This window comes from Micrasema longulum, unplaced genomic scaffold, assembly GCF_059751315.1.
Source record: "Micrasema longulum isolate JH-2025_06_02 unplaced genomic scaffold, ASM5975131v1 h1tg001217l, whole genome shotgun sequence".
In the NCBI taxonomy this organism is placed as follows: Eukaryota; Metazoa; Arthropoda; class Insecta; order Trichoptera; family Brachycentridae; genus Micrasema; species Micrasema longulum.
The window spans coordinates 16,848-67,484 of record NW_028278404.1 but is presented as its reverse complement, the minus strand read 5'-3'; the positions used below and the strand labels follow the sequence as shown (position 1 = coordinate 67,484).

Below are 50,637 nucleotides of genomic sequence, written 5' to 3'. Positions count from 1 at the left end.
GTTTATGTGTATTTGTATGAGAGTAAGTGTAGATATGTGTTTATGTGTATTGTAAACAATGTTTTGAGTTTGTCCAAATTTATGTGATCAAGGACTAGATGCAACCCTCTAGGGTGCTGTTAATATTAACATATCACAACAGACATGAAGACTATTTTCCAGAAGAGAATATACCGGCATCCACTTGTCATTAGCCATACGATGTTTTTCCTCTCTGTTGCAATAAATTTCAATCTTGATAACTCCCTTGTGGACGGAATCCATCTGTGTCTACAAGCTTTTGGACATACCTACTCAAAATATTCTTTAAAAAAAAACAATTCAATGATATGTATATCATGCGCGGTCCGCTCATAGAACGCATGGAACCATTAGTTCCCTTAAATTTAGCCAAATAATGTTTATAAAATAGCATGTTTAATAAATTAACTATCAGTCATAATACCTAACATTTAGATTACTATTAACAAATAATGTAATAATAATTTAATTTACAATCGTGATAAATTGCGGAAGAATTTTTACAATCGCTTTATAAAAAAATAAAAAAAAGCAACGTGGCCCAGTAACACATCCATTTACCAGCGCTGTCATGCGCGTACTGATCGGCGTGGACGGCGAGTACTCGCTACCGGCTGGCTGGGTATCGATTTAAAGAACGATCGCGGTGGAAGCAAATTCGAAATTCCGTTCCAGCGCCGCGCCGTACTGAACGCCCAGTCCGGGCGCAGGCGCAGACTTCAATTCTCACTAGGCAGCGGAACCAATCAAAACATACTAATACATTATTTTCCATGCATAGATGTGATTTTAGTATTTTGGCGCTGAACATAATATTTTAATTATTATTTTGTGGTGGAGTAGAAAAACAAAATAAAATTTAGAATTTAATACAAACATTATATCAATATAATGTTGATTTGTTTTGAGAAAAAAAGTTTATAATCTACTACATATTTGGATTTTTCGGGTTCAAATAATGACCAATTCTTTTTCGTTGAAAAGTCAAGTTTTTTAACAAGATAATATCAATTTTGGTTTCACTGACACGAACGACATTAACGACACAAAATACTCGCAGTTATTTGGTATAGTATATATAGTGAAGTTGGTTCATTTGTTATTTCAATTTATTATTAGATATGTGAAATTATTGCTATTATTTCTAATCATATTAGTGTTTAGTTTGTCTTTAATTTCTTAAGGGCAGTGTATATTATTATGTACCAATTACTCAAAACATTATTGATGAATCCACCAGCGTTGGTATTCCGAACGCAATTACAGCCCGGTATTGCGAGTTTTTACGTACTAAATACGCGTTATGGCGCCCTGTAAATGCGTACGGAATACCAGCCTAGTAGCTCAATCACAAATAACTATTATTTATCGTATTCGCGATCACAATAAAACATCCGAGAACACCTAATATTAAATGTCAAAATATTTACGTTCCGCGACGTATAATCCTGCTGCGCAATCACATATTTGAATTTCACCGGTTTAAATATGAAAAATATTCCAAAATTGCTATTTGTATTTATTTATTGTGCTATTTATTGCATTTAACCGGCGGTTAGCAAGTTAAATGTCAAGAAAAGCAGTCGCCTTAGTAATTGTAATTTAATTTTCACTTTTTTGTATTAGATACTCCTTACTTTTTTGCAAATGCGATATATTGTATTATGTTTAATAGTAAACGCCGTTTTTTCGCCAATGAACTGTATTTATTTACGAGGAAAACAAAAAACAAACCGACACGAGCGTTGACTTAGAGATTACACACGCATTAACTAATGACTGCGATAACTTAAGCATGTTCATTATTGTTCATTGTGATCGCTCAAATGCTTAGCATGTTTTTTATGCACGTCGATAGTTATTTGTGATTGATCTACTTGTCTAAGAAGAAATATAAAAATATTTTCAGGCGTTGCCTAGTATGTAGGTGAAATCATTCAATCAGATGAATATCACCCGCAACAATAAAGGTTTCTGCTATTTAACTTCACAAACGTCAACAGATGAAAGAGTCGTAGGAATATAGATGTTTAAATATGGGCAGAACAGTGAATGTTACACAATGTGTAAAGTGGTCACAAACCATTATTAACATGAAAGATCTTCAAATGAAAAAAAAAGAACTGAAGAAATATCTTCTAGATACTTTATAGTGCCTGTTTATAAATAAATTTGTAAAATATAATTAAAATAAATGTAATATAAACCTGTCATTAAAATAATAAAAAAATGTGTCCCACCGAAAAGTCTCTAGACTTAGTGGGTAACAAATACGTGTATGTATTTTTTAATCATAAAATAAACGCTGCTCTGCAGCACTGAAACTGAAACTGAAAACCATCCAATGACAGGTCATAAGCCCTGTGGATGCCTGGAGTTTTATATTCTCTTCTGTAAAATGGTATTAATGTCCGTCGTGATATGTTTTATTATAGTAAATAAAATACAACCGTGATTATTTCTAAATATGTCAATATGTTAGGACAGCATTTTAATTTATATTTTTATTCTGATTAAAATTACAGTTCAAGCCAGTCCATATTTATAGCATGTTAATGGGTATACCATTAAATTCATAATAACGTGCAAATATATTTGCTCTGATTACGACACCTGCATATCTTATCAACCTCAGAAAAATATTTATGGGATGGCTTAGAGTAATATCAACTAACATGAATAATGAGCTAATAAATTATATGAAAAACCACAGCACATCATCTTTTTTATTTTCATCCGTTTGTAAACAAGCGAGATAAATTAATACGATGTAGGCGTAGGCATTAGGTGATTGTGTAGGACATTTTACATATGTATTTAGACTAGCGGGAAACCGTCAACTACCGCCGACTACATGCTAAAATATTTGGCCTTTCGAGTAAATAAACGACAACTATTGTCAAAAATATTGGCTCATCGCTTTCTGTCATAAATGACATAAATGACATCAAATTAGCATTGCAAATAGAGTGGCATCCTGGAATCGTGACTCTACATCAAAATCGTCTAAAATAATTATACAATTTCGGGACAGGAAAATAAAAAATGATCAAAGCGCAATCCGCATGAGAAAAGGTCTTGAAACTGGTGACTTAGGATTGGGAGGTGATGGAAACGTTTATCTTAACCATCATTTAACTAAACGAAATAAAGATGTCCATAAAAAAACAAGGGAACTTCTAAATTGCAAGATCATAAATACGTATGGATCAAAGATTGCCGTATTTATGAACGAAAAAATTATACATCCCCGCCTATTCTAATAAAAGCAGAATCGGACCTTAATAAAATGTTGCAGTGAAATCCACCTGGTTCATGAAGAAGTATAGAAATTGAAAAAATAACATTTTCAGTCGTTGCCTAGTATGTAGGTGAAATAATTCAATTAGATGAATCTCACCCCCATAAATAAAGGTTTCAGCTCTTTAACTTCACAAACATCAACAGATTAAGAATTGAAGGGCTATAGATGTTCAAATATAGGCAGAATGGTGAATGTTACACAGTGTGTAAAGTGGCCACTTAAACCAGCCATTGACAGGTCATAAGCCCTGTAGATGCCTAGACTTCTATATTACCTCCTCTTAAACGATTGTTTGTTTATGTAAAATAAATAAATAAATAATCTGTCACTCGAAATAATGCAGCCGTAAGCACACAAAATATTTAGATACATCAAATATTTGTCCACACAAAAAAAATATGTTAGTAAGCTATCGGGATGTAATAAAAAAGAGTCTGTAATTCAAAATAATTCTACCGCACCACACAAAGTATTCTGACTTGCCCTATGCACTACCAGGTCCACATTCATATACATACACACACGCAAATGTACATGCATATTTTGTTAAGGATGTCAACTTGTTGGAAAGAGTCCAAAGACGAGCTACAAAGTTGTCGCCACCCCATAAACGGCTTCCATACGTGGAGAGACTAGAAACTCTCGGACTCACAACGCTGCAGGAACGGCGAGAAAGGAGTGACCTGATAGAGATATGCAAGATACTCAACAGTGACTATAGCTGCTTAAATTTGGATCCCATGTTCAAGCTTAAACAAGATGCTCGTTTTCGAGGCCACAGTCTCAGGCTGGAGAAAACGAGATGTAATCTAAATCCAAGGAAGTATTTCCTGAGCAATGAGGTTGTTGATGGTTGGAATAAGCTGCCACAAGAGCTGATCTCAATGTGTAGTCTCAATGGGTTCAAAAATGGACTAGATTTGTTTTCGGAAAAGTTCAAGTGCGACAACAACTAACTTTCGTTTAAATAGATTTAAGCATATCAGCTTAAAGCTGCTCGCTTAAAATTAATAATAATGATAATATATGCATACATATGTATGCAACATATCAAATACATATACACCTACCCACATACACATACATACATTTATACAGGGTGTTCATTAAACCCTGTCACATCCGAAACCACGATGATCAGTATGAGCAAGAAGACATATTGGCATGTTAAAATATTTTTTTACAATTAATATTTTTTTTTAAATATCAAAAAAAGCAAATGGTTGCTTACTTCTGCAAGGAAGAAACGAGTAGGGGGAGGGGGGAGTCTGATACTGCGCCGCGCTTCCCTCACTTCTCCCCTGCAGAAGTAAGTAACCATTTGTTTTTATCAATATTTTATTTTTGAATTTTTATTTTCTTTGTTCTAAATATTTTTTTAAATATGCTTATATGTCTTCTTGCCCATACTGATCATTGTGGTTTCGGATGTGACAGGGTTTAAAAAACGACCTGTAGACACAAACATACACACACAAACACACCCTTACACTCCCGTGCATATATGTATATGTACATTTTATCCTTCTTGTCTTTGTATTGTATAGTGTTTAAATTGTCGTGAATAATATTAATATTACCTTGCAATTTAGTTTAATAATCTTTCCGTTTCTTTTCTTCCTAACCTTATAAGCCACTAGGTTATATTATGTTTTCTTATAGTATTAACATCGGGTTGGATGAATAAAATATTTTTAACCTTATAGTAAATTGTAGGAGCTATAAAGCTCAAAGATCTCTGTCCAAAATAAGTTCTCGTCCGCGGTACAACGTGTTTCTGTGACGTCACACTACGTTGATATTATATTGTGTTCTGTTAAGTCGTGTTCAATTTTGTTATTATGATTCAACGTCCAAAACATTAAATTCCTTAAATAGTTGCTCTGGAGGATAGCGATATGTTTTTTTTTTTATTTATAACTCTTAGAACAGACTTTAAACATTTGACAAATTAAAAATAAACTATTATCAATATTTAAAGCATTTACGTTGTGGTCAAACATTTTACTAAATGTTATTAAAAATCCCATCCCCTCTCCTTTTTTTCAACTATTTCTTAAACAATATATTTTCATGATCTAATCAGTGCATGTTTGTCCTAATCAGTGCACGTGCTTATTAAAATGCATGTCGTGATGGTTTTATATTTTTGTGCAACAACTATGGTGAAGGTGTACAGTGGGTTTAGCATGTTGGTTTAATTGGTGTCCTGATGAAGAGGCGGGTACGCCTGGAAACCGGTAGACCTGAAAAAGTCGGTAAATGGTTATATACAAATATTAAATATCATTTAGTAAAAATAAACATTTAAATTTATTGAAACAGAAAAGGAACGCCTTTCCTAGAGAGGAAAATAGACATTTTAAGGATTTACGTTTTATCATTGGCTGATTTCAGTGAACACTTTACACATTGTGTAACATTTACTTCACTGCCTATGTTTAAAAATCAACATGTCCTCAACTCTTTCATCTGTTTTGTGAAGTAAAAGATTGAGTTTTTATAAAGACATTTCTTGGTGGAACTGCATTTTAATTATATTAATAAAAATATGCATATAATTTTATTCCACTATTATTAAATTTACATCAAATTCCACTTTTATTTTTTAAAAGTGGAATTTGATATTAATTTAATAAATAAAATATTTGAATAAAACTATTTACGTATTTTTATTATTATAAAGAAGTAAAAGAGCTTAAATGACGTGAGTCATTTCTGTATAATTTCAAAAAAAAAATTTCCTCTATATTACAATAAATTTCTATGTTTTTCCTCTGTGTTACAATAAATTTCAATCTTGATAACTAACTCCCTAAAGGATGGAATCCGGTTGTGTCCACAAGCATTTAAACATACTCAAAATATTTTTTAAAAAACAATTCAATGAGAGATATGTATGTCATATTTGTTGTTTCTATTTTTTTTATTTATTTGTTCATATAAATATAGGTACATATCATATAAAAAAACAACATATCCCTAACTCTATGAGGCCAAGATGGCCATGTGTACCTAAACTAATTACTCAATTTTATTAAATTCAATTTTTTTATTTATCTATTCATATATATGTACATTACAAAATGGAATATCTTTATTCATACATATAGAAATAATTAAAATAATTAGGTAAAATTAGGCATATATAAAAAACACATTAGTATACATAATATCCAGAGAATAATATGTTAAAAAAGTAAAAGAATCTTGTAACGAAAAACTCCCTCAGAGACGTGAAAAATGTCAATGTCCAAAGTGATATTGTTCAACATAGAGATAGCCCTTCCAACAGGCATAACCATTGGCAGGTTGGTCCTGTATATTGGAATGTGAAACAGTCTATGCTGACACTGTCTAAGGTAATTATCCGGAACATAAAATCTAATGCTCCGCATAATTTCAGGGTTGTCAATAATACCGCGCAACAATCGAAAGAAGTGCGTTGTTAAATACGCATTCCTTCTAGTCTTCAAATTGCTGTAACCGAGCATACCCTGGAGGAACTCAGTGGGATAAAGCCATGGATAATATCCGCACTCCCTCATGTAGAGAAACCGAAGAAAGTTTTCTTCTGAACCCTCTCCACCATAAGAGAGTACTTCAACTCACACGGTCCCGTAATCATCGAGCCACTCTCGAGTCTACTTCGCACTAACGAGTTATCAAGAATTCTCAGTACTCGTGTACTACCAAAAACCCTGGCGGTACGCAAGACGAATCCTAACATCTTCAACGAACTACTACAAACTGTTTCAATCTGATCATGAAATGTCAGGGAACTCACAAAAGTGATGCCTAGATCTTTAACCTTCGCAATCCGCATAAGATTCTGGTCATACATTCCATAGCGGAAGAAAAGCGTTTTGTGGGCCCTGGTGAAAGACATAACTAAGCATTTTGAAATATTGAACAATAATTTATATCGTCTTCCCCATTCAGATACGTTTATTATTACGTCCTATTACAAAACAAGTGATTATTTTTTGATTATATACATAATATAATTATGTCCAATCATAAAGCTAGCCCCATCATTTGGTGCAGAGGACCTACGCTTTATGCAAAACACGCTCATAAAACAGGATGTCCGGTAAATCATCGACCTTATGTATCTTTTTTTTATAGAGTCTTTATATAAAAAAATACACATGTTAATATTATTTTACATAATAAAACGTAAAATATCAAACAATACTCCTCTCGATAAACTGTCAACTACTAATTTTTTATTTTTTAAAGAAATATTTGCGTTCTTATGATTTACCCAAATATTTAATTTTGAGGGCCATTTTTAACGAGTCGTAAGCAATTCACTATTAGGAAATGGGAATCGAGCTGGGGTAGAGTGGAATTCGAACCACGGACCTTTGAACCATGAGTCCGAGACACTTGCCACGGGACCACAACCCGATCCACGTTTATCCCAAAAGTTTGTCATTGTTTATTTATTTATTTATTTTAAAGAAACAAACAGTCGACAATGATATAGTAACATTAAAAAAATACAGTTTAAAGACAGACCAGCAAAGTTTCTAAATAAGAATCATACATATTATTAAATTGTGTTACAACAAAAGGGTGTGTTTATGTGTATTTGTATGAGAGTAAGTGTACATGTGTGTTTATGTGTATTAGTGTAGAAGTAAGTGTTTAGGTGTGTGAAAGTATGAATATCATTAAATAGTAAGTGAGATCGTATCGCAGCCAGAAATAAGGAGTCTTAATTTATTTTTAAATTAATTAAGGGGCATGTAAAATATATATATATATATAGATGAAAAAAAAGCATTATAGTTAGAGCAAGAACGATAGAGGAAAGAGTGTTGTGCATAGTTAGTGCTACAGACTGGCAGATGGAACAAATACTTATTTTTTGTCACGCGAAAGGGGACATTGAGATTAGATTGATCATTTGCTCAAATATTAGTGTTAATACATTTAAAAGAAGAGATAGATAGATAAATAATCAATATATTGTGGTTTTGGGGTTTTTAAAATAAATATAATACTCATAAACTGTAACTGAAACAATATAAAATAATAAAAAACTATTGGATCTCGATCATTTTGTTTGATGCATGAAGGTAAAATGATCAGTCTATGTTTTAGATGCCAGGCCTGGGACTATGACATATTCTAGTACAAACATATTTTTTTAAATACATCAATAGTTTTTAAATGCACCTAATTTAAAATTTTGTCACCAGATTTTTTATTTTTTTATTAAAACCATTTTGGTGATGAATTTTGGGTCATATGCTACTGTATATATTTATACTACATCATAGCGGCAGTTATCTGCGTGTTGCTCCGGCGAGCTGTTGTAATTTGCCATTTGTGATACAATCCCTCATTATGGATACTGAGAACGAAGCTGTTCAAATTCCTGGCGAGTATTTCAACACTGTGATTAGTGAAGTGATCGATCAATCAAATATCAAAGACCACGAAATACGGGTGTCCGCTGCATCAGGCAAAGGAGAAAACTACATTGGACTTCTATACAGGATCATAGTGACCGGAATCAAAGAGAATGGAGAAGAAACGAAACTGGACATGGTCATGAAAATTCCTCCCCAATCAGAAATACTGAGAGAAAAATTTCCAATTGGAACCGTTTACATAAGAGAAGTATTTGTCTACAAAACTCTTCTTCCAAAATTCTGCGGTTTACAAGACACGTTTAACATCCCTGATGCAGAGAAATTCAAGTTTGTCAAGTGTTTCAGAGCGGAATCGGAAAACTTCAAAGAATTCATTCTTCTCCAAGATGTGTGTGCTAACGGTTACAAAATGGCCAATAGAAGAACGTCACTCGAATACAAACACTTGATACTTGTTCTCAAGACCCTGGCTCGCTTCCACGCTTTGTCTTTCGTTCTGAAAAAAGTTGATCCGGGCGCGTTCGAGGACTTGGCAAAGAATGTAGGAAGTATGCTGGACTTTTCTCCCGAATTCAACTATTTTATTGAGCTGTGTAAAAACCGAGGAATAGAAGCTTTGGATGATGCGGTCATGATTGAAAAAGCTTCTGCTTTTGGGACTGACGTCATGAAAACAATTGACGGTTTCATTAATCCTGATTATGTAAAGCCATACTCAGTATTGTGCCACGGGGATTGTTGGAATAACAATTTCATGTTCAAGTTTCAGGTAAATCAATATTCAATTGTATGTTTTATCATTATATTTTTATTAATCGCGTATAAAGTACGTTCAGTACGTTTGAATGGCCAATGAGCATATGTTAAAAAATGTATACGTGCCTGTCGGTGAACCAAGTAAACATTTTTTTTCTTCTATCGTGAGCACGCTTAACATTTGAATGATTTATTTAAAAACTTTTTGTTAAGCACATATAAAGAGAGTTTATTAGAGATTTAAATGGACTGTACATATTTATTTATTAATGACATCAACAGAAATATAAAATACAAATAACAATACCGTATTTTGGAGACGATAAGACGCATCGGACCATAAGAAGCGCCTCAATTATTTGCTGAATTTTCAGAGTAAAAAAGTGCGTCTTATGGTCCAAAAAATACGGAGAATATTTCGATCATCTGCATTTTTTAAAGTTTATTCAGAAAAAAAAAATGTCTTTATAATATTACAACGAAATACGATTATATATACATATATGTATTAACGTTTCCATTACGTAAAAAAAAAAAAACATTCTTGTGTACATAATGGGGAGTAATGTCTAACAACGTCTTGCGTCTTATCTATTTCTAATTAGTAAATGTTCTTTAACTTACAAAAATTCTACGATGTTTTCAATGAGTGCTACATGAAAAGAATCATGAATTTAATGTTTGACTTCTTTCTAAAATATTCTGTATTCCCAACTACACTTTTCATTTCCTTTGTCATTTTAATTAAAGAAATTTTTCCTGTGTAAGTGAAATGATGTTGTCTTGCTGTCTAGGAATTTACCATACATTTATTATTATAGATACCGACTACTGTAACTAGAATTAAATATACAAATAATGGGAATGAATTCCTCGACACGGGTTATGCGTTAAGCTCAGTGAGGTGTGAAGATGCCAATAAACTAAGTTATTCGCTGTAAAATTATAAAGAAGAATACATTATTGCTAATTCGTTTTATTTTATGATTTTTGTCCTCTTGTTATCTTCATTTTTTTTAAAACGGACACAAATGTTACCACGTAATACATAACATTAAAAATTAAATTAAATTACACAAACGAAAGATAAAAATATTGAAATTAATGTTATACATAAATTATTAGTCAATATACGAGTAGAAACCGTCTGTCTATCGTCCAACCAATTTCGCAATAAAAACATCATCATTTTATGGCTGTAAATAATTAAGATTACATACATATGTAGGTATTTCTTTTTAAAAAGAGGTTTTCCATCACTATCAAATTATATGTATATTTTTTTTTTATTTATTCATATTTTTTTGCTTACAAACTATAATTAATAATAAAAATAATGTGACCTCACTGGGGTTTCCCGTGTCGAGGACACTTAACAATATATTTTTTTAAATTAAATTTGAGAATAAACAAAGAAGACTAACTTTAAAAAAAAGGAAGATAATTAACAAATATTCAGACAGTTTTAAAAACAAGGTATTTATGTATATCTATATTATTTATATTACAAAACACACAATCAAAATAACAAAAACCTAACATAAGCCGTACACTTGTGGAGCAGTTGATTCAATATTGGTATGGGCAAATGAGACAATCCATTTTACTTCTACCTAGCTTCACTCATCCATTTTTTTATATCCTTTTTTAACATTTTCTCGTTACTAATTATTTTGATAGATAGTGGAAGTAGGTTATAGATTTTAATTGAAAAATACTCAAAATCCCTTTGTCCGAAAGTGGTTTTAGTTTGTGTTTGTTTAAGTTTTCTATGTGTTGAGGATCTAGTGATTATATTATTTGTATGTGATGTATTGTGGGGGTTATGTCTTTCATTTGAGTAAGAGTAGTTTTTAAATCTATAAGTGAGTATTGTTTTAGCGTATAATTGTTTTGGTGTCATAAGTTGTGATTTATGGAATATTTCTTCAGTAGATGTCTGTATCGGGACTCTGAGTATTATTTTAATTATGGATTTTTGTACAGCAAATACACTATTTAAAACTGTGTCACTCACACCACCCCAACCGATTATACCGTACTTTAAAATTGATTGGCACAATGCAAAATAAATCTTTAAAAGTTCCTGTACATTAATTATATTTCGAATTGTTTTGAATATATACGTTAGTCTCTTAAGTTTATTAGTAAAATTTTCAATCTGCTGTTTCCACTTTAAATACATCTTAAGTTTTCTCCAGTACTTGTCTATGAAGTTTGGGATTTGGACAAAATCAAATTATAATTTTTCTTATTTATGGTATTTAAATGGCATGTCACCCACCAAGGATGTCTAAGTTAGATTACGATTGGTAAAAATAATATCATGCGTCAACCTGTTTAGTTTTTATTGGACAACTAGCAACAAGGCCGAATAAATAAATAAATAATCATAAACATTATGATTAACGTGGCGAGTTGGATGCTTAATCCAGCGATATGTTGACTCGTGAATGACGTGGGTCAAACCAAATTTTAAATTTATTATTGTATTTAATTAAATTAAATTTGTATAAATTATATTTTAATATTTAAACCTGATTATTTTTTATGTTACCTTCTTTTGAATTTTGTTATTTTTTATTTATACTTTGCTTTTCTAGACTGTTATTCTATTGCGTCACATGTTGATATAATTTAATTGATTTTACTATTTATTTTTAATTTTAATTATTATAGCTGAACACGGACGGGCACAGCCTAAAAAGTGTATTTTTCAATGTAAAAAAATATGAACTAGTGACGTCGTTCAAAGTAGTTCGCTTTCATTAAAATTTTTTTTTTTTTTTTCGTACATTTTTAAGAAACTGCCGTTCAATTTAATGCTCTTTAATGCCATAAGTGATGTCCTATCTCTGCTGCAATAAATTTCTTTTCATGTTCCCAACCATGTCACCAGAAGCCAAAATCTGCTATTTATTAAATCTTCTAAGAGCAACTTTCGTTTTTATGCCCCAATGTTTAGAATATGTAGATTATTCAATTCATCACACGACTTGGAATTCTTTGGGATAGATCTTCCAGCTTTTCGTAGATCTCTTCGCGACTAACAGTGTGGAATGATGTTGGATTGACATGGTTTAGCTCGAAGTCTTATGTCTTTCGTTTTTATGAATATATTGTATACTATTATTATATTTCCCTTTTTTGTCTTTGCTACATAGTATTATGTTATTTTTGTTAAGTTTATTGTATTCATATTATTACTATTTAAATGTGTATTCATATTATAAATAATTAAATACTAAAATTAATATTTAAATTGTATTCATATTATTAATATTTAAATCCTAATCAGAGCTTAGTAAAATGCATGTCGTGTTGGTTTTATATTTTTGTGCAACAACTATGGTGAAGGTGGGTAGTGGGTTTTGCATGTTGGTTTGCATGTTGGTTTAATTGCTGTCCTGACGAAGGGACGGGTACGTCTCGAAGCCGGTAGACATAGAAAAGTCGGTGGGTGGTTTTATACAAATATTTACTAACATTTATTCTTGTATTCATGTTTCTTCATGTAACTGTTGTAATTGGCCTAGGCCGTATGTATAATAAATAAATATGTATCAAGGTACGCTGCGATTGGTGTACTAATGTAGTGACCTATGCACTATTAGGTGCGGAAAGGGAATGTTGATGAATGATGATGCCGACAAGTAATTAACGAATAATTCTGTGGTATTGATATAAAAGGGGCAATGTCATACCTAAATCGCAACTCTAAAGAAAAGTAAAATATTTAGAGGCGAGCAATGTTTTGAGTAAGTCCAAATGTTTGCAGATTGGCTGGTTATCCTCCCTATGGAGTTATTTAGATCTAAATTTGTTGCAACAGAGAGGGAAAACATTTTAAGAGGGGAAAATGGAAGCCTAGGCATTTACAGAGCTTTTGATCTGTCATTGGCTGGTGTAAGTGGCTAATATACACACTGTAACATTTACCATACTGCCTTTGTTTAAACATTCACATTTCCTCAACTCTTCTGTTGACTTTTGTGAAGTAAAAGAGCTGAAACCTTCATGAAATATGGATATGCAAAATGATGAATGTTACACAGTGGCCCCTCAAACCAGCTAATGACAGGTCACACGCTCTGTAAATGCCTGAACCTCTATATTTCCTTCTTCAAAATGTTTTTTATAATATTTAAGTTATTTAGTGCTCTATCCGGGTGGATGAAGTTCTGTTTGAAATAGAACTAGAATTCTGAACGAATGCTTTCAGTTCGATGGCTGCTCTCAGGTAAAACTCGTTAAAAAGGAAATCTTGGAGAAATTTGTCTACCTAGTTGTGTAGTAGTTAGCGCGTTCGCCTGTCTTGTTTGAGGTCGTACGTTTGATTCCTGGAAGGTGGATGTGAAATATTGATTTAAAAGAGTGTTTAAACTGCAATATATTACTATTCCTGGACTGGCACCTAAAGCCTGGGGCTGGACCTTACCTTCATGTAATAGATGATCGAAATTGCTGGATTTGATTTGACAATACAGTGCCATGTGCATCGTTGGATGTTAAAAGGGGGAATAATGATGATTTAGCCAAATGTTTCTAATTTTGGGGGCAGGTTTAACGAGTTGTGAATAACTTACTATTAAAAATCTCATGTGGTAAAATTTATGATACTCAGGTGAGACTGTTAAAGGGGATTGTAAATTCTGTAATATCCTGCCGGTAAAACAACTTTGTGGCTACAAATTGATTTTAGATCACTTTGTTGATCCGGAATATAAAAAAAAGAGTTTCCCACACTCACAATCATAGAATTAAGAATAGTCCAGAAACCGCATACGCACATCAAACAGAAGGCGACTCAGCTACTCATAAATGAGTAGGTTTACGTTTCGACCCATTAGTTTCTTTGTAGACGTCGCTCAGTACGCAACTCCTGATTTGAATTCAACTATGCCGTGTTGTGTCCTTTTAATGTGAAGAAATACTGCTAGGATCTTAAAGACACAGGATACAATCACATTTCATGTGTAATTAGCTAATGAATGTATATATAACAAATGCATTGCTTGAAAAATAAATTATTTTTCCATCTGTCAGATTGTCGAAAAAACAAAATGGATATTTCGTTAGTGTTGCCAGGGTAGTAAATTTTTTTACCCTACTTTGCTCATCTAATGAGAGAATTAATGAAAATTGAATCTCGTATTAAACAACTCTGTGATGGAAGTTTACATCCCATTGTAATCGGGGCCCAAGAGCCCTGTGTTGAGTTTGGATACAACGTTATGGAAAGTGGAAGCATGCACATTATTAAACAATAGCAAAAAAAAAAATATTGAATTAACGTAATTTATTTCAATATTTGAGTTTGTCAAAATGTTTGTAAACATAAGACTGGATTTCACCCTCTCGGAAGTCGTTAAGATTAACAAATTACAACAGCGATGGAGAATACCTTAAAGAAGGTAAAAACGAGTATGTGAAATAATTCAATCACATAAATCTTTTCACAACAATAAAGATTTTAGCTGTTTAACTTCACTAAAATCAACAAATGGAAGAATTTTAAAAATACGGATGTTCAAACGTAGGGAAAATGGTGAATGTTACACAGTGTGTAAAGTAGCCACTTAAACCAGCCAATGGCAGTTCATAAGCCCTGTAAATGCCTAGACTTCCCTATTCCCTTCTTCAAGGTTTTAATTCAAATACACTATATTGAAACGTCACAGGTGCAGGCAAACAATGACCAATAAACTATGACGTTGTAACTGTTGTCTACATTGAATGTGTTTATGCACAAATACACGATTTAACTGTAAATAAGTACACCGTACGTCATTTTACATTATCAGAAGTATTTGGGTCGCAACCGTAGCAGACTCGAACACGGTGACGTCACCAGCCGTTTGTAGGGCCATGCAACAGCAGCGTCGTGTAACGGCGCATTGGCGTCAAAATTTCACAGGGCTCACTCATAATAAATTATACACATTGTCTTAAACCAACAATTTACAAATTAAAATAAGTAAAATACATTTCATAATTCCCGAAATGGCATTTAAAGACTGATAATCTTACCTTCATGTAACAAAAATTATGATACGCTGCCATTGATGCACCATTTGGTGCGAAAAGGATAATGATGATGATGATGATGAAAACACTTTTTTTTTAGTAGTGACCACCTTTGATTTTTTTACAAGAATTTTTTTCATCGTGAACGATATCGTCAGACTTAGTCGATCAGTCTGAGCATGAAATAACACAAAGAAATACAGAAATTTGAATATACTGTATTTCTACTACTACCATCACGCCATTACTAGGCAGAGAAGATGGAATGCCACATGTATCTATCCAAGGCCCCGATTACAACGGGAAGTTAACTGAGTTATCTTCGACTGTCTGTAAGGAAAAATCGATATTTGTGTACAAAAATGAGTATATTTGCATCACTGACGGCTCCTGGCCGAAAATATGGGCAGTGCATTTCTTTACATTTTGTAAACTTATATATTAAGTTCAATAATCGAGTAAAGTCGAGATCCGTGAAGTGTGTAAGACTGAGACATGCATTATTGACAGAATCAAGAAAGGGGTGCTGCGTTGGTTTGGACATGTAGAGCGAATGGACAGCGAAAGAACGGCTAAAAGGATCTACGATGCAAATGTTGATAGATGCAGAAAACGAGGAAGATCGAGAAAGACATGGCACGATCAAGTCCATCAAATACTTAAAGATGGACATGTCGAAAGTAGGAATAATCGGCGTGCGTGCATGAGAAAATGTATGAATGTAGAGGAAGCGAGGTCTGTATACCAAGATAGAGTATTATGGCATTCTATCCTCTCTGCCTACCCCTACGGGGAAACGGCGTGATGGTTTGTTGTTGTTGTTGTTGTTAATATTATAACAATATGACAGGTCTGACGTGATAAACGGGCAATAGTATGACAGATGACAGCCCGCGCATCTGAACAAGGAACGCTTTATTCGCCTAACATTATACGCACGTTATAGGATACTAAATCAATTAAACTTGTAATAATATCATGTCATTACGCATGTTCAAAGTGACATTGCAAACGAACTTCAAACTTTAAATCTGCGCATGCGTTGGCAATGCCCGGAGTATGTATATTATCTTCTCCCTCTAACGCACGATTCACCAGTATGAAGCGTTGTGTATCTCCCTCAAATGACGATCTTAGAAGAAATGACATATTTCATACAAATTCAGGGTAAAGAATTGTGCAAAACAGAACATGCACAGGGACGATTGCGCATGCGTAGACAAGATGAGAAAATCGTCCGCTAGAGTCGATCTCGCTAGATCTTTTGGCGCTAGTATTGAATATTATGGTGTTTACGTGTATAATATTGCAACGAATCCCTCTGTTTCTTTCTACCTACTTGTAATATATTTTTACTATCAATAAAATTACTCATTTATTTCCATAAATTTTTACTTGGCAGTGCACTGCACTTATGCACATACTAGGGAACCGCCTCTGATTTGCATGAACATTTGAAAAACCTTCATAGGTAACATATAATTGAATATGTTTTAAAGAAAAAAATGTATGCATATTCTGCTTTTTATACAGAAAACTTAATTTTACTTTGATCTACAACTATCTAAATTGAAGATAAATGTTAACTTCCCATTGTAATCGGGGCCCTGACATACATTTCTCGATTATTTATAGTTATTATAATATGCCCTTTGGTTGTGTTTTTGACATGACCAAAGTTGATATTTTGTTTTATTGTGTTTTTTTAATGTTTTTATGCCATTTGTTACCATTCATCCTTGCTATATCGGTTTTACCATTTTTTAATCATCCATTCGTGCCACATTACGCTTAAAACTAAATCAATTTACTTTTTAATTAATGTAAAACATTATATATGTACATGTACGAATATGTTTATTATTTTTTCAACGCTATTTCTTTTTTTACCTTTTGCAAAAATACTTTCCTTGCCATTATTGCGGAAATTTTACAAGAAAATGTTTATCAATTTTAAATAAAGATCACAAGCTCTTTAAATGCCCAGACTCATCCATATTCTCAACAGCTTCATCTCTTTTGAAAAAATATCAAATATGAGATAAAGTAGATAAAAATATTTTCCGTATGTCCTCACTGAGATATCCAAGAGCCATTTCGTATTATGTTAATAGTTTTATATCATTTTTGTAAATAAACTATTATTACATAACTGCATAATTTTAAAAAAAAGTTAAGCTAAAGAGTTGCATACATATATATATATATACGTTGTTTCTACCTGCTTCTATAATCAGTTTAATAATTTGGTAAGGTATTTAAAATAAAATACGGATTTTGCATTAAATTCTACTTTTATTTTTTTTAAATATAAACAAGAGTGTATAATGTGATGCGTTTCTTCTTCTTTGAACATTATCAAACTAACTTAAACATTTACAAAGTTTCGTCATGTACTAACAATATTTTTTTAAATGATATATTGACGATTTTCTCAATACTTGCTAAAAGAAATTCTCGGTACTTGCTAAAATAAACTGTTAGCACCTTTATGCACCTATATCATTAAACAGCAATTATTGTTAGTATATAAGGAAACTTTCTTAATATTTAAGTTAGTTTAATAACGTCCAAACAAGGCGCAACGCGTCACATTATACGCTCTTGTATTTATTAAAAAAATAAAAGCAGAATTTAATCCAATAATGTAATTTTATTTTGGATACCTTACCAAATTTTAAAATAGAATTCTACCAATTAACTTCACTCATAACTTATTTGATAATTATCGTTCTTTTAAATAAATATATTTATTAGGAAAACAAACCAAAAAAAAACATTTTTAGCCGATTTTTTGCTGTTTTTTTTTCTTAGGTATTTTTTTCCTATTCGCATAGCATTTATTTCACTCATTAAAAATGAACCAATTTTATAATCTGTTAACTTTTCACGAAATTTTAAAGAAGTTTCTGTTTATATCCTGCATAAAGTTATATAAGAATTGAATCTGGACTTCAATCTTCTTCACTCAACTTTATTTTTTAGGATTTTTACCGAGGAGTTGTCATCGGTTGACACTCATCCAGGATTCTGGTTCCATTATTTACACACACAGAACTGTATACTTCGCATAGGCATGAAATAATATACATGTATATACTTAACTATCAGTTTTTGTGTTTCGGTAGAAATGTATGTCTTTGTGTATCTGAATTGTTTTGATAACCCTGGAAAGGGCTATGATCTTTTTAGTATTTTATGTGTGACGGAGTCGAGTAGTTCCGCACAGTCTGTGATGATTTATAAAAGCGGAAAGATGTGCTGGTTTTGTTAAAGTTCTATGAGTAAAATTATCTTCCTGTGGCCATGGATGAAGAGGACGTTCAAATTCCTGAGCAGTATTTAGGTGTTCTGGATGAAGTGATCAAGCGAGAGTGCAGAGAACCTTATTTTATTAAAGTGACATCTGCGTCGAGCAAAGGAGAGAACTTTCTCGGGCTTCTATACAGAATTAATGTAACGGAAAACGATCAACATCGAAATGTGCCTAAACTTAATCTGATTCTTAAAATCCCACCACAATCGTTACTGATCAGAGAAAAATTCCCCTTAGAAACAATCTACACGAGAGAAACATTTGTTTATAACGTTCTACTTCCTGAATTTTCTAAGCTGCAAGATGCATCTAAACTCCCAGAATCAGAAAAGTTTCACCACGTCAAATGTTACAGAGCAGAATCTGAAAAATTAAAAGAAATGTTGGTGCTAGAAGACCTTTGCGCAAAGGGCTTCAAAATGGCTGACAGGCGGGAATCACTAAGATTCAAGAACGTCAAATTGGTTCTAAAATGCTTGGCATCGTTTCACGCAATTTCGTTTGTTTTGAAAAAAAATGAACCAGAAAAATTTATTGAAATGGCTAATAATACCGGTGGGATTAATGATTATAATGAAGAATACAAGCATTTCTTTTACTTGTCTCTTGAGAGAGCAATTACTGTATTAGAAAACCCTGAGCACATAAATAGAGTTAGAGCTTATGGAGTGGAATTGTCTGATAAATTGGCCTATTATATCAATCCTAACACGGTCGGTGACTATTCTGTGCTGTGCCACGGAGACTGCTGGAATAATAATTTGCTGTTTCAATTCAAGGTACTGGGTACAGCAAGAATAATGTGCGTCTAAATTCTAAACTGAAAAAAAAGTCCTGTTTTAAGATTTTATTACGAGTACAAACACAAATAATGTTAAGTACATATTTGCACGGTTTATTTTATTCACGCTTGAAGAGTATACTTCGTAAAGTAAATCAAATATATCATTAGCATTCAAGATTACGCAAGCACATTTCAAATAAAATATATCTTCAATAAATTTATACGGGTTTAACAGCAGCAATCAAGCTTAAAATATTAATAAAATAATCTCCAATGTTATTTGAGAAGCAGCTTTGGGAATCATTGTATTAGAACTTAAAATTCAAAACACGTAATCAACTAGTTTCACAAATTACAACAGATATAGTGAATATTTTAGAGAAGGGAATATAGGAGTCTAGGAATTTACAGGGCTTATGACCAGACGCTGGCTGGTTTCAGTGGCCACTTTACACACTGTGTAACATTCACCATTTTGCCTATGTTTGAACATCCATATTTCTTCAATTCTTCCATTTGTTAATTTTGGTGAAGTTAAAAAGCTACAACCTTTATTGTTGTAAGATGCATTTGATCGAATTATTTCACATACTAGGCAACGCCTGAAAACAATTTTTAAACTTTTTGGACCAAGTTTCCTCAAAAACGACTTAAGACGGGGTTGATAAGATTTAGAATTTCTGGTACTTTATTAATTTTAAAATGGATATTATATACTCCTGCGATAACAGGCCTAAATTTTATGAACTTTTTTTAATAGATTATTAAAGTCAGATTATAAAACAGTATGTATTTGTGTAAAAATTTTGTTTTCAAATAAATACCCGCATGTATTTCAAAATATCCCGTCTTTCGATTGATGTATCGCGATGTTACATTACCGTTTCCAAAGAGATTTTTTATCACAGTCTTCAAAGAGTTAATTGATATATTTTAACTAATAAATATCATTAAATAATCTAAAATATTAAAAGTTTGAACACAATGTTTGCATTTGAAACGGTATTGGGTACTAATAACCAGTATTGACCTACTGTGTAGTACACAGTTCTAAGCCATTTACCTAATCAACATTGGATTTATTATGTACAAAGGCTGTTAAATGTTGATGTGTATATTTTTGTAAAAGTCGCTTGTGCCTTTTTGATAAATGTTTAAAACGTTCATTACATAAAAGGATGATATTTAAATTTGGTTTATATGTTTTTTACAGGATGAAGAACCGATAGACGTGGTGTTGCTTGATTGGCAAATTTCCAGAAATTGCTCCCCAGTAACTGACATTGCCTACCTCATGTTCAGTAGCACAGATTACGACCTGAGGAAGGAACACTTCCAAGACCTTATGAATTTCTACCACGATAGTCTTGCCAAGAGCCTGAGCTACATGGACTGTGATATCGATGACCACTACCCCAGAGCAGTGTTTGAAGATCACCTGAAGAGAATATTGCCCTATGGATTATTGATGTCCTTCATGCTGCTTCCTGCCGTCTTAGGCGAAGCAGAAGATGTACCGGATATGGATGCCATGTTGCTCAAAGACAAAATAGACCAGAGCGATTTGAAATTTGAAAATAAACAATCGTCCAATCGATACCAAGTCCGGATGAGAGGTGTTGTGAAGACATTTATAGAAATGGACTTGATTTGATCTAATTACAGTAAAACTACATTTATCCGGATTAATGATTGCCAGATTTTATTGCTTTTGAAATGATACAGCGAATTGCAATCACTTCAAAAACATGTCCTGCAAAGATAATTGCAAATTGAATAAAAATTAAAAACTTTTTTATTTTTTATTTTCTGATTACGATCTGGATATTTGGCAATCCGGATGACTTCGGATAAACGTAGTTCTATTGGACCAGAAAAACACCTTACAAGCTGTATTATGAAACTGCATAGATTGCAGCTATTGCCGTATTATTTTTTACGTACCGATTATAAATGACGTAATTAAGTTTTTGTATTTTATGTTTTTAATAAAAATTGTTGTAGAAAAACTGGCTATGCGAGTTTAAAAAAATGTAAATTTATTTTTACGCATCTACATAAACAAATTTTAACAAATCTCTAAATGTAAAAAGTCAGTATTTTGTGTATTTATCCATTCTGCCTATTTTTGAACCTCCAACAACAATTACTCCAACTGTTCGGTTTTGTGTGGTAGAGGTTTATTGATATAGGTGAGATTCTTCCAAACTGGTAAAAATAATTAATATTTTTATGCTTCGTTTTAGACCAGTTGGTTTAATCAACCCTTTTAAGTTTATTCATTTAGTTATTTCTTAAATTGAATAACTTTTTTATTAAACCACTTATTTTTATTTATTTTTACCAACCGGTTTCAAAGCTACACAAGCTTCCTTTACAATTCATACTTTACTAATACATATTTATTTTTAACAGTGCTATTACTACTAAATATTAAATAACACTCAAAAATAAAAAGGAACAATACGCATTAGTAAAATATACCTCGAATCTGAATTGGGTTGTGGTCCCGTGGCTAGTGTCTCGGACTCACGGCTCAAGTGTCCGTGGTTCGAATCCCACTCTACCCCAACTTGATTCCCATTTTCTATTAGTGAGTTATTTACAACTCGTTGAAAATGGCCCTCAAAATTAAATATTTGGGTAAATCATAAGAACACAAATATTTATTTTTATTTAAAAAAAAAAAAAAGCTTCTTAGCTTCGAAACCGGTCGGTAAAAAATATTTTTTCAAATAAATAATTTGAAAAGGCCGTTTTATTTTAATTTAATTATTACGTATAACCACAGAGTTTGTGCTTCAAATAAAAATGTTTTAGTTATTTTTTTATTTTTATGAAAAATGTTATTATTGTGATTGATTTTTTTTTCAAAAAAATACTTTTTTGTATTCTTATGATTAATTCTAATATTAAAGTTTTGGGGCTATTTTGAAAGAGTTGTAAATAACTAACTTCCTACTGCAAAATTGAAATCAGTTATGCAATTAATTATTAAATTAAAAATGAAACCAGAAGTAAAAAAAAATAGCAAAGGTTCATCGTTTGAAAGAAAAATTTCAGCTTTACAATATATTGTGTTTGCTTTTACGTTACCCATATTATTTTATTTGATTTAAATCCTTTAAAACGGAATGTCAAGGAGACAAAAGTGAGCATTTTCGACACCTTTCTGCTCGCGTTCAATCTAGGGAATAAAACTGCCAAAGCAGCTTGCGATATTTGCGCAGAGTACGGTGATGATGCTATGAATCATTAACTAATTGGTTGTAAAATAATGAAGGGCATTATTTACAAAATTATTGGTATTTTTTTTTTGTGTCCTCTTGTTCTCTTAATTTAAAAAAAAACGGAGAAAACTTTATAATAACACCCAATAGAATGCGTATAAAATACTGTTTAATACTAAAGTCATAAATTATTCATTTTTAAATAAGTAAAATCAGAATTATAATGTACATAGTTTGTACATGTGTACATAGTTTTATTCCACTTTTATTTAAACATTTTATCAGTGACCGAGTTTCGTCGTGACCGACTTGTCTGACGATGACCAGTCTGACGGCCACTGGTAAAAATATTAATAATAGTGGAATCAACCTGTAAAGGCACGTATTGCAGCTCCACCAAGAATGCAGTTCAACCAAGAAATAAATAATGTCGGTGGAAAAACTCAATCTAATAACTTTAGTCATCCTAATCGGTTATCCTACTAACCACTCTAACCAGTAAACATGATTTCCACCTACTACAAATATTTTTATCTGTCAACCGCAGATACATTTATAAATAGCTGATAAAACATTACACGTTGATGTTTTATGTAGACCGTTTGTCTCATTTGCATAGTAGAAAAATTAGCCGACGCGTGACGTCATTATACTGTGTTCATCGTAAGTTTTTGCTCATTTTTTTTTTTTTTTTTTTTTTAATATATGTTAGAGACGCCCCCTTCTTTATTTACATTTAAGTCAAGATTGAAATGTCACTATCTAAATATTTAAATTGTTCCTTTATCCTTTTTCTTTCCTTCCCATCCCCTCTCCTCTCTCTTTATAGTATAGTGTTATTTTTTTTATTTTGTTAATCTTTGTTTTTAATTTTTGTATAAAATTGTAAGATTCAATATGTCTATGTATTTGTAATTTTCTCAAACTAAACGGTTTGGGTAGGTAGGAAGAAATTGCCTTGAGGCAATATGCCCGCCCTTATATGCATATATATTGTATATGTATATAAAGTGTTAAATAAATAAATAAATAATGAAAGACATGAAAAGACCTCATTTATTTTTCGTTTTTAAATTTATTGTATTCCACCATTCATCTCAAGGCCCGTATTACAATGGTAAATTAACGTTGTTTATCTTCAATTTTATCTACAGAGTAAAATTAAGTTTTCTAAATAAAAATAAAATTCGCACACATTTTTTTTCTCTATATACATAATATCTTGAGAATAATATTATATTAAAAAAATAAAAGAATCTTTAAAAAAAAAACTCCCTCGGAGACGTGAAAAATGACAATGTCCAAAGTAATATTGTTTGATATAGAGATAGCCATTCCAACAGGCATAACTATTGACGGGTTGGTCTTGTATATTGGAATGTGAAACAGTCTATGCTGACGCTGTCTAAGGTAATAATCATCCGAAACATAAGAGCTGATGCTCCGCACAATTTCAGGGTTGTCAACTATCGAAAGAAATGCGTGGTTAAATACACATTCTTTCTGGTCTTTAAACTGTTGTAACAGAGCATACCCTGGAGAAACTCAGTGGGATAAAGCCATGGATAATATCCGCACTCCGTCATGTAGAGAAACCGAATGAATTTCTTCTAAACCCATAAGAGAGTTTTTCAACTCAATGAATGACGATCACGTGGTCAGACTTGCCTTGGCTATCCCCACACAAGCGAGAGCTCGAGGTCGTCCTGGTGGACCAATACTGAGAGGGACCTGAGGAGAAAGCAGCTGACCAGTGAGATGACGCAAGACAGGAAGAATTGGAGACTGCGTACCAGAAGTGCCGGCCCTAGATGAAATATGTGTAAAATTTTAAACCGCCCTTGAGATGATTATTCACAAAAATGGCGCTCTCTGTAAGTGCCTAGATTTCCGTTATTTTAAATTATAAAATAAACCTTAGCAGGTTATTCTAAAATTATAAATTAAACAATTAAAAATACCATCAATTTGGCTGTTTGCTGACAACACTAAGATTCTCAAACAGATTGACAACCCTTCCGATCGTTCACTATTACAATCTGATTTACTGTTTTTTAGCACCTTGTGCGCCCAATAATATACATCTTAATTTAAATAAGTGCAAGGTTATAAGATTTTTTCGTCTGGAAAATCCAATCATACACGACTACTCACTGAACGATGAAATACTATCATATGTGTCTAGAATACGAGATATAGGTATTATACTTGACACTAAACTTTCTGCTACAATTCATATTGAACATGTTATCAATAAATCCTTAAAACTCCTTGGATTTATTAACAGAAGCACAACTGACTTCAAAAATATCAAATACCCTTAAAACTCTCTTCTGTTCCCTAGTTCGTCCGCACCTATTATTATTCCTATGAGTATTCCTCTGGTATCTGATCTCCATGTTCACATCAAAAATATTAAATCAGTTCAACATAGATTTTTTAAAAAGATAAGCTGGAGGTTGGGCTTATCCAAAGATCTATGTACGTATAATGATTTAGAAACTAGCTTAAATATATCTTCTCTTTAAGACCGTCGAAATAAATCCGAACTTTTAGTCCTATTAAAATTTTCAACTCACTATTTGATGCGCCTGAACTACTGAGCTCAATAAAATTAAGTATCCCAACTAGAAACCTCAGACAATACTTACTCTTTCATACCGATAATCATAGAACTTACTATGGTTTTCATTGCCCTATGCCCAGAAATCTTAGGTCTGCCAACAAACATACCAGTCTTGATTTCTTTAATAACAAGTTGTCTTCTTTCATACGATCACTGAATCAAATTCAATTATAATAATAAAAATAGGTACGTATATAGTTTTATTCCACTTTTATTTATAAATTTTTACCAGTGACCGGGTTTCGTCGTGACCGACATCTTCTAACTGGTGGGAGACTAAACAAATGTCTATGCTATATACAAGTGCAAGCACTGGTTGTATATCATGATTTTATATAATTATGGAAATAAAAGACTTTAAATTAAAATAATTTAAGTATAAATTAATAACAATTGTATGAATTTAAATTTTGTTTGAATGTACATAATAAAAACCGGTGAAAATTATAAAACTTTACGAAGTTTTATAATGAAAATGTATTTGAATTACCTGTATTTAAATTTTATTAAAACTATAACCGAGGCCGCTGGTTGGTAGTTCCATCGACAGCTATGTCCCCGGGCCCGGGGGTAATTAAGTGATTCTCTAAAAGCAAAAATTCCCGGCAGTCGTCGGTCACGACGAAACCCGGTCACTGGTAAAAATTGACAAATAAAAGTAGAACAAAACTTTATACGTATTTTTATTTTTATGATTAAAATGCAGTTCCACCAAGAAATGTCAGTAGAAAAACTCAATCTATCAAATTCAATTATGAACACCTCTCTCCCGCTTCCACTCCCACCAAGTCTTCTATATACCATTGTGTCTTTCTACTTTCCTTTATAATAATTTTCTATGCATAAATATGTCCTTAAAAATGCCCATTGGGCGTTAATATAAATAAATAAATTATTTCCACCATCTCGGTTGAAACTTGAAACACCGATTCCTACGTCTCTGTCAATATTGACCGATATGGGTATATCGGTCTCTTTAGATGACATCATAAGAGGGTAAACGTACTCAAAATATTAACATTACACAATTCGAATGCAACAATTGATCAATATGCGTAGGTACCCATAGACAGATTTATTTACAGTCTGACTACGAAAAAGATAAAAATTATCTTCATTCATTAAAACAGGGATGTCCACCGCCATTTTATTGTATATCTAATGAGTTTATCAATTCATCTAAGTGCAATAATTTCTTAAGACGGAGGGTTTGAAGCTAAAATACGAAGAAGAATAGGGAAATATCACGTACCATGAATACCGATAAATATATGCAAAATGGATTTAGAAAAATTAGTTGTTTTTTCGAAATTGTTGAAAAATGTTTTCATTTATAATTTTGAAAATAAAATTATAAAAAAATACGTCTCAACAAAACGCGACTTGTTTGGCTTTGACAATTATGACGTCAAGATCCGTGACGCCGTTCTATTTAAATTTAATGGTCACAAACAAAGGTAAAAATTTAATCGAATCGTGACGTGTTAGGAACGTGGCCGAAATTAACCGTTTCCGCGGAAGTTAAAATGATAAATTAAAAAAAATATATATGCCACTAATAAGTACGAAAAATGTTTTTTTTACTCAACAATATTTCATAGACCCTTATTAATTTAAAATAGGAAAATATCAAATACTACGAATACCGATAAAAATATGTGAAATAGATTTAGAACAATTTATTGTATTTTCAAAGTCAATATGGATATTGTGGAGAAATGTTTTCGTACATAAATGTAAAAAAGAAATTTAATAAAAATGCGTTGCTAGAAAAATGCTACGTGTTTGGCCTTGGTTGCTGTGACGTCAAGATTCGTAATATTGTTCTGAACAAATTTCGATGACCGGAAACAATAAATATTAATCGTGACGTAATAATCGTACGAATGGCCGTTTTTTCGGGAAGTAAAAATTACAAATTTAGAAGTATTTTTTATGCTACTAATTTTTGAATCCTGGATAGTTGCGCTAGTTTTTAAAAAAACTTGCTACGAGTATATTAGTGTCCATACTTTTTTTACACCACGATGCGTGAAAGTGAACTAAAAATAACAATATTTGAAAATTTTAGGGAAAAAAATCATTATGATTGATTTTTGTGTAAAAACTACAGGCATTCAAGGATTTCAAAGGGTTGTGGTAGATAGCAGTGCTACTTAGGTTGCCGATACAAAAAAATCATAAATATTTAAAAAATTGTGGTCAGGGTAGTTCCAAATAACTTAGAGGGTGTTAATTTTCGATGGATTTTATAAATCTTTTTTGAAAGTATAGAAAAAAAATTTTTTTTTCGAGTAATCATGAGCAAGTCCACTTGCTGGTGCCCGCTTATCGTTGAATTTTGGGACAGTTTGTATATAAAAGGCAATGTTCAAATGGTTGTCCTCGATGGACTAAATAACTACCGGACCGATTTACGAGCGGTTTTCAGATAAATGTACATCTTTGCCACGAGAAGGTGATATGAAGCTCATAAAATCTTCAATTTATTAAGTATAAAAAAAATGACGAGCGTAAATGTTTTTTATCTATCACCAGGGTTGCATTCGCCGAGAATGCGTATAAAAAAAATGGATGTATGCTATTTTTTGTGTGTAAAAGAAGTTTGTTTTTGAATGTTTACAAACAACATTAGTTTTTTTATGTACCCCAATCAGATTATTTCATTGAATTCCTTATAATTTCAACCCATTTATTTCTTTTTACTGGATTTTTGGTTATACTAAAATAATATCAACTGACATTCTATACATTTTCGAAATTCGCACTCTTGACTAAAGTGCATCCCTGAGCAGAGTTTGACATTTGCTTAAAGAATTCTCAATTTGAAAATAATTTAGTACATTCTTATTATATTATGTTTTAGAATTCAAACATAAACAAGTACTAAAGTAACTACTTAAATTCAATATTTGAATTTATGTTATTTTTAGATTTGGAATTCAATCATAAGCCAGTATCTAGGTACCTACTTACCAATGAAAAGTTACAACATCTTTTCACGTTTATCCGAACGGTTTTTACTAAAGATTTTTTAGTAAAGTTCAGTAAGTATACTTAATTATGTTTAACCTAAGAGGAAACGCGGTCCGACTTTTCTTCTTACAAACGGATTAACGTATTTTCAATCGCAACAACCACAACAACCACAACAAACTATCACGCCGTTTCCCCGTAAGGGTAGGCAGAGAGGACAGAACGCCACATCACTCTATCTTTGTAATCAGATCTCGCTTCCTCTACATTCATAGATCTTCTAATGCACGCGCGCCGATTATTCCGACTTTTGCCATGTCCATCATCAAGTGTTTGTTGGATTTGGTCATGCCATGTCTTTCTCGGCCTTCCTCTATTTCTGCATCCACGAACATTCGCATTGTAAATATTTTAGCCGTTCTTTCGTTGTCCATTCGCTCTACAAGTCCAAATCAGCGCAGAGCTCTTTTTACACATTTTAGATATTTACAATTAGCGTGTCCCTATATTGTTTTTTTTTTTTAATGGTTTATTATGGGCACTAGAACCATCCAAACCCGTCACAAAGCACAGTTGTATCTGCTGTCTTCGGGCGCACGGCGCACGGCGCACGGTGTACAAATATAACTATTTTTGAAAAACGCAAAACTACCGATACAGAAAATTTGATTCTGATACTCTGTCTAAAAAAATAACAAAATCGGTTCAATTTTGAGGTGCGGAAAACGGTAGAGCGAAACGTCGATTTGGTCTATTCTAACAAAAGGTCTGACATGCAGTTGTCTTTTTCGCACAGTATCAGGGAGGCATCTGCAAGACAGTGACAGAAAAACAATGTTCGAACACCTATTTATTAAAATTCTCTGTCCTCACAAGTTATCTAAACCGAAACACAAAAAAATCATATTTACGTACATTTCTAATTTGGACTAAATACTATAATTGAACGTAGTTAGGCAGAAAGCAGCCAGTCCACAATTCGGAAAAAAATTATATTGGTATTATCGGGTGCCAGAGAGTCAATTCTATGCTCTGCTAAAAACAGCAGGACCGCTTTCATCATCTTCTAAAAATGGTTTCGATCACAAAAACCGAATTTCTCGATTTGCAGAAAACACCCACAGGACTAGAAAAATCTTACGGTACTTTAAAATTCATTTAGACTGTTCAAACACATAATATTCTTGTTTGTAATACCAAAAAAACGAATGTTTTCATTGTTAATCATTTGTCAAAGTCAAACACATTCCAACTGTAGTGTAGATTTGATAATTCTCTCTTCTCACAAAGGTGCTATTATCTCAGTTTAACTTTTCTATGGCTGGCTGCTTTCTGCATAACTACGTTCAATTGATATCAAATATTCGATTGTGTTCATTTAATCTATTTAGCAAGAACTCAAATCTGGCAATAGCAAAACATTGCCGGGTTCAGCTCGTACATTATAAAAGTTAAGTGCAACCATCTGTAGGCACTCGTAACATTGAATGTATATGAAATATAATTTCCCCGAAACAGTCATTATTTATCAATAGTTCAGAGTAGTAAAAATAACAAAAAAATATAAATAATTGTAACTCTACACGATAACGGAATCTCTTACAAATTTTAATATGCAATCTAATAAGTTGATAACCCTGAATTCCACAACACTAACTACATATACATAATAAAATGAGAGTCTGGTAGATCACAATTCATAACTCAATCAGTAATCAGTTTCGCTGTCAAGTTTAAAGGTTTCGCTTCTCGTGTTATCCCCGTATTCAATCGTAATGAGCACTTTAGAGGAAATGCTTCCTGAATTTTCAGACGTAATTAACGAAGTGATAAAGCGTCAAAATATATCGAATTACAAGACGGTCGTGAAAAGTGCGTTTGGCAAAGGTGAAAATTTTCTAAGTCTGATTTACAAAATAAAAGTCTATAATGTGGACGAAAATGGAGAAGAACAAAAGCTTCGCTTAATCTTAAAAGCTCCGTTAAAGTCGGAAATATTCAGAGAAAAATTTCAACTGGCTCGATTCTATATCAGAGAAGCTTACGTTTACAATGTTATCCTTCCTGAATTGTGTGCTCTACAAGATAAATTCAACTTTCCCGTATCAGATCAATTTCATCACATCAAGTGCTATAGAGCGGATTGTGAAACGTATAAAGAAATATTACTTATGGAAGATATGCAATACAAGAACTTTAAAATGGTAAATAGGCGTGAACCATTGGAATATGAAAGCCTCAAGTTGATACTCAAACGCTTGGCCAGTTTTCACGCATTATCATACGTTATGAAGAAAGTTAATCCGGAGAAGTTTTCAGAAATGGCTAAGCATGCGGGAGATATTCATGATTATCCAGATAAATATGAAGAATTCTTCCAGCTCGCTGTTGATAGAGCCATCGCGGTATTGGACGACGATCTTCTAATAGAGCGGCTGAAAGCATTTGCAGTTGACGTTATGGACAAACTAGAATTCTACCACAATCACAACACCATTGTTCCTAACGCTGTGCTCTGTCATGGAGACTGTTGGAACAATAACGTGCTATTTAAATTTGAGGTAAACATACTTTTCAATAGATTACCACCGACATTAATTTCGTTCACATAATGAATAAAAAACATGAAATACATATCTAAGTATGTTTGCAAATAATATTCTTTATCTTAAATCCCAATGTTCTATCTTAATATCATCATTAGAATTTTGTATTCCTCTAACTGGACTTCTATTTTTTGACGATTGATCCTCTTACATCCGTGTGATAAATGATTGAGCCAACAACTGTAATGTGTAATTGGCGCTTCAACAATGAAGTTGATTGCGGCAAATAGGAGCAACCTTGATTTCCATTTTCTAATGGTGAGTTATTTACAACTCGTTGAAAATTGCTCTAAAAATTGAAATATTCGGGTATAAAAAAAGTGTCTTCACTTATTATTTGTTAAAATACTTATTTTTTATGACATTTTATGATGCTTGTTTAATTTTGGATCCACCAACAATTATGCAGAAAGGATTGTTCGGTTAAAGCGGAAATGGGTATATTATTCTTGAATGGAGACCAATGAGGCCCCAAATACATCTACGAGTGCATACATAACAGTGATATGGTCGGATAAAATTCGGAAGTTCTCCAAAGATAGAAGATTGAGACGATTCTTGAGACGAAGCCTTATCTTGCAGTAGCCAAAATTGTGTTTTTAATATAGACTGGTCACGATGACATAATAGATACAGAATAATGGCACAGCTGGACAAATCATTGGTTTTAGATTTTTTCTTAATCTATCACACTCCCCTGTTCTCAAAAAAAAATAACATGGATATTTACAGTAGCTTACATGCTTTGCGTTAAGAAAATATTGTTGACATCACGCTCTTAGATTGACAGTATTTTATTCGAATCATAATAGTTACAGAATAATGGCACAGCGCACAGCAATATTTTTGTAGTTTGATTTTCACTTTGTTTTTTGTTTTCCTCTTAATTTATCGCACTCCCTACATTTCCTCGTTTTTTAAATATTCATAGCACGTTATATTTTTACAGGGGAAAAAACCCGTTGACGTCATGCTCCTGGATTGGCAATTAATTCGAATCTGCTCCCCTATAACAGATATTGGTTACCTCATCTTCAGCAGCACGAGTTATGAACTTAGAAAAAGGCACTTCAGAGACCTCATGGACTTCTACCACGAGTCTTTAGCCAAGAGTTTAAGCAACATGGACTGCGATATCGAGGAATATTTCCCCAAAGATGCTTTCGAGTACCATCTGAAAAAAGTGCTGACATATGGATTAGTGATGTCCCTCATGCTGCTACCCACCGTTCTCGGAGAAACTGAAGATGTACCGGATTTCGATATCTTAATGGCTAAAGACGCACTTGAAAAGGACGATTGGAAGTTCACGAGCGAAGTAGCGTCAGATCGGTACAATATTCGTATTAAAGGGCTTATCAGATCATTTGTTGAAATGGATATGATATAGTCTAATGTTTGGCATCCCCTGCTGCACGCTGCTTTGGCTAATGGCGGAATCTTAATTTAACAATTATTATCATTTGTTTAAGTATTACTTTATTTTATGTAATAATTTTTAAAATCCAATATCGAGACTTTCGAGATCCTAGTATCGAAATTTCGAAACCAGCAATGCTATATTCTGTATTGGGATAACTAGGCACATATTAAGAGGATACGCGGTGACAGAGAAATTCGATAATTTGGTATTTGAACATACATAGTTTTTCAATCACTCTCTCACAGATGTCTCCCCGATACTGTGCGAAAAAGACAACTGCTCGTCGAACTGATTTTATGCCTAAAATCGACTTTCGTTGTCCCGTTTTCCCCACCTTAAAACTGAACCTTTTTTGTTTTTTTTCTTTGAGAAAGACTTTTAAACTGATATTTTCTATCGGTATCTTTTCCGTTTTTCATTGTTTATCATATTTATATATCGTACGCCCGAAAACAGCGGATGAAACTGGCTATTTTTACGGGTTTTTGGTTGGTTCTAGCTCCCATAATAAACAATTAATCAAAGAAACAAACCAACAGAAACACGCCAACGTACAATATCTATAGTGTGAAAAAAAAATAATTGCTCTAGTGCCATAATCCAGGGAGAAAATAGGGGAACACGTGTGTGAAGAAAAGTCAGATTGCGTTTCTTCCTCCGCCTTACTTCTAGCTCCGCCAATTGGCGGAGTTGGTGTTGGGATTTTTAAAAAATCCATATGCCAGCTCCGCCAATTGGAGAAGTTACCATTATTTCGTTTTTCCACGAGTATACATCAGATTATATTATGTATATATATAATAATAGCCCGCGTGGCCGACGCGACGTTGGCATGCTTCTCGGCTCAATATCTGCACAGTACCTATGTATATTATATTACTTATATTCCATTTTGAATAAAACTCCCGTTGATCCCTTTTTCTCTTACATCACTTCACATTACATACATTCATATTGTTATTTTTAGTCAAATTTCTCCACTGAAATTTGTATTACTGCTAAAATCGCTTTAATGAAATTTTATCAACTACCTTTGGTTTAAAATCTTCTCCTAATATTGATTTTTCAAATTTTAAAGATTACTTGCTATACCTGTTATTCTTTATTCTTTCTTTTTTCTCTGCTGCATTAACATGTTTTTTATACTTTTAAACTACTTTTCATGACTTATATTGTATATGTATATGATTGGCCTCGAGAGGGGAGACTACACTTACAGAGAAATAGAGTCAATGATAAAAATCAAGTCTACCAAAACGTAGAAATAACATTGACTCCATATTTATGTTTAATTTACTGAATGGCTTAATTGATGTACTATCGTTACTGGAACAAGTGGCGAACATTCAATGTTCCAATCCGCCGGTTGCGAAATAATAATATGCTGTTCCTCGATCAACACAGCACAAACTATAGCTTGCATGCACCAATGTCCCGATTGTGTCGTATTGTAAACTCGAGACAGGATCTGGACTTTTTGGTGTTAGTCATTATAGATTTAAAAAATCACTAAGATAGACCGGATCTTGTCTTGATGTAGTATTTTTTTTTGTTTGTCCTAGCTTTAATTTTATTTAGTTGTATTTTATTTTATTAGTGCCTGTATTTATTATAAGAAATTGTATTTATCATCGTTAGAATGGACTGCATAAGACCGTCAAAGAAATAAATAAATAAAATCAATATATTGCTGATCTTACTATAATGTGTCATAAATTTTAAAGATGTTTTTTAAATTGACTTAAATTTATTGTTTTATATATATATATAACATTGTATATTAATATGTTTTGTGTGATGCTTGAGACTTCTAAGAGATTAGAACTAAATAAACATGTCCACAATGCCATAATATGGAACTTTTTTTATCTATCTCTTTAAACGTCCATGAAACAGTGTATAAATATTTAGAAAATAAATAAAATCAGTTTTAGTTACTGTTATGCTGTTTCTTATCTTTTCATATCTTGTACAAATTAAGTTGAGAAATAATATTTGCTTGCTTTAGTCGCTTGGGGCCCCGATTACTTTTTTTAAAGGAATAACCCGCTAAGCCTTTATTTTGAGGCTTGTGGGATAGCAGGTGGGATAGAGGGGATATGGAAGAAGGTAATTAAAAATACACCACAACACCCAGACCAATTGAAAAAAGAATCTTTCTTGAATTTTTTTTTTGCAACTGGCGGGAATCGAACCCGCGACGCCAGTTTCACAGGCGCCACGGCGCCTGTCATGTCAATGGGAAGTTAACAGAGTTATCTTCAACTATCTATAAAGAAAACCCGATATGTTTGTAAGAAAATGAGTATATTTGCATCAACATTTAAAATATTTTCGTCGGTAACCTATACTTGAACATTTTTAGAAGAAAACAATGTATGCGTATTCTGATTTTCATACAGAAAACTTAATTTTACTTTGTAGATAAAATTGAAGATAAATGTTAACTTCTCATTATAATCGGGGCCCAGGGGTAATAATGATGTTATATTTGTTAAAAATGTATTAAATATTTATTCATGAATCTACACTATATTCTGACACCCATTCACCCCCAACGATATAAATAAAAAGCCTTAGCACCGTGCTGGGTTGTTGCGTATATTAGTTTTTCATTTTATTTTATTTTCACATTTAGTTTATATATTACTCGTCGACCTGATAACTATTTTTTTATCCTACTACCCACAACATTTTACTAATTATATCTTTAATCAAATACAACTTTAGATACATTAGCAATCATTGCGAAATCAATAAATAAAAATATACCTACCTACATGAGAACATAATTAAAAAACCTATGCAGTAATTATTCAAAGCATATTTTTATTATTATTGGGTGAGGACAAGATACTCAGAATATGAATAAGAAATGAAATATCAATATTGGAGAAGTTGGATAGGAACTCAATTAGAATAACAATTATTTATGGGGCATGCAAAAATAACATGGTTTAACTCTTCCCCCACACGCTGACATTTGCACATCGCAGAGTCCTGTACATGGAATCTGAAGAAGTGAAAACCACTGCAGCAGTGCCCAACGTGCATTCTACATATTTCTAGTGTGTGTCTCAAACTTGTTCAGAATCACTTTGGAAGGAAAAAATGTCTTTTCCTATGTCGATTTCGTTTTCGTGTAATGTAACAAAACCGACTAAATAAACTTAACCACCAATATTAAGTAAAGCGAGCAAAGAGTACGCACTTAACAAACTTTTTATTTCAATATTTTTTTAATGAAAAAACTCACAAAAAGTACAATATTATAAAAATACGACATTTTCGGAAACAAATTAAAATGTTTTTGTAAACAATATTAAAAGCATAAAAAAAGCAATAAAACATGTTGTTGTTCTGAGTACTCGTGATTAGTATACTAGTAAAGAGTACACACAACCATTTCTTTGTAAAATGTAAGAGTACGCATTTAATACAATGTTCATTTGTCTTACATAAATCACAATTAAATGCTCCAAAACCAATGTTGTCAGTGCACTAATTGTCCCAACACGTTTTACACCTTGAACACTGGATCCAATCCACTTCCGGTGGCTCAACGTATACTTCTTTGCAAAGAAAGGAACGGAATACTTGTTGGCTTGTTTGGTCATCACTTATTGGTCTACCATCAGTTTTTGGTTTATTCCCTGCTTTCTTTGATTTTACTAGTAATTTTTCTGCTTTTTCTTTCTTCTTTTCTTCTTCCTTTTTGTATCTTCCAATATTGTTTTTTGTTAGGAGAACTCGTAAGTACTTCAGAACATTTCTATTTTGTTTTCTTGCATTGAAGATTTTGGTAGTCGGTGAATTTCAGATGGTAGCAAATAAGCTAAACCAGCTGAACATACTTTGCTTTATAAATACATATAACATATGTTTCTTGATTGTTATTTTGAGTCATATTCATTGATGGCAATAGAGTTGATTGTGCTGGCAAATTCCTTACTTCTGATGGAGCAAAGTCAATATCACTAAAAACATTGTCATTGTTAGGCCATATCCCACAAATTTTACAGGCTTTTTTAGCCTTTCCTACAAATGCCACCTTAGAGTACGCAGAACCAAATATTTAAGCTATTTGGAATTATGTGATGTTACGGCCAGGATTAGTGACTTCCCAGTTATCACAAGCTACAGCATACGTTATATCAAGAGCCTAAAAAATCCCGTATCAAGACTGCAGTTTATGAAAAGTATGTGGTGACAAGCTCAAAAGAACAATTCCAAATTCTCGAGCCAATTTAATAGCGGCTAAATTTAAATATAACGAGTGTTTGTCTTAAATTGAGAAAACAGGTATTTCTTTAGTGGGGTGGACCATTTAATAAATTTTTAAGTCATTATAAGATTAATTTAGAGTTCATGTACCCTGAATCAGACACAAGCAGTATAGAATCCTGGTTGAGTCGATAATTTGTTTCCATGGATTTTAGCCGGAAGAATCACATATAAGTATATACTGGCTAATTTTGGTTTTGTGAGGTTGCCACGCCTGACGGAACATTTTTTTTTTTAAGTCAATCAACAGGCTTAAGTTAGCCCTAATGGATTGGCATTTATGGGTAATACTTAATTTAAACAGTCTAAAAACCTACTTAAATTTACAAAATGTCTAATCAACAAAAGGTATAAATATGGTATAATCTAGGCGGAAATGGCAAATGTGACATAATTATTGGTTTAGCTACACTGATTTTCCCCCCCACTCTTGTCTTTGCTTTTTTGACGAGTTATATCCGCACGCATTTCGAACTGTTAAAAAGTATTTTCACTATTCACCGTAAAAGTTATTGTAAGTTCACCTTTAATCGCATAACGTCACAAACATTTTATCATCCATCGCCGTTCATCATCATCTACCGCCTCCAGACGAAATTTGTGTGCCAGTTGTGTTCCGAATCACTAATTTCCCCGTTCGCCGACAAGGAAGAGGACTCAACACCAGGTTAGTCAGTGTTATTACATGTTAATTTTCTCTGGTCTGAGTACATATTTAATAGTTTGTTGGATGCATCCACTAGCTCATATTGTCAGTTTGGAGAATTAATTCACCATCCGCTTTCATAAATTTATTTTTAAAACTCAAAAGTGAATATATTTACACAATTCACCAAATCCTCTGGTAAGTAATTCAGTATTTAAACAATCTGCTTTTTTTTTCAATTTTAGTCATCAATTTGACGACATAAATAAAATTATTTATAAAATGACATCCAGTGACAAAAACAAATATACTTAAAAATAGTTAAATGATTACTAAACAAACGAAAAAACTTATTTTTGCGATAATAGTCATAGTCTTCTAACAGATTATTTGTTTTTATCGATTTTAATACCAAAACCACCAAAAAACATTAAATGGTTTTTATAAAAAAATATATATTTCAAGAAAATATACAAATATATATTCGCGATGCGTACTCTTTGAAAATGCGTATTCTTGGCTTGCTTTGTCCTATTGTAACGGTACAACGGTAGGTACCGTTAATCTTTTGTATGGCTGTTATTTATATTCTTGTATAGCCTAGTAAAACAAAGCAACAAAAAATAAGAAACGTCAAATAACATCAAATGTCAAAATAATTATCGTATCGAGAGTGGAGACCAAAACAATTTAAGAATTCGATACTTATATATTTAAGGTAATGTTATATTTTTACTTTAAATCACTTAATTTTTAAAAAGAATACAGAATAAGAACCTAATGATTCCAAATCTTCTATCTATATTATAAAAGGCAATGTTCGAATGGTTGTCCTCGGTGGACTGAATAACTGCCGGATTGATTTACGTGCGGTTTCCAAATAAATGTACGTCTTTGCCACGAGAAGGTTAAAAGCTCATAAAATCTTTAATTTATTAAGTACCGTCAAACGTGACAATTTTGCCCAGTTTTATCAAACTTTTACAATATCATAAAATTTTTGTATGGAACTACTCCTATCCATTTTGTTGAATATTGATACAAATTATTCTAAGCATTTTTACAAGTACACAACGTTTGCTTTTCTTTTATTTATGCAATTTTTGAAGACAAAACACACTTGGTCATTAACTGTTATTTTAGGTTTTATGGTCCTTATAATACGGTTTATTATTACTTTTTGGGCGAAAAATACTGTTTATGTTTAAACAATAGCATCATTGAGGCATCACCACTATAAAATCAATGCAAAAAACAGGTGAGCAACATTGTCAACTATTTCCTCAATTTTTCAATACAATACGGATTTGTGTGCCAGGATTGGCACATCACTGAATTTTCAAGTCTCAAAATCTGTTGATTTATCAACTGAATAGACATCAGAGTCTGTTGTGTCCGTGTCGCTATGAATTTTTTTTCAATATTCTCCTTTGTAAGGTGTAGGTACCTTTTGATCCTGATGGCAGAAAAAAATCGGATGGATTGCTATCCAGTTGCTGTGTGGTATAAAAAGTTTTGATGAATAACCGGCTTGTCATTTTCGGCGTGTATTTGAATTGAAACCCCCATCAGATTTTTTAATCTTATTTGTTAAATCTTTGGCAAAAATCTGATTTATGGGCCAGTTTGAACAAAACATCCGGTTACCTCGTTTAAAATCATGCTTTTGTCACTTATTTTATTTTCTTTTATATTTTTTTTCTTTGCGTCAGCTGATGTCTTTTTTTCATTTATCTGGTTTTTGTCTTGGATAATGTCTTTTCAAAGTAGTATGTAGCGACAACCCTAGACGTGGGCAAAATTGACAAAATACTAGCTAAGAAATCTAAGGCAATTTTGCCCACTTAAATATCTATTGTGTTTGTTCAGTTGTTATTATTTATGCAATGAAATATATAAAACTTACTTGCCCCGTTTCAACACAAACTCCTCAACTACAAAAGTTTTGACACTATTTATATAGATGTACAAAAACAGACCTTCAAGTTTAACTTCAAATTTCAAGTGATCAACTGAAACTAGCGGCAAACTGGATATTTAGTTTTGCCATGGAACTATCAAAATGTACTGACCAAATGTATTATTATTATGGATAACTTATATAGCGCCATTTTCGTAATACCTATACCTAAATAAACCTAAAATACCTCAAGGGCGCTTTACATAGTGAATCTATTGTTAAATTAATTTAATTGAAGCTTTTAAATTGGTAATTTAATTAAAACAATTTATTTTGTTGTCACATGCTACGGATTTATTCAAATGATTTAGAGAACAAGTGGGTTTTAAGTTTTCTCCGAAACATCACTTCACTTTCACAGCCTCGCACCTCTGCTGGGAGAGCATTCCATGCCATAGGGCCTGCGACCGCAAATGCGCGTTCACTAAATTTAGTGCGCTGTTTGCGTAGAGGTATAATAACTTTTCCTCTCGCCGTAGACGTAGCTGATCTAAGCGTGAGACGCCTGTCAGCTAGTTCATCTGGAATGCATAGTTCCCTTAGATATTCCGGAGCAGAGTTGTGCAGTGGCTTATACATAAGCCAACAGAGTTTGTATTCGACCCTCTGTGGAAAACGTAGCCAGTGTAGTTCCCGAAGTAGTGGAGTGATATGACTGAACTTAGAGATTCCGAAAATAAGTCTCGCTGCGGCATTCAATACAGATTGTAGGCGAGTCATTTTATTTATTGGTAGACCTGCATAGATACCATTACAATAATCGACTCTAGACACTACAAACACATTTATTAATTGACGGGCGGCATCAACCGGCAAATTTTTGCGTATGCATTTAATTTGTCTCAGCTGGTAGAAGCATGAACTTATCGTTCTACTAATTTGAGCCTCAAGAGATAGGTCAGAATTGAGTAAAACTCCCAGTAGTTTAACGGTGGGTAAAGCGGTACTCCCTACATTGGGTAGAGCCGTATCCTGGATCAAATTCTGTCGTCTGGCTGAAGCCACCCACAGTTGTTCAGTTTTTGATGGGTTTAATGATAGTCTGTTTTCAGCCATCCAGATTCCTATTTTCTTGATGCATCCATCAATTAAATTGACAAGCACACTTCTCTCGCCTGGTTTGCAATAAAAATAAATCTGCGTGTGTAATTTAAATGTAAATCTAATGATACCAGTAACTTTTCTTACTTTAATACATGATTTTGTTAAGGATTTCAGCAGTGGGCAAAATTGTCATGTTTGACGGTACAAAAAAAGTTAGAAGCGTAAATGTTTTCTTTATCCATCACCAGGGTTGTATTAGCCGAGAATTGAGATACAAAAAAATGGATGGAGGTTATTTTTTTGTGTATATGAAAAGCTGTTTTTTTTTATGTTTACAAACAACATTAATTTTTTATGGATCACACTCAGATTTTTTCCTTAAATTCCTTATAATTTATATTTATTTATTTCTTTTTATTGGATTTTTGGTAATACTAAAACAATATTTACTGACATTTGATAATTTTTTGAAAATTCCATTCCTTCATTCCTAGAGTTTGACATTGGCAAAAAGAATTCTAAATTGGAAAATTAATTATGTGAAGTTTTGAAATTCTACCATAAACAAGTACTTAGGTACCTACTTAAATTCAATATTTAAAAATATCACACATAAACAAGTACCTATGTACCTACTTTTCTTTATTTTATGTAAATCGACATCTTTCTAATTATTCAGTAATATTTGTTTTCAATGGATCACATATGTCATGCACATAATAACGGCAGGAAAAATTGGTATTTTTAAAATAAGCATTTCATCAACGCAGTTATGACAATAAGAAATTATATAATCCGGATTAAATAATATACGTTGCAATATGACGTAAATATTCATTTGATTTGTATATATTTTTGGATTCAGAAAGCATTTAAAATATTTTACAGTATAAAACGCTATTTACATAGAAGCATTCAAAATTACTAAATTATTTCAAGCATCAGCTTGAATTTGTTTTTATTGAAAAATTACCAAGTTGAAATAAGGTATACGTAAAACAAATGAAAACGAACACAACGAAAAGTTACACCATCTTTTTTACGTTTATCCGAATGATTTTTACCCGCTTTCACGACACAACCAAGCATTTCGGTTTTGAATTAAATGTCAAGCTCACATCAAAATCCGGCTGGCGGTCAAAGAACGACTGAATACGCGTAGGGCAGGACTAAGCGTTTGGGCATGAGTTAAGTGTCATCATTTTTAGGGTTCCGGGTGCATATATGTGTATGTTAATAGGTCGATGGTTTTATTTAAGAACACTGAAACTGTTTTTATAGTTAAATAAAAGCATTATGAAGTATAGTTTTGTTAGTATATTCAATAATGTTTAATCTTAAGAGGAAACGCAGTCTGACTTTTCTCCGTACAAACGTATTCACGTATTTTCTATCTGGATTATGGCACTAGAGCAATGGTTTTTTTACACACTATAGATATTTACCATTAACTGTCCCTATTGTTTTGTTTTTTGAAAAATTGTTTGTTATGGGAACTAGAACCTCCCAAAAACCAGTAACAAACACAGTTTTATCTACTGTCTTTGGGCACACGGTATACAAATACCTATAACTATTTTTGAAAAGGCAAAACGAGTTGATACGAAAAATAATATTCTGGTACTCTGTCTAAAAAAATAATAAAATCGGTTCAGTATTTAGGTGCGGAAAACGGGACAACGAAACATTGATTTTGTCTATTCTAACAAAAGGTTTGACATGCAGTTGTCTTTTTCGCACAGTATCAGGGAAGCATCTGCAAGACAGTGACAGGAAAATAATATTCGAAAACCTATTTATCAAAATTATAAAGGATATGTGTTTGCCATTTTTTGTATGGACTAAGTCCGCCAATAAATAAATAAATAATAATACAAAAGTTCTGTACTCACAATTTATGTAAACCGAAACACAAAAATAATAATGCACACTTACATATCTAATTTGGACTAATTACAATAATTGATATTAAACATTCAATTGTGTTTATTTAATCTATATACAAGTATGTACTCAAATCTAGCAATAGCAAAGCATTGCCGGGTTTTGCTCTTATTATATAAATTGTAGATTGTTGCATTAGTTAACATGTTTTATAAATTCTTTCTTGAATGCTTCAATTCCATTGGATTTTTCCCTTTATCAAAGTCTTTACCTTTATCAAATTCTGACATAACACGCTGCTTAACTTTATAAAGTATGTTTAGAGTTGATAAGTTCATATTAGTGTGGCTGCCTCCATTAGTTTATTCTCAAGTCTGGATATTTTATGGTGAATTAAATCACTGAAATGAAACAAAAAACTCCTTCTGACCTTTTGTGATGCAAAAAATAAAGTGCATTCCTTTTGTATGTGATTTTTTTGTTATTATTGTTTGATATTTATTTATTTTTTATTTATTTATTCATATTTTTTCGCTTATAAACTATAATTAATAATAAAAATAATGTGACCTCACTGGGGTTTCCCGTGCCGAGGACACTTAACAATTTAGTTTTTTTTTTATTACATTTGAGAATAAACAAAGAAGACTCATTTAAAAAACAAACATAATTAACAAATATTCAGACAGTTTTAAAAACAAGGTATTTATATACATCTATATTATATATATTAAAAAACACACAATGAAAACAACAAAAACCTAACATAAGCCATACAGTTGTGGAGCAGTTGATTCAGCATTGGTATGGGCGAATTAGACAATCCATTTTACTTCTGCCTAGCTCCACTATCCATTTTTTTATAGCCTTTTTAAACATTTTCTCATTACTAATTGCTTTAATAGATAGTGGAAGTAGGTTATAGATTTTAATTGAATAATACTCAAAATCCCTTTGTCTAAAAGTGGTATTAGTTTGTATTTGTTTAAGTTGTTTATGTGTTGAGGATCTAGTGATTATATTATTTGTATGTGATGTATTGTGGGGGTTATGTCTTTCATTTGAGTAAGAGTAGTTTTTGAATCTATAAGTGAGTATTGTTTTAGCGTATAATTGTTTTGGTGTCATAAGTTGTGATTTATGGTAGTATAGTACCGTGAAAGTGGTTTTTGTTTTCTAATTTCATTTAGTAAAAAACAAACTTGTTAACATAGGTACTTTGACATTGTAAAATAGGTTAGCAGACATAGAAACATAAACCCAGGCCCGGAGGCAGAAGTAAGTGTTTTAACGCCTTGGGCAACAAAGAAAACTGCGCCGTTATAAATTTAATTTTGGGTACTGATTTTACCACACGAACATATGTTAGTAAGAATGTGCATCTGTGCATTTTTATTTGTATCGCAGATTAAATTTTTTAGGAGTTTAATAGTTTAACGTAAATTTGATTTGATCAGCTTTTTTTGGCCAGGGCCCATCCATATGTAATTAATACTTAATACTCTATTTTCGCTATTCTATTATGGCTGTTTTTAACCAAGAACCTGTCGAGCTCGGGCCCCCCCTGAAGACTCCGGACCCATGACGGCCATGTTTGCTATGATAATATGTCAATAACCACTTTTAAAAATAAACCTAGACAGCAAATTAGTTTCATAAAATACTAATAATAAAGTTCAACGGCCCTCCGGAGGTTTGGGGTCCTAGGCCAGGGCTTACAGTGCCTATAGTGGTAATGCGACCCTGTACGTGCTTACAACTAGTCAAAATTGTCCCATAAACAAGAAACAAATTATTGAAAGATCTTTTAGACGCTGTTAGAAATAATAGTAAAAAATATGTACAGTTTACAATCTCATTGATTTGCAAATTTTAAAGTTTAAGCTATGATAAGTAAATTGTATTTGAAAATATAAATTGGGTAGTAGACTCCTTTGAGAGAACAATATTTAATACAAGTATTTTTCTCATAATAATCTAAATTAACCCTGCACTTATAGAATTAAGAATAGTCCTGAAGGAGCGTAGAATCATATTTGAATACATTGGACTGTGTCCAAAAATTCCCCTACTATGCCCCACTTTCCCCACGCGCATTCGTGATGTCGCCGCGTAATGTTGCACGATGGGAAAAAATATAATCATAAAACAAAATTTAATGTAAGGTAAAAAAAAAGAAACCTGTTAATTTCTCTAAAATGTTATTGTGCATGCCGAAATATTGATTGACACAACAGAGTAGATAAGTAAAGAGTCATTTAATAAGAGTAATTGAATTAATGAACTTTGAACTTACAATATAAAACAAATTTTATTTTACATAAAACGGATATTTTTATATCATGTTAAATAATATTTGATGTTTTAAAGATAATGTCGGTCAAATGTCCACCACAGAGTTGTTTAATCGGAGGTCCAGTTTTCATTAGTTCTCTTATTAGATGAGCAAAGTAGCCTAAAAAAATTTACTACCCTGGCAACACTATCTAAATATCCATTTTGATTTCTTCGACAATCTGACAGATGAAAAAATAATTCAATTTTTAAGTAATGTATTTGCTACTTACACATTCATTTGCTGATTACACATGAAATGTGATCCCATCCTGTTTCTTTAAGATCCTAGCAGTATTTCTACACTTTAAAAGGACACAACACAGCATAGTTGAATTCAAATCAGGAGTTGTGTAGAAACTAATGGGTCAAAACGTAAAACTACTCATTTACCTAAATATTTAAGTTTGAGGGCCATTTTCAACGAGTTGTAAATAACTCACTATTAAAAAATCATTATTGTAAATAACGCCTTCTGTTTGATGCTTGTATGCGGTTTCTGGGCTATTTTTAATTCTATGCCTGCACCGTTTAAACAAAATTGGAGATGGGTTGTGGTCTCGCAGTTGTATCATGGACTCCGAATCAGATGACCCGAGGTTCTGATCCTGCTTTAAAATAAAATTGCCTCAAAATATTTGAGTAAAACTAAAGAAACTAAATATTTGTTAAAAAAAATAAAACATTTGTTGAATATAAACAATAATAAGTCATCATTCTCTTATTTATTGTTTCGACATTTGGGTTTTTTAAATAAAACAATTGGAAATAATGAACGCATTGTGCTTAAGACATACGGTTAATTTTGTTTATACTACTGTGTACCTATGTTTTACATATATTTTTTAATGAATTCTATAGTATGTGTGGTCTTAAAATCAATGTGTTAATTATTTACCATTAATTAAGATATACTGTAACTGATTTTCATTGTACGAAGAATTTATTAACATATGATGTTTATTTATTTACAGATCTACCTGAAAATGGTTTGCGTACCGTGTATATTCATTCCAGTTTTGCTCTTTTTATGGCACAGATTTATTCAACCATATGTCTTAAGGTTCTGGAATCCATGGGCCAGCAAAGATGCAAATAACCAAGATAAGAAAACCGAATTCCCCTTTACATGCAAAGGAGGTGTTTGTCCTTACCCTAACAAATCTGCAAATACCGACTCGAATCCTGATGTTCCTATCGATTCAAATACTAAAGAAAAAGTGCAATGAGTTAAAAAAATAAAGAGAGGAAACAGTTAAAAAAGAGTAGAAAATTGTAAATTTAGAACTATTACTGATTTTTATTCTGGTAACACCAAATTATCAGTAGCTTGTTTTGCGACTAATTATGACAAGGTCACGACATTATATTTCAGTACTGCTATCCTAAGAAAAAAGCAACAAAATCACACTCGCCCTCTATTATTTTCTACTCTTTTTTGACAGACTTTATCTAAATTTAATTGATTTGTTAATCATTTTATAATATCTTGCTACTGCATTTGTCTTTAATTATTACAGAAACAAAAAAATACCACAAGTTCAAAGTTATTTTCTTTGGTGAGGAGGAATATACACATAACATTCCAACTATGGCAGCCCTGTAATGCAATTTACTAAGACACCTGTCTCGTGATTCTAGAGAAATCGAAATAGTTAAATGTGATTTTGATGATGAACCTCTTAGCCCGCTACGCCTCAAGTTAATGACCGTTTTTATTCAGGAAAGAGATAGAATTATAGTCAGATCTATGCGTTAGAACAGGCAGTTTCGCTAGTTTTCCGCTTCTACATACGGACAAGACATGGCGAAATTACTGCGATTTCTGTTATTGTTTCGCAGCGGAGGTGTGTTACGGGCGTTATGATGATTTTCATACTCTTTTTGAAGATTTATAAAAAGATGATATATTTTTTTTAATAACATTCATATGACTGAAGAAACTTTTTAAAAATTAATGGAAAAAGTAATAAGAATACTGTGATTCACTGACAATTGGCCAGTATCTGTTGCGCCAAGGGAAATGCATATTTATCCGGTCTGAAAACAGCCTACGAATAGCTATCCAGTGCTTGAAAAAGAATTCATTCTAACCCATAGAACACTGTCCAACATACAACGGTCGGGTCCGAAAAACTTATACCCAGCTGTTGCAAAAAACGGTTTTAAACAAGGGGCCTTACAGTTCAAAATAAAATGTAAAATTAGTTTGTTTTGTTAAAAGATGTTTGATTGAAATAAGTTCACATTATATTTTGTCACTATGTCTTTTTTTTAATACTTTTATTTGTAAAGTATGAAATGATGCGGATAAACTAGAAACTATGATCACCGTTTAATCCAAGCTACCTACACTTAGTTGAGATTTGCAACAATATATTTCAATTTAAAATCAATTATTTATTGTATATTTATGTAAAAAGTATAATCTAAAAGCATTCTCTGTGTAAAAAATAATTCAACCAAACTAAACTAAAATTGTCAAATGGGTTTTCCCAGTGAGGAATACATTGTTAATTCAATTTTCTTTGAAAATACATCAATAAAATAGGCTTATCCACTTTCATACTATTTCACAAGAATAGAATTTATTGAGTCTCAATACGAAAATGATTAAATCATGCTCTTGAATTATTCTGATTATTAATGTATTCATTTTTTTCACTATGCCAAATATGTTCTTAAGGAGAAGAAAAAATATTTCTGGATTGTTTACCCACTTTATTTTATTGAAGTTATATTAATATTTGTTAAATCGTATAGATAATATTATTACATACATTAATTTGGCACATATTTTTTTATAATTTATGGGTTATGGAGTGTAAGCAAATACAAATAGTATTGTTATTGAATGTTTTATTCATTTTACTTATTGGTCATAACAACGAAACTGGGATTTATAGCACTTTTATTAATTGTAGAGATTATTTTTTGGTATCCAGCATTTTATTTTCTGGTGTTTTATAAAAACAGCATTGTTTTATTTTAGTGTTGTGGATTTCTGTTATACTCAAATAAATTAACAACTTTATATTTTAATGTTTGCCACATTACTGCAAAAACAATAGAACAATTATTATTATATAGCGATCTAAAAAACAATGTTAAATATTTTATGAATGCAAATAAAATTTAATAAATATTTTATCATAATTTTTTGTTTTATTTCATCTTTATCACACAAAACTTTGATGTTTATATAATATAAAGAATTTGTTATGGAAATAAAAAATAAGTGATCCTTGATTCCACAAATTTGAAATAACCTATGACCAGTTTCATCGCTTTCGGGACATCTTCCAGTCTCGAAGATATTACAAAAGCGGTGAAACAGGTCACTGGATATTCTAAATTTGTAGATTTGAGCGTCACTTCGACACCGGGATCTAGTAGGTATTAGTCACTCGTATTTTATTTCTAAAACATCTGCTTAGTGCATAGAATTAAGAATAGTCCAGAAGGAGTGTAGAATCATATTTGAATACATCGGACTGTGTCCAATAATTCCCCCACTATGCCCTACTTTTGCCGCGTGCATACGTGAGGTCGCAGCGTAATGTTGCTTGATGGGAAAAAAATAATCATAACACAAAAGGTAAAAAAAAGCAATCTGTTAATTTCTCTAAAATTTTATTGTGCACGCGGAAATATTGATTGACACAACAGAGTAGATAAGTAAAGGGTAATTTAACCTGTCCGGGAGTATGGCCGTACATGGTCGTCCAAACAAAATTTTCATCAATGGAGTATGGGCGTACATGTACGTCCGATTATTTTCAGAAATATTATTTGGGCTTGTAAAACCGATGGTTGACAACCCATGAAATAAAACATCGATAATTTTGATATAAATCATATTTACTGGTATAATTTATTATTTTTATTCAAGAAAATATGTTGCTTATAGCATTGACAATGATATAAAATTATAAAAAGTAAAAAAAAAACATGAAAAAAAACTCACTCCCCAGATACAGTTTTGTCGGCAGAAACTCACTCCCGGACAGGTTAATAAGAGTAATTGAATTAATAAACTTGAAATATAAAACATTTTATTTTTACATAAAACGGATAAATAATTCTCTCGTTAGATTTTTTTTACATTTTTTTTTTGCACCACAACAGGCCAGGAGGCCTAATTACAGTGGTGAATTACATCACAGAGCACCCAGGCTTGAGAAAAATCACATTTTAATTTTTGTGTTCTCACCGGGAATCGAACCCGGAACCTTCCGTGCGTGAATCAAGCGTCTTGACCACTACAACACGGAGGCCGCAACTAGATGAGCAAAGTAGGGTAAAAAAAAAATACTACCCTGGCAACACTAACGAAATTTCCATTTTGTTTCTTTGACAATCTGACAGATTATATACACATTCATTTGCTAATTACACTTGAAATATGATTGCATCCTGTTTCTTTGAGATCCTAGCGGTGTTTCTACACTTTAAAAGGACAACACGGCATAGTTGAATTCAAATCAGGAGTTGCGTACTGAGCGACGTCTATAAGGAAACTAATGGGTCAAAACGTAAACCTACTCATTTATGAGTAGTTGAGTCACCTTCTGTTTGATGCTTGTATGCGGTTTCTGAACTATTCTTAATTCTATGGCTTAGTGTTATTAATTAATTTATTTTAATTAAAATGAACTTCCACCGAGAATTTTCAACGCTTTTGTCATCAAGACTAATAAATAATTCAACCAACTAGTAATAGCTCTACATTATCTCTGATTCAACCTAGAAACAGGATAAGATTTGAAAATTATTTTGTTACCCTATTTTGTTCCTTTTTCGTAAAGCTATAAAAATTTTAAAATTAATGTTTTTTTTTCGAAAAAGTTTGAAATTTATTTACAAAGGTAAGTACTGAAATATAAAAAATGTATTTGTTTTAAGCATGTCTAAAATAATCTAGTCTTTATGTACGATGTCCTAAGAATTATTGTCATATCAATTTTATTCTTTAACTTCTAGCACCTGGTTCACTTCTAGATGTCTCTAAAAATCTTGTGCTTGCAGACAGTAAAGTATGTTCTTTCTCTTTTTAACCTTAAAAATATTATATTTGTGTCTCATTCTCACGTATGACAGATTCAAGCAAAATCATTTTTACTTAACCAAAGAGCCCACGCGACTTCGGATTTCAAAAAACGTGATCTAAAACAATTAAATTAAAAATGTTTGGCTCTCAGGCTCCGATATTAGTGTTAAGTAAGTAATGTGTATTATTGTTAATTCAATCATCGGCTAATTAGTTAGTGGTGTATTAATTGTATTGTTTTATTTATGTTCAGGTCAAAACACAAAAAGGGAATCGGGCCGGAAAGTTCAGATTGAAAATGTTAACGCCGGAAAAGTAAGCCTTTTATGCATCAATTCAATAATTTATCTCAGTTAAATATTGATAATAGTAAATTGTGTAGTCACCGTGAAGCTAAATGTTTAAGATTTATATTTCTAACCTATTGCACGATGTTTATTTGTGTGGGCGGTACCATCTGCTCCTTGAATGATATTTTCCGGTTGCAGGCCATTGCTGATGTTATCAGAACATGCCTTGGACCCAGAGCCATGCTGAAAATGCTCATGGATCCAATGGGAGGTATTGTCATGACTAATGATGGCAACGCTATTCTCAGAGAGATCACTGTACAGCATCCTGCTGCCAAATCCATGATAGAAATTGCCAGAACTCAAGACGAAGAGGTGATTATAATATTCATTCGCTTTAAAGTTGTATATTTTAATAACTACAATAAACAAGTCATTTGTATATAAAACAAATCAATGATCCAGCCGAATACAGCCATCAAACATGTTACTCGAATTTTGATGGTTTATTTCAAATTTGGGATGTACACAGACAAGTCATTTTTTTCAAATAATAGAGTCATTATTCAATAAAATACACATGTTATTACAATATTAATACATCACAAGAATAAAAATATAACATATTAAAACATATTTGTCCCGATAAACTATTAAATTAACGTAGTTATGCAGAAAGCAGCCAGTCC

At 32.2% G+C, this 50,637-nt stretch overlaps 4 protein-coding genes across 8 annotated transcripts in view; all 4 read left to right on the top strand.

Annotated features, from left to right (window-relative positions):
* Positions 1-8,626: 8,626 nt before the first annotated feature.
* On the top strand, positions 8,627-21,687 carry LOC148276440 (uncharacterized). 3 transcript variants are annotated; one of them, XM_088234238.1, is made up of 2 exons: positions 8,627-9,481; positions 20,809-21,687. In XM_088234238.1, the coding sequence occupies exons 1-2, from the start codon at positions 8,684-8,686 to the stop codon at positions 21,247-21,249; spliced, it is 1,239 nt and encodes a 412-aa protein (XP_088090364.1). In that variant the 5' UTR covers positions 8,627-8,683; the 3' UTR covers positions 21,250-21,687. The 3 variants fall into 3 exon arrangements, with proteins under 3 accessions (XP_088090364.1, XP_088090366.1, XP_088090365.1); XM_088234240.1 differs by lacking the exon at positions 8,627-9,481 and adding an exon at positions 18,686-19,590; XM_088234239.1 differs by lacking the exon at positions 8,627-9,481 and adding an exon at positions 18,707-19,613.
* Positions 21,688-22,519: 832 nt separating this feature from the next.
* On the top strand, positions 22,520-36,248 carry LOC148276439 (uncharacterized). Of its 2 annotated transcripts, none has more exons than XM_088234242.1 (2): positions 22,520-23,488; positions 31,983-36,248. In XM_088234242.1, exon 2 carries the CDS (start codon positions 32,004-32,006, stop codon positions 32,421-32,423), a length of 420 nt encoding a protein of 139 aa, XP_088090368.1. In that variant the 5' UTR covers positions 22,520-23,488; positions 31,983-32,003; the 3' UTR covers positions 32,424-36,248. The 2 variants fall into 2 exon arrangements, with proteins under 2 accessions (XP_088090368.1, XP_088090367.1); XM_088234241.1 differs by lacking the exon at positions 22,520-23,488 and adding an exon at positions 30,125-30,988.
* Positions 36,249-37,973: 1,725 nt separating this feature from the next.
* Positions 37,974-47,764, top strand: LOC148276438 (UPF0729 protein AAEL015238). 2 transcript variants are annotated; one of them, XM_088234253.1, is made up of 3 exons: positions 38,015-38,104; positions 38,530-38,644; positions 45,583-47,764. In XM_088234253.1, exon 3 carries the CDS (start codon positions 45,595-45,597, stop codon positions 45,835-45,837), a length of 243 nt encoding a protein of 80 aa, XP_088090379.1. In that variant the 5' UTR covers positions 38,015-38,104; positions 38,530-38,644; positions 45,583-45,594; the 3' UTR covers positions 45,838-47,764. The 2 variants fall into 2 exon arrangements, with proteins under 2 accessions (XP_088090378.1, XP_088090379.1); XM_088234252.1 differs by lacking the exon at positions 38,530-38,644 and having other exon boundaries at positions 37,974-38,104.
* A 1,964-nt stretch (positions 47,765-49,728) lies between these two features.
* CCT3 (chaperonin containing TCP1 subunit 3) overlaps positions 49,729-50,637 on the top strand; it is a 13,728-nt gene continuing 12,819 nt past the window's right edge. The window contains exons 1-3 of the mRNA XM_088234251.1: positions 49,729-49,828; positions 49,912-49,973; positions 50,147-50,323. Of these exons, the coding sequence (XP_088090377.1) occupies positions 49,795-49,828; positions 49,912-49,973; positions 50,147-50,323 (273 nt within the window). The 5' untranslated portion in view covers positions 49,729-49,794. The remainder of the gene's footprint in view (positions 49,829-49,911; positions 49,974-50,146; positions 50,324-50,637) is intronic.

Bases quoted from the DNA above. Each gene is read 5' to 3' on its own strand.
- LOC148276440 (XM_088234238.1), top strand. From the start codon at position 8,684: ATGGATACTGAGAACGAAGCTGTTCAAATTCCTGGCGAGTATTTCAAC. The intron at 9,482-20,808 runs GTAAATCAATAT...TGTTTTTTACAG, and splicing joins ATTTCATGTTCAAGTTTCAG to GATGAAGAACCGATAGACGT.
- LOC148276439 (XM_088234241.1), top strand. From the start codon at position 30,203: ATGAGCACTTTAGAGGAAATGCTTCCTGAATTTTCAGACGTAATTAAC. The intron at 30,989-31,982 runs GTAAACATACTT...ATATTTTTACAG, and splicing joins ACGTGCTATTTAAATTTGAG to GGGAAAAAACCCGTTGACGT.
- LOC148276438 (XM_088234252.1), top strand. From the start codon at position 45,595: ATGGTTTGCGTACCGTGTATATTCATTCCAGTTTTGCTCTTTTTATGG.